This window comes from Myxine glutinosa, chromosome 12, assembly GCF_964187855.1.
Source record: "Myxine glutinosa chromosome 12, kmMyxGlut1.1, whole genome shotgun sequence".
NCBI lineage: Eukaryota > Metazoa > Chordata > Myxini > Myxiniformes > Myxinidae > Myxine > Myxine glutinosa.
Window position 1 is genome coordinate 13,872,413 of NC_136272.1, and position 72,089 is coordinate 13,944,501.

A 72,089-nucleotide genomic window follows, 5' to 3' on the forward strand; every position below is an offset into this window, starting at 1 on the left:
GAAGTTGGCGCCGGAAAAGCGCCCGGAATAGCGAACCGGGGGCTTCGTCGCCCAACAGTGACAGCATATGGTCCATTCGGACCGACGGGCGCGTCTCACCGAGCTCGGGGAGATCCAGGAGGCGGTCGGCCCGTGCGTCGTCCGTGAGGCCGAACGTGGCTAGGACTAGGAGTCGCCGCTTGAGTGCCTCGTACTTGTGGCCGTCCGGTGGGTGGCGAAGGACGGACACAACTCGAGCGGCCGTGCCGGGCCCGAGGGAGGCGATGACATGGCAGTAGCGCAGGTCGTCGTTGGTGAGGCGCCGAAGCTGAAATTGGGCTTCGGCTTGAACGAACCAGACTTCGGCCTGGGCCTCCCAAAATTCGGGAAGTTTAATCGCCATTGCCTTGTCGTTGGCCATTGCAATGGCGTCGTGTTCAGAAGGATCGCTACGGCAGATCCAACGTCGAGGGTCACCAGTAAAGCGCGGCGTTACGCGCGCTGCTTGTGAGCAAGGAGGAAGCGGACAAGCGGTAACATATAAACGTCTTTATTGTAAGACGACACTGTAACACTGAAATGCTCTGGGCTGGTCGCCCGGTGTATATCATGAGGCCACGCCTACCCCTCGGGCGTGGCCACCGCCCACTTGGTGCGTGGAATGATGTCACCACGCCAGTGGGCTTTTGTGTCCGCCACAATACATTAATTTTGTATAGCGCTTTTCAAGAAACCCAAAGACGCTTTGACATAGTACGTAAAACAAAGACAAAAAAAAAAAAAAACGTAATTAAATAACCAAACAGAAAGGAAGGAGAAGGAGAATAGACGGTCAGGGGTTGAATGCGGTGTTCAACAGGTGGGTCTTGAGTGATGAGTTGAATATGGTGAGTGAGGAGGAGTCTCTGATGGTTTGAGGTAGTGAGTTCCAGAGTGTGGGAGCAGCGGTGGAGAAGGCCCTGTCCCCCTAGGATCTGAGTTTGGTCCGGATGGGGGGGGGGGGGGGACAGGAGGTTGGCAGCAGCAGAGCGGAGGGTGCGGTTGGGAGTGTGTCTGGGGAGGAGGTCAGTCAGGTAGGATGGGTCCAGGTTATGGAGAGCTTTGTAGGTCAGGAGGAGGATTTTGTACTGGATTCTCTTGGAGATGGGGAGCCATTGGAGCTTGTGAAGGACGGGGGTGATGTGGTCCCGGGCCCGGGAGTGGGTGAGTAGACGGGCAGCGGAGTTCTGAATGTATTGAAGTTTATTGATGATATTTGAGGGTGAACCATAGAGGAGGCTGTTGCAGTAGTCCAGACGGGAAGTGATGACAGAGTGAAGACGGGTCTATCTTGGCTGTCACCGGTTGCACCTGACCCTGACCTACTACATGGCCTCAGAACACCACCTGTGCCTTTACAAACTCACTCTTAGATAAGTTAATGGTCAACCCTGCCTCGGTCAGTTTCTTGAAAAATGCCTGAATTTGTTTAATATGATTTTCCATGGTCATAGTGTGGATGATGACATCATCCAGATAAGCCTCCACCCCCTCAAGGTCTGCAATAAGCTTATTAATCAGCCGTTTAAATGTCGCAGGCCCGTTTTTCAATCAACAGGGAAGAACCTTGTACTGATACAACCCATTTGGTGTGACTAAAGCCGAGATTTCCTTGGCTCTATCAGTAAGGGGAAGCTGCCAATACCCTTTCAGCAAGTCAAACTTAGTTACAAATTTAGCTGGGCCTATTCTATCAATACAGTCATCAATCCTCGGGATGGGATCTGAGTCGGTCTTCGTCACTGCATTAACCCGTTTTAAATCCGTACAACAGCGAAAACTGCCATCGGGTTTTGGAACCAACACACATGGTGAGCTCCATTCACTGCTGCCTGGTTCGATGATGTCATTCTCCAACATATACTGAACCTCCTTCCGAAGATACTCCATCTTCACAGGGTTCATCCGATAGGGGTGTTGCTTCACAGGAGTGGCTTCCCCCACCCCAATACATGATATGCCAGGTCAGTACGACCAGGTACATCTGTGAACAAATGTGCAAACTCAAAAATTAGGCTGGATAGTTGTCCTTGTTGTTCCCTCATCAATGACGTAATTTCTCATCTAAATGATTCAACACTTCCGTGTTCGTCAATCTGGGACAAGCCTGGTCATCAAAGTTATCAAACTTCACACCGGCCTCAACCTCTGGATTCTCTTGCACCCCGACTGCAGGCGCGACAGGTGAGACAGGAACCATTTCTTCCACAGGATTCCTGTCATGATATTTCTTCAGTCGGTTGACATGAGACAGCTGCCGCTTTTTCCGTAGGTCGGGAGTTGTCACCACGTTATCTGTTTCATTAACCCTCCTTTCGATTGCATAGGGCCAAAGATATCTAGCCTGTAGTGGCTGACCTGGAACAGGAAGCAACACTAACACCTGGTCCTCAGGACTGAAATTTCTTATCTGAGATTTCTTGTCATGTCTCACTTTCATTTTATCCTGTGTCACTTTCAAGTTCTTCTCGCAACTTCACGAGCCTTTGCCAATCTGTGCCTAACCGTTGACACATACTCCACCACTGTTGACTGTGACTCCTCCTGTAGCCACTGTTCTTTCACCAAATTCAACGGTCCTCGCACTGCGTGTCCAAACACAAGTTCAAAAGGTTTGAACCCCAATGACTCCTGAACGGATTCCCTCGTAGCAAACAACAATAAGGGTATTCCTTCATCCCAATCCTTGTCACATTTGTTACATATTTATGTGAATGTATGTGAATTACCAATCAGGTCTTTGCTTATCCATGTGAAGTAGATTAAGGGTTGTTGTGGTTGGAGGGTCAGGAGCCCTTCTGAAAAAGTGTCCGGAAACGGAAGTGACCGAAAACGGAAGAAAAAAAGACACGAGGAAGAAAAGCGACGAGTATTCTTCTTCCTCGCCCCGCTCCGACGAAAGGTGGGATCGACCTTGCGCCGCGTGGAAAAGCGGCGTTCCGAAGCCCGTCCGGCGAGAGGAGTTACCGGGACGTGTACCTACCCGGTGGAGACGTCAAGTTGACGTGGGGCCGTGCATCGACCCCGCGTCTGGCACCGTTCGCGGCACCGTCTAAACAGACGCGTACGGGTCACACGTTGGGGCCTAACACGCCTTGCAAGCGGCGTGGGGCTTTTGGCTTGCTTTACCGTACCCGCTGCGCGTGGCCACGAGGGGCTGCAGCCGCGGTGCCTGGTACGATACCTGCCCGGTGGAAACACGTCCACCCGGGGTTCGTTCAACCGCCCGAGTGCGGCGACGCCGACCAGCATCTTGGTCAGGAGGGGCCCAGAGACATTGTGAGGGGCAGAGACCAAAAGGGGGTCGTGAGTACAGAAGGGGACACACATATATAAGATGGCCATCTTAATCATATAGGGAATTGATTGTGGATTGGGAATTGTTGATGGTTGTTTGTTGTTGATTGCTCGGGGAATATCCGTGATTGTATCATTGAAATGGTATGATATCCTTACCCTGGAAATATATCATTGAACATCAGTTTCTCTTGGGTGGAATTCATAGGGATTGCGTTGCGAAAGCGCATATATATAATACTACTTTCTGGCGAAGGTCCTCTCACGGTCCGGGGGTCACCGAGACCAGGTAGTCACCGAGGGGACCACGTAACAGAATTGGGGGCTCGTCCGGGATCTAAAATTGTATAAAATAATAAAATAATATTTTTATTAATTAAAATTTATTAATTAAGTATTAATTGGAAAATTTTTGGGGAAATTGGGGTAAAGCCTTGGGTGAAGGTTAACAGGTGTTAACGATAGTCACCATGGTGTGTGTGGCACAGAACTTTGCGGTAACACCGAGTGAGGCACAGTTCCGAGCGTTACTAAAGTCGGACCTCTTGAAATTGGCCAAACATTTTAACTTGGAGGTCCGAACTAATTTGAGTAAGGCAGAGTTGCAGGCCACGGTGATACAATCTATGGTGGGATTAGGAACATGGGACGAGTTAGCCTGGGAGTGGCTACCCGAAGAACCAGAAGATGTTGAGCTCCGGAAACTGGAGTTGCAATTACGGAGCCAGGAACGGATTAAAGAAGAAGAAAGGAAAGCAGAAAAGGAAAGAGCAGAAGAAGAAAGGAAAGCAGAAAAGGAAAGAGCAGAAGAAGAAAGGAAAGCAGAAAAGGAAAGATCAGAAGAGGAAAGGAAAGCAGAAGAGAGGAGAGAAGAGAAACAAGCAGAGGAAAGGAGAGTGGAACGAGAACTCCAGGAAAGGTTAAAAGAAGAAGAAAGGAAAGCAGAAGCGAGGAGAGAAGAGAAGCAAGCAGAGGAAAGGAGAGTGGAACGAGAACTCCAGGAAAGGTTAAAAGAAGAAGAAAGGAAAGCAGAAGCGAGGAGAGAAGAGAAACAAGCAGAGGAAAGGAGAGTGGAACGAGAACTCCAGGAAAGGTTAGAAGGGAGAAAAGCAGAGGAGAGGAGAGCTGCAAGGGACCTCGAAGCAGAGGAGAGAAAAGCGGAAAGGGAATTAAAGGAACGTGACATGGAGCTTCAGCAAGAAATCAAATTCAAGGAGCTGGAGTTAATGAGAGAACGGGGAGAGGCACCACCCTTGCTGACGGGGTCGACACCTAACCAGAAAACCTGGGATGTGGGCAGACATGTGAGGCTGGTTCCACCGTTCAGTGAAAAGGAAGTCGCGAAATTTTTTCCACACTTTGAGAAAGTGGCTCGACAATTAAACTGGCCGGAGGAGGCCTGGACCATACTCGTGCAAAGTGTGCTGGTGGGGAAAGCTCAGGAAATTTATTCGGCGCTACCAATGGACCAATGTGCAGATTATGAGGTACTGAAGAAGCACATCCTCAAAGCCTATGAGTTGGTTCCGGAAGCTTACAGGCAAAAATTCAGGAATGCCAGGAAGAGGGAGAGTGAGACCCATGTGGAGTTTGCCAGAGTGAAAGAAAACATGTTTGATCGGTGGTGTGAGTCAAAAGGAGTCGGGAAAGACTTCGAAACATTGCGGGACTTGATCCTGGTGGAGGAATTCCAGCAGTGTGTCCACGAGGACATCAAAGTGTACCTGCAGGAAAAGAAAGTACCAAAGTTGTGGGACGCAGCCACCATGGCAGATGATTATGCCTTAACCCACCGAATAGGGGTCCACAAACCTAACTCCTCGCCTAGACTTCAGCAGGGGAGTTATGGAACACCCGGTGCGGAGAACGACCTTACATGGCGGCGGCCTCGAGATGATTATGGGGACAACTATGATACCCCACCTGTTCGAAATCAGAGGGATGCGGGCCCAAGACAAACTTATAGTTCGGGGGGCCCGAGGCAGACCACGAGTTTTTCCTCCGGGCCTACTTGCGCTTTTTGCAAGAAACCTGGACACTTGATGTCCAGTTGATACCGCATGAAAAGGGAAGACCCAGAGCGGAGTCCGACTATTACGACTCCAAATGCAATGGCCATTGTGAGAAATCGCCATCAAAAGGGTTACCAACCATTTATTTCAGAGGGGTTTGTGTCACGGGATGGAGCCTCGACTAACCAGAAACCGGTTAGGATATTGAGGGACACAGGGGCACATCAATCTTTAATGCTTGAAGGCATTTTGCCATGGTCCGAGGAGACGGCAACGGGGGATAGTGTTCGTTTACAGGGGATCGGGGGCGGTGTTAGTGCTCCCCTTCAGGTCATCCATTTGGAGTCCGATTTGGTGTCAGGACCGGTCACCGTCGGTTTACAAGCCACGCTTCCTGTAGAGGGTGTATCTGTGGTTATCGGGAATGATTTGGCCGGGGGTCAAGTTTATGGTAACCTGAGGGTTGGTAAAGAGCCCAGCAGGGAAAATAACACCACACCAGCTCGGGATGGCGACAAAAGTGCCAAGTTATTTGTAGGGGGACTGAACTTCAAAACAGAGGAAGAAGTTCTGACCTCTGTCTTCAACAGATATGGGCCGCTGGTGGAAGTGCGGTTGGTAAGAGACTGGGAAACGCAACAGTCAAGAAGGTTCGGCTTTGTCACGTTTGCCAGCACAAAAGACGCCAGAGAGGCAGAGAAGAATTGGAATGGCAAGGATTTGGAGGGTCGGACCATAACAGTAGGGAAGGCATTTCGTAGGCGTCGAGAGGTCTACAGGAGAGGACAACTGGGCGGTAGTTTTGGTGGTGGCCGCAATCAATATTATTATGGAGGCTCCCTGAGTTACGGCTGCTCCCGAAGGAAGGATTGGCAAAGTAGTGGCCGAGAAGGAGACCGCTATTCATGGGACTACAGGGACAAGGGGTCCCACCCTAATTATTAGGGAAGTTCTGAGAAGTTGAAGCACTGAATGCGGCGGAGCCGCCGAGCCAAGATTCCTACACGGATTAACCGTGAATGCCATTCCTAAAGGCGTCCATGTAGTGAACTTTCATGCACGGACTAACCGTGAACTCCACGTTCCTCAAGGCGCCCATGTAGAGAACTTTCCTGCACGGACTAACCGTGAACTCCACGTTCCTAAAGGCATCCATGTAGTGAATACTCGGCTTGGCCTCCCGGAAAAAGTGCTATCGAGTGGCTTAACTTTGGATCGTTGATCAACCCCTTAACCTTCATTCACAAGAAACTGACGGTCAAAGTCAGAGGGTCATGAGATGGAGTTTGATTTGGCAGGGACAATGTCGTTGCTGGTGCTTAGTCCAGAGTGAGTAATCTGGAGGGGTTGTGGTGAAATTTTGGTTGCTTTATTTTTAAGTGATAACTGTGCCCGGGGGGAACTGATAATGTGGGGGGGTTGAGTTATCTGGTTTGCTTCTCCAAATTGGCCGGCAAAGAAAGTTTTCGCTGGGTTCAAACTTTCTTTCTTGAAGGGGGGGAATGTTACATATTTATGTGAATGTATGTGAATTACCATTCAGGTCTTTGCTTATCCATGTGAAGTAGATTAAGGGTTGTTGTGGTTGGAGGGTCAGGAGCCCTTCTGAAAAAGTGTCCGGAAACGGAGGAAAAAAAGACACGAGGAAGAAAAGCGACGAGTATTCTTCTTCCTCGCCCCGCTCCGACGAAAGGTGGGATCGACCTTGCGCCGCGTGGAAAAGCGGCGTTCCGAAGCCCGTCCGGCGAGAGGAGTTACCGGGACGTGTACCTACCCGGTGGAGACGTCAAGTTGACGTGGGGCCGTGCATCGACCCCGCGTCTGGCACCGTTCGCGGCACCGTCTAAACAGACGCGTACGGGTCGCACGTTGGGGCCTAACACGCCTTGCAAGCGGCGTGGGGCTTTTGGCTTGCTTTACCGTACCCGCTGCGCGTGGCCACGAGGGGCTGCAGCCGCGGTGCCTGGTACGATACCTGCCCGGTGGAAACACGTCCACCCGGGGTTCGTTCAACCGCCCGAGTGCGGCGACGCCGACCAGCATCTTGGTCAGGAGGGGCCCAGAGACATTGTGAGGGGCAGAGACCAAAAGGGGGTCATGAGTACAGAAGGGGACACACATATATAAGATGGCCATCTTAATCATATAGGGAATTGATTGTGGATTGGGAATTGTTGATGGTTGTTTGTTGTTGATTGCTCGGGGAATATCCGTGATTGTATCATTGAAATGGTATGATATCCTTACCCTGGAAATATATCATTGAACATCAGTTTCTCTTGGGTGGAATTCATAGGGATTGCGTTGCGAAAGCGCATATATATAATACTACTTTCTGGCGAAGGTCCTCTCACGGTCCGGGGGTCACCGAGACCAGGTAGTCACCGAGGGGACCACGTAACACATTCAAAAGAATACGTTCTGATCATATTCTTCAATGTCTGGTGAAACCTTTCCAAGGCCCCTTGGCTCTCGGGATGGTAAGTACTTGATCTTACTTGCTCCACTCCCAACAGGTATACCACTTGCTGAAAAAGTGTTGACATGAAATTGGAACCCTGATCAGACTGGATGACCTTAGGTAGGCCAACCAAAGTGAAAAATTTAATCAAGGCCTTCGCAATAACTGCCGCAGTAATTTTTCTAAGAGGCACTGCCTCTGGGAACCTTGTGGATGCGCACATGATGGTCAACGAATACTGATGTCCAGCCTTAGTTTTAGGTAAAGGGCCGACATAGTCAATAATGACACGGCTGAATGGCTCTTCAAAAGCTGGAATTGGTTTTAAAGGTGCGGATGGGACTTTCTGATTTGGTTTTCCCACCAGCTGGCAAGAATGCCAAGATTTACAGAACTCCGCCACATCGCGTCGCAATCCTGGCCAGAAAAAATGTACCAATATTCTATCACAGGTCTTGTTCACTCCAAGGTGCCCGGCCAAAGGTGTCTCATGCGCCAAACTCAATATCTCCTTCTGGTATGGCGGTGGCACCACAATTTGGTCATGAACTTTCCACTCATCGTTTGCTGGCACCTCCGGTGGTCTCAATTTTCTCATGAGTATTTCCCCTTTCATGAAGTAACCAACAGGTATCTTCATAGCCTCTTCCTCTGTAACGGCTTTACCAATTAAACTCCGGATCTCCGAATCTCCGTGTTGTTCTTCAACAAGTCTCTTTCGGACCAGCACCGTTTGCTCAACCTCGCTCCCAGATGTCTCCGACAGACACTCCATTTCCTCTTTGGTTCCAGATGCCACCTTTTCCTTAAGTTACTTGATGTCACTCCCTTTCCCATTGCCTATTTCAGAATTTTACTCCAATACCTCTAAGGAACCCAAATCCACATCGCCTTCCTTCTCCTTCTTTTCAGAGCGCTTCCTACCCATAGCACGAGTCACTGCAGAGGATGGAAAGATACCCGGAATCTCCTGCTCTAAATGTGCGGTGTTATTTTCCATACTGGGCTTTTCAACCAACATTGGATTACCAGAAACTCGACCACCAGCCAAATCATTCCCGATAATAAAAGAGATTCCCTCCACTGGAAGAGTGGCTTTAAATGGTTAAAAACAGACTTTAAATGGATGACATGAAGTGGAGCTTTAACATAGCCACCAACCCCCTGTAAAAGAACACTAACACCAGTTGCCGTCTTCTCTGACAATGGCAAAATGCCCTCAGGCATCAAAGATTGATGTGCTCCTGTGTCCCTCAATACCCTAACGGGTCTCTGGTTAGTCAAGTCTCCATCCAGTGACACAACCCCCTCTGAAATAAAAGGTTTGTACCCCTCTTGAACAAGGTCGTTCTGTGATGCCGTAACTTTGGCATGGGAACCTTCACAAGGCACTGTCCTCCAAGGACGATTTCTCGCATTGGCCAATGCATTCGGAGTTGTACTAGTCTGACTCCGCTGCTGATTTTTCCTTTTCAGGGCGTAACATTGGGACATCAAATGCCCAGGTTTCTTGCAAAAAGCGCAAGTAGGCCCGGAGGAAAAACTCGTGGTCTGCCTCGGGCCCCCCGGAAGATAAGTCTGTCTTGGAACTGTAGTCTTCTGATCCCTAAAAGTCGCGGTATCAGATTTGTCCTCATAGTCATCTCTAGGCCGACTCCATGAATATTTGTTCTCCGCCCCTGATTTACCATAACTCCCCTGGCTAACTCTAGGAGGGAAGTTAGGTTTGTGGAACCCCATCCTGTGTGTCAAGGCATAGTCATCTGCTACGGTTGCTGCCTCATACAACTCTGGTACTTTCTTTTCATCCAGATGTACTTTAATGTCCGCGTGGACACACTGTTTGAATTCCTCCACCAAGATCAATTGTCGCAACAGGTTGAAGTCTTTCCCAATCCCCTTCGTGTCACACCACCGATCAAACATGGTTTCCTTTATTCTGGCCATCTCCACGTGGGTCTCACTCTCCCTCGTCCTGGCATTCCTAAATTTTTGCCGGTAAGCTTCAGGGACCAATTCATCGGCTTTGAGAATGGCTTTCTTCACTTTCCCATAATCTGCACATTGGTCAGTCGGTAAAGCCGAAAATATATCTTGAGCTTTACCCACCAGAACACTTTGCACTAACATAGTCCAGGACCCCACAGGCCATTTTAGCATTTGAGCCACTTTCTCAAAGTGTAAAAAAAACTTGGCTACCTCCTTTTCATTGAAGGGTGGAACCAGCCTCACATGCCTCCCATCATCCCAAGTGTTCTGACTGGTTGTCGAACTAGCCGGCATGGATACTACTTCTCTCCGTTCTCCCAGTAATTCCAGCTCCTTGAGTTTAAGTTCCTTCTGATACTCCATGTCCCGTTCCTTTAACTCCCTTTCGGCTCTACTTTCCTCTGCTCTTTCCTCTGCTCTTCTTTCTTCTTCAGCTCTCCTTTCCTCTGCTCTTCTCTCCTCGAGTTCTCGTTCCTGTTCTGCTCTTTCATTTTCTGCTTTCCTTTCCTCTGCTTTTAACCTTTCCTGGCTCTGCAGTTGCATCTCCATTTTCCGGAGCTACACATTTTCTTTTTCCTCGGGTAACCAATCCAAGGCTACCTCTTTCCATGTTCCTTGTCCCACCAGAGATTCTACCACCAATGTCTGCATCTCTGCTTTCTTCATATTAACTCGGACCTCCAAGTTAAAATATTTGGCCAATATCAAGAGTTCCGATCTTTTTAACGCTTGGAACTGTGCCTCATTAGGGGATGCCGCAAACCTTTCTGCGTCAAACACCACGGTGACTATCAGTTAGCACCTGTTAACCTTCACACAAAAAATTTAAAATTTTTTTTTGGAAAAATTTTGGGAATGTTAGAAAAATTCCAAATTTGGGAATTTTGGGAATGTTAGGGAATTCTATCCCAGACGAGGATGTTAAGGAATTTAATCCCGGACGAGCTTTAGGAATTTTGTCAGCAAAGACGAGCCCCCAATTTCTGTTACGTGCTCCTCCCCACACAGTGTACCTCCGAGCCCCGAGAGGAGTCACGGCAGAAAGATGTGTTATTCTGTATGTCAAAGATCAATGGTGAAACCACACCAATTGTTACCAACAAACAAGTATTGTATTAAGATCACACAAGAATAACAGTACAACAACAATAGTAATAAATTGTACAACCAATATATATTTCCTATGATGGTACCATCAGGTTCGTACAATATAACTCACTGTGCTCCAAGTGAGCGAAAAGAAGAACATTCCCATTGTCTCGATTCCGGCATCAAGCCAAAGTCGATCCGCTCCAGTAATCATCAGAACGATGTCTAATCGAGACCAGAATCCCGTTCGGATGACAGTCACAGTCACGCTGCCAAAGCTGCGCAAAGGTGCCCTCAAGGCGACTGGAAAACCACACCCTCGGGTGTGGACGTTCCATGGCTCCCACTCGGCGAACCGCAGATTTCCCACTCAAAAGCCATGTTGCACACACACACCAGATTAACGTCTGAATGCGGTGAAAATGGTTGAGGCGAGATGAAAAACCTTGAGCGAAGCACAAATCGTGCGCGAGGTAAAAATGGCCGACGGCCCGTTCTCGTGGCGTAACGGCACTCTGATGATTCTCTCCGGAATCAACCGCAAAACCTGTCACGCAGGTTTATCTGTCACAGCGATGACAACTCTGTCGCAGGAATCCCTTTCCCGGGAAACCCAAAGTTCACTCGTGACCCTCGTTCGCCAATCATTCGCTCCAGACCTCGAAGCAGCTCGGCTTCTTGTCCGACTCACTCGTTTCGCCTTCTCTTCCTCCTCTTCCTCTTCGTCGTCGTCCGGTTCCAGTTTCATTTCAAACATTAACTTTTTACCTTTTGAAAATAGTAATCTCTATTTTCCTGAAACGACAACAATAATAGTACATGGAATCAAAAATGTTTCAGTGGATGAAAACAACAACAACGGAAGTGACGAATCTGTAAGAGTAGTACCAGAGCAGTGATGGTCATTGCATTTCCATCGTGTATGTTATTTACACAACCAACACCCGGCACCAAATTTCCTCGATTTTTCATATCGAATAAATATCAACATTCACAAGTAACGAGCTGTCCATCTTGTGGTCTGTCCGATATGAACGTGTTGGGACTCCGGTCTTCCTGAACGTCTGCAAAGTGAGAAAAAAAGAAATATTTTACTTGTCAATCAAGAACATTCTTGGAAGACAGTCGCTTTGGGGGATCCTGGAACGTAATACCGTGGGACCCCACGACTCGCGGAGGATACTTTCCTGGAAAATGCCGCGAATGGCGGGGTCCGGGGTCCGACTGTATTTTATTTCTTCAAAAAGTCACGGATCAGGTGGCTGGTTTCAGATGTTAGGATGTTGAGTTTGAGCACCTGTCATGCTGTTGAAGTAACACCAGGTGGTTGAGTCAGCCCGTCATCTTTCCGAGGTCAGGAAAATGCGTACCAGCTTACTGGTAATAGGGGCACTGCATCAGCAGCACAGCTGCGTTTCCAGGAAATGATGCAACCAGTAGCCACAGGCTGCATCCGAAACAACAACAATACTCTTCACCAATCCCAGTGGGTGCAGCTCTGAATGTTGTCAAACTCAAAAGTTGTTTTTTCGTACTGAGGAAGTCTTAATTTGATGTGTCTTATCTTGATATACCACGAGTCAGGAACCCCATTGGTGTTGTGCTCATTCAGGAGCATTGGGATGAGGACGTCACCTCCAAGGCATTTTGAAAATCTTTTGTGCTTCTTCTAGATCTTGATTGTCGATCCATATTCATTTGCTCGTTTCCTTTTATCTTGGGAACATGTGTCCATCCAGTCGTCTACTTTCTTCCCTGATCGTGAAACCACTTTGATCGTAGTGGGGAAGCTCACGTGGTCCTGTGACCTCGATAGCTATACCTGCTCGAGCCTTGCTCCTGGCAGGTCCGACCAAGTCAGGCAGGCGTAGCCAAATTGATAATCACAAATTTGGCGAAGGACAATTTATCATTCTGCCTGGGATAATCCCCCCCTCTTTCCCCACATTCACAGTGGTCCCGTGAAGAGGTTTTTCCTTGTTCACTTTGGCCGATGTTGAGCGAAGCGAGCTCAAGGCCATTTGTTCCTGATACCTGAAACACCCTGCTGCAACCCATGCCAACAGAAGACAGACTTTTTGGAATCCTGGGCACATTTTCCTTTTCCATCCAATCATCATATAAATTTGTAAGACATGTATCCATGGCTGAGCGCTCCTATGTTGAAAGTTTCATGTAAATCGCTCAAGTGGTTGTGGAGAAGACAAATTTAAAAGGGAACAAAGGTGAAAAACGTGAGGGCCTCGGCCGACATTCAACAACATTGTCAAGGATGGTTGTGTTTTCATGACTCGGTGAATGGCACTATCCAGCCTTTTTCTTCTCGTCTGCCACTTGTTGTCCGTTATTCCGCATCTTTCTTGTCCGGGACTTCCTGTGGGATCTGATGAATTCTGTCTCTTAAATGCGACACGTTTGTTTCGAATTCCCGTCATGGCTGCCTGTTGGTCCATGATCCCGAAGTCTTTTTTTGCTTTTTTGTATACGAGATCGGGGCTCGTGAAAGAGCTAACATTTATCACACAAACAATCAAACCGACACATAAAACACAAAATAAGGGGAGCGGTAGCCAAGATGGGGAGAGAGGGGGAAGGACACAAACACAACATTTGAGAGCAGGGACATCGAGAAAAATGTGGGAGGGAGAGGGCTTGGGGGGGGGGGGGGGGGGAGGTGGGAGAGGCATAAAACATATGAACACTGCAAGGAGTTCCCTGAAAGAAGTTGGTATTTCAAAAAAGTGAATCTGGGGTGAAATTAGCGGGGGTAGAAAAGATCAAGGTTTTGGATGGGGAAAGATAAGAGGTGGTGGTGAACAGCTGTTTTAAAGACCTGGAGGGATGAATGGGATTGAAGAGAGTGAGGGAGTTTGTTCCAGAGGCGGGAGAAAAGAGGAATGAAGGAGTGAAGGTGAGCAGAGAGTCTTGATTTTGGCAATTTCACCAGGAGAGCGTTACTGGCAGATCTTGTGCGACCTGCAGGAATATTGGGGGTACAGAACACAGAGAGAGCTGGGGGAGCAAGGCCGGAGAGGAGTCGGAAGAAGACAGAAAGACCACCAACCTGCCTGCGGTGAGTGAGTGAAAGGCCCTCGGATTTAGTTTCATCGCAGGAGATTCCAATGAACCGATCTGATTGATTGATTGGATCTGATCTGATCTGAATGAATGATTGGTAATGCTTTGAGAGGCTGAGCTATTATATTGATCTGGACAAGAGGGTGAGTTCCATTCGCAAGCAGCTTGCTATCGCCTGCCAACCCAGTCATTCTGCATCGACCGCTTTGTAAGCGACTGAGAGGTGCTTTGTTGTGTTCGCAAAAGTGGCTGGCGTAGCCTGATTCAAAACAATACTACAACCAATGAAATGTTCAGAGGAATACCCATTATCTATACTCATATTATCGAAACGAGTGAGATACCCCAGCTATGCACGGGTGGGAGGCCAGAAGCAAACAGGCAATACCGATATGGCGAATGCTAAAGCATGAAACCAATTAATTCCACATTCCTGGAGCACCTTCAGTCGCACGTCAGACATGGACAGCAAGTTCGTGAAGGTCTTCCATGAAAAAAGTACCCGTTCGCAAACAAACGGGTACGTTCACGTATAGAAACATCGATCGTGTGTCCGTGGCGAATCTGCATATGGCGATCCGTGAAGTTCACGTTCAGAAAGTAGAAACCATCACGGCATGTCGTCATTTACTTGAACTCGATATCTTTTTTCATTCCAAACAACATAACTCCAATCACAAATTAATCACAAAATAAACTTTTAACATTTTAAAACTTCTAACAAAATAACATTGTTAATGTTTCCTTCATTGTAAAAACTACCAAGTCAACAGTTAAAAGTATTTTGAGCCGATGGAGCCAGCGATCTGTTAGCTTATACACCACCCAAATAGCAATGTGGAATTCTCTGATGTACAGATTAAACTCACGTCGTTTGAACTTTGGCCGAGGTCATTATTTACTTTTAATGATGTTTATATATGAATCAAAAAGAAGATAATTGGTTTTGGGTCATCCTTTCCGCATATCTAGTGGGATTGTGAGTTGGGGAGACTACTGTGATGGCGGGGAGGAGGTTGGCATTCTCTGAAGCAGGGATTCAACCCATGTCCTTATAAAAGCTCTTTGTCCGAGGTCACTGAGTCCAATCGGTGCAGCCATTTGTGTGGCACCCGGGAAAATAACTATGTGGGAGTCAAAACCTGAAAATGCTGGAGGCCAAAGCTGAAATTGCCAAAACAATATAGCCTATTTTACTCCAGGGAATCCCAGGATTACCCACCCAAAATATCGTTGGGATCAGTTCAGCCATTTTTGCGGTACCTACGGATGGACAGACGGGCAGACAGACGGACAGTTGGTGAATTATAGTGGTATTTTAACCTGTGGACACAGGGGCGTGTTGAAAGATTTCCGATTAAACCCCCAACTCAAATCTCTCTTGAAGCACTACTCAAAGCCTTTAAAACCTACCCTTATGAAGGGGACAGACACACAAATACACACACACACAGTGTTTTATATGGTCGATAAAAGACACAACGAGAACGCCACTCAGTAGGGCGCATACTCCCGCTGTGGGTTTAGTTGGAATAATATGTTTTGTTTAACATCCCCTCTCCCCAAAACAAGAAAATGAAAAAGTAAGCCCTAACTGTCAGAGAATTTATTTTGATATATCTCGGAATTAGAGGAGAAAAACATCATTTAAGAATAAGAATAAAAGCTTTAATGCAGTAAAACAGAAAAAATCTTTCCCAAAAAAATTTCCCCAAAAAATTCCTGGACCCGGAATAATATCCTGAGCTTCACCAAAAACGAATCAATTCTTCCTTATCCCAAGGGCAATCATCCCACCAACTTTCATCCAAATCCGTTCAGAACCTTTCCAGATATCTTGTTCACAAACACACGCACACACACACGCGCACACACGGACGGACACGAGCGAATGCATTATTCCCTGGCGGGAGAAACTACGCACAACAAAAGACACTTTATCAAAGATGAAGAGTTCAAGGGGTCACGATCTCGGCCTCGGTGTGTTATGGGCGACACAGTTCCCTCAGCCCTTGCGTTGCTTTGCTCTCTGTGGAGACTTCATCTTCAGCTGGGAGTGCTGCAAGTTCCCCGAAGGTGAGCACTCATGGGAACATGCTGGAACTGTGCCTGGGATCATTGTGATCCTTTGGTATGATGCCAGAGCCCCGTTAGCCGGCAGGTGATGATACACCGCCGTTCACCTAGTTACCACGCTGAGGAGGGGTTGGACTTGTAACCAGGATATACACACACACACACACACACACACACACACACTCAATTAATTGTAGGGCAAAGGGGGGCACAAAGGGGGGCATTAAGCTCCAGGGGGCATTAGGCTCCACGACACAAAGGGGGGCATTAAGCTCCAAGGGGCATTAGTTTCCACTACACAAAGGGGGGCATTAAGCTCCAGGGGGCATTAGGCTCCACTACACAAAGGGGGGCATTAAGCTCCAGGGGGCATTAGGCTCCACTACACAAAGGGGGGCATTAAGCTCCAGGGGGCATTAGGCTCCACTACACAAAGGGGGACATTAAGCTCCAGGGGGCATTAGGCTCCACTACACAAAGGGGGGCATTAAGCTCCAGGGGGCATTAGGCTCCACTAGACAAAGGGGGGCATTAAGCTCCAGGGGGCATTAGGCTCCACTACACAAAGGGGGGCATTAAGCTCCAGGGGGCATTAAGCTCCACTACATTGTAAATGCATTATATGTTATTCATGATACACCAGCCATGTTCTCAAGTGACTCAAGAACCAATCAGAATGAGTTTTTCTTGTACAGGAAGTTATGATAAAATGCATTTACAATGTAGTGGAGCTTAATGCCCTCTTTTTTTTTTTTTTTTTCTTTTTTTTTTTTTTTTTTTTTTTTTTTTTTTTTTTTTTTTTTTTTTTTTTTTTTTTTTTTTTTTTTTTTTTTTTTGTATACAAGATCGAGGCTCGTGAAAGAGCAAACATTAATCACACAAAAAGACAAACCGACACACAAAACACAAAAAACAAGGGGAGCGGCAGACAAGATGGGGAGAGAGGGGGGAGGACACAAAAGAGAGGGGGAAGAAGGGGAAGGACACAAACACAACATTTGAGAGCAGGGACATCGGGAGGACTTGGGGGGAAGGTGGGAGAGGATTAAAACATATGAACACTGCAAGGACTCTGGGGTGAATTACCGGGGGTAGAAAAGATCAAGGTTTTCGATGGGGGAAGATAAGAGATGGTGGTGAACAGCTGTTTTAAAGACCTGGAGGGAGGAGTGGGATTGAAGGGAGTGGGGGAGTTTGTTCCAGAGGCGGGAGAAAAGAGGAATGAAGGAGTGAAGGTGAGCAGAGAGTCTTGATTTTGGCAGTTTAACCATAAGAGGGTTGCAGGCAGATCTTGTGCGACCTGTAGGAATATTGGGGGGACAGAGCACAGAGAGAGCTGGGGGAGCAAGGCCGGAGAGGAGTCGGTAGAAGACAGAAAGACCACTCCCCTACTGGGATGATGGTTTCAGGGAAACTCTGGAGCTTAATGCCCCCCTTTGCCCCATGGATCATCAGGTGGGCACCGTTGTTCTTCGAGGTTTCGATCCTCATGAAATCGTTGGTCTGATTGACAGGAAATTTTCACCACAGGTGCAACTCCACCTGCATAAGAATAACATCCACACACACGTGGATAATAAGAGAGTGAATAAGAAAACGAAGGATTTCTCCTTCAAGAAGGGACCGTTCGCGAGATCTTCAGGTTGAGTAGGGAAAAAGGTAAAGGGGTGAAAGGGACGGGGAAGAAAAAACAAAGGTTGGAAGATCTGCGACCGTTCACTCTGTCTCCTAGTCTTAAACACTGATGCGAAACCGGAAATGTAAAGCATTTAATAACTAAACGCGGACGTCGTCGGAAACACCGATCAGATTTTCCGTTCGTTCGTGTTTTCTCTTGAACTTCTCCCGCCGTTGTTCGTGTCGTTTGACCCACAGGATTTCAATAAATTGAAGTGATTTTCCCTGAAACCTCCGGTGAGTAATCCCCAAACGATCTCTTGTTATTATCCTCCACGGATTTCAAAAACAACATTTACCTCAGCTGAGGGAGAAGATTCGAGAATTTCGCGCGATCCGCAGGTGCTTGGAATACAGACCACGCCCCTAAAGGTGAATTCTTGTGTTTAGAGAAGTCTTCGTCCTGGTTTTAACAATGTTTTATTTATAATTCAGCCATTCTACAATCCATCTGCGGTAATATTCACATTTATTCTTTGACCAAGTTGAACTTTCACGCCTGATGCTTTGTCTGCCACTTCCGCCTCTTCGGTTGCTGAGCAACGGTGTTCTGAGGTAACGGAGGTCGCACGAAGGATTGATGGGGGGAGGAGCGAAGGTTGAGAGAAGGAGGGGAGCAACAAAGGTGTGTTCTGTTGGCAAGCAGCTCGTTATCGGTGATAAGAGGTGTCGAGCACTCCGTTCCGTTACCTTGGAGTGCTTCCTTGAGCGCTTTGAATCAAGCGAGCCGCTTGGCGAGCGGTAAGCGAGCTGCTTGCTAACGGAACACGCTTGGTATTGCGGCCGACGTTGTCCGTGGGCCCGATAGGTGGCCGTGCACCCCCAGTACTCCACCTGGTTGGTATTTTTTTGGTTCTTGGGATGTCCTGCGTGATTACGGTGCAGCGATCGGTGCAGCCGTTTGTGCTGCACCCAGGAAAATAACGTTATGCGGGACTCCAAACCCGAAAATGCTGGAGACCAAAGGTGAAATTGTTGAGACAATATACCCTGTTTTACTCCAGGGGGTCCCAGGATTACCCACCCTAAATATCGTTGGATTGGTTCAGCCGTTTTTGCAATACCTGGGAACGGACGAACGGACATTTGGTGAATTACAGGAAGATACCCACTCCTCCCTTTTCCAAATTGCACAATGGTCGGGTCTGCAGATAACCTTGGTCGGGGATCCTATCGATGTATTATCACGACGAATATGGTTTTGCAATCTAAGAATAGCAGATCTCTACCTGCACGTTCCAATCCACCAGCCCATGCGGAGCGAAGCTCAAATCCTTTTAACGTCTTCACTCCATGTTTTAACTTTAACATGCTTCATGCTTCACTTCACTTTAACGTTACACCCCCCCCCCACCCCCCCCCCCCAGAATTTCCATGTTTTAAACGTTTCCCAGTGTGCACCCTGGTCAGAATAGGTACACCGTATCCCTGCGTGTCGTAAGAGACGACTAGGGGGGTTGGCGTCAGGAAGGGCATCCGGCCATAAAAACATTGCCTCAAAAAGAGAACCATGACAATCACAAGTACATATGGGCAGGGTGCAGCCCGAAGTGGAGATCGGTTTCTGAGGTTTGGGACATGGAATGTAGGGACAATGACAGGGAGATCAGGAGAAGTGGTGGAAGTATTGGTCAGAAGAAGAGTGGACATATGTTGTGTGCAAGAGACGAGATGGAAGGGAAGTGGTGTGAGAATGGTGAAGGGTAGGCAGGGACAGAAATACAAGTTTGTGTGGCAAGGGTGCCCGGAGGGCATGAATGGTGTTGGTGTCCTGTTTTCTGAGGAGTTTGTAGACAGTGTGGTGAGTGTGACTAGAGTGAGTGATAGGTTGATGATGGTGAAAATGATGATTGGAAAGCTCTTGGTGAACGTCATCTCGGGATATGCTCCGCAGGTTGGTCGAAGCGATGAAGAGAAGGACAAGTTCTGGTGTGCGATAGAGAAGCTGATGGAAAACGTGAAAGATGAGGAAGTTGTTGTGGTGGGAGGAGACCTGAATGGACATGTGGGAAGGAGTATGGATGGTTTTGAGGGAGTTCATGGGGGTTACGGATATGGTGTGAGAAATGGAGAAGGTGAAAGGATTTTGGAGTTTGCTGATGGAGCTGATTTGTTGATTTGTAATACTCAGTTCCAGAAAGAGGACAATAAGCTTGTTACATACACGTCAGGTGGGTCGACGACAACCGTTGACTACCTGATGGTGCGTAGGCGAGCTAGGGGGCACCTCCGGGACACAAAGGTGATCCCGGGGGAGGAGGCTGTTTCACAGCACCACTTGGTTGTCTGCGACATAAGGGTGAAAGGTGCGAGGAGAGCTCGGGAGGTGAAGTACCAACCGAGAATGAAGGTGTGGAGGTTGAAAGAGGTGACAGTAAGGGAGGCATTAAAAGAGAGGCTGAGTAGGGTCGAGGATGATGTGGTTGAGCTTGAAAGTGGTTGGATGTCAATGAAAGCTAGTCTGTTGGGAGCCGTTGGTGAGGTATGTGGATGGACAAAAGGACCACCGAGGCACTCGGAAACATGGTGGTGGGATGTTGAAGTTGGAAAGAGGATTGACGAGAAGAGGAAGAAGTTCAAAGAGTGGCAGAAGGCGAAGGGTACGGGAGCAGAAACAGCAGAGCATGAAAGTTATAAGGCAGCCAGGAAGGCTGCAAAGAAAGAGGTAGCAAAGGCGCAGGAGGGATGTAAGAAAATGTTCGGAGAACGCTTGGATTCGGAAGAGGGTCAGAAAGCCGTATTCAGGATTGCAAAGCACATAGCGAAAGAGAGGTGTGATGTGATGGGGGTGAGTTGCTTGAAGGATGAAGTGGGACAAATCGTTGTGGACCCAGATGGAATTAAAGGAAGATGGAAAAGATATATGGAAATGCTGTTGAATACAGAGAATGAATGGGATGGCAACATAGAGAGTAACCCAGTTTTAGGACCGGCAGAGAAGATAACTGAGAAGGAAGTTGAGGAAGCGATAAAAGCAATGAAGAGTGGAAAAGCGGGAGGGCCGACGGGAGTTGTGGGAGATATGTTGAAGGCAGCAGGAAGTTGGGGTGTGAAGAGAATGACAGAGATCTGTAATCTGGTGGTGAAAGAAGGCCGCATTCCAGTGGATTGGGAACTGAGTACCCTCGTCCCTCTATACAAGGGGAAAGGTGACCCTCTGGAGTGTGGCTCGTACCGAGCGATAAAGTTAATGGAGCATGGAATGAAGGTATTGGAAAGGGTGTTGGAGAGGAGGATAAGGAAGAAAGTGAAGATCGACGAAATGCAGTTTGGATTTATGCCAGGAAGAGGAACGACAGATGCACTTTTCATTGTGAGGCAGTTGCAGGAGAAGTACATGGATAAGAGGAAGAAGTTGTTTTTTTGGGTTTGTTGATCTGGAGAAAGCATTCGATAGGGTTCCACGCAAAGTATTGACATGGGCATTGAGGAAGTTAGGAGTGGAGGAATGGTTGATCAGAGTAGTGATGGCAATGTACAAAAGAGCACGCACAGCTGTAAGGACGAAGGACGGGAACAGTGGTGAGTTTGAGGTGAAGGTGGGAGTGCATCAGGGGTCGGTACTAAGTCCACTACTATTTGTAGCTGTGATGGAGGTGCTGGCTCAGAACGTAAAGGAGGGTTTACCGTGGGAGTTGTTGTATGCAGATGATCTGGTGTTGATTGCGGAAAGTATGGATGGACTGAAGGAAAAGATGAACAAGTGGAAGGAATGTATGGAGACAAAAGGTCTGAAGGTGAATATCGGAAAGACAAAGGTGATGGCAAGTGGTAAAGCAGGTGGTGAGGTGGAAAGAACTGGGAAGTGGCCGTGTGCTGTGTGCAGGAAGGGTGTCGGAGTGAACTCCATTCAGTGTACAATGTGTGCTGAGTGGGTTCATCAAAAATGTAGTGGTCTGAGAGGGTCATTTACCAGTGTGGCAGCTACATTCAAATGTAAGGTGTGCACAGAGGGAGCTGCAGATGGAGGAAATGTTGAGTTGGATCTTGGAGACGGCGTGAAGCTGGAAGGTGTGAAAACATTTTGCTACCTCGGAGACATGCTGAATGGAGAAGGTGGATCAGACTCGGCAACGGTTGCTCGAGTGAGATGTGCATGGAAGAAGTTTCGGGAACTGAGTGGCGTGCTGATGAGGAGGAGAGTGTCGCTGAAGCTGAAGGGAAAGGTGTATGCTGCATGTGTGAGAAGTGTTATGATTTATGGGAGCGAGACATGGGTAATGAACGTAGAGCAGCAACGAAGGCTGGAAAGGGTGGAAATGCGAATGGTTCGATGGATGTGCGGAGTATCGTTGAGAGAGAGGAAGACAAATGATGAATTGCGAAAGATGATGGGAATAGAGCCTGTGATTGATGCTGTGAAGAGGAACAGGTTGAGATGGTTTGGTCATGTGTTGAGGAAGGATGAAAGTGACTGGTTGAGAAGAGTGATGGAAGTTAATGTAGAAGGAAGTAGACGACTGGGAAGACCGAGAAAGACTTGGCTAAAGATGGTGGAAGAAGAAATGCAGGCAAGGGGGTTAACAAGGAGAGATGCAGAAAATAGGGCAAAATGGAGAAGATTGTCATGGGGACCGCAAGGCTAACCCCCGCTCTAGCAGGGAAAATGGCCTTAAAATGCATGTTGTTGTTGTTGTTGTCTTCACTCCAACTTTTCTTTCATTCAGCTTCGCTCACCTGACCTGCTCTTCTTTCATTCATCTATTGGACAATGGCATCAACTCCATTTACTTTAAATTCACCTGGTTACATTTTTCATCCACTTGATCACTTTCCTTTTCATGGTCTTGGTATCTATGTCAACGATCTTCAGCTCATGAAAATTCCCTTCAAAGGGGCACTCACAGGTTTGTGTTTCCACCTTTCTCTTCTACATTCACAAACATACTCCCTTCATGTTGGGCTGGATGCAACTGAGGGTTTTTGAAAGTGCAGACAAGGTGATTTGTTCTAATGTTCGTTTATAATTCAATGAAATAAAATGAAAATGGTGGGAAAAAAATAATAACTTTTTTGGAAGTTTACCGCTGTTTTTGGACCAAACTGTTAAACTTTTTCAGAGTTTTGTTCCAAGTTCTCTTTTCAGGATCATCACCGAACCCTGGATTGCCTCCAGTTGTAGTTCATTTGTGGTAATATTCCCAGGGATAGTTTTTTCGTTTTTTTGTAATCTTGGTGAGGTTCTTCTTCATCATTCCTGGTGCTCCAATAGGTGTGTGTGTGTCAACACAACTCTCTCCACTCCCATCGGGTTTGTAGGATTGTCAAAAACACTCGCTACGGGTCACATGTTCGTTCAACCAGAACGTTTTAAACCAATTCAACACAGATTTGAACTGTTGACAAAATTTTTATCAAAGCATGATCTGTACAATCTTGACTCCTTTTGAAATAATTGTAAACCGATTAATTTGGTTATATGTAGTGTTACGTGCTCCTCCCCAAACCCCGGTCACGGTGTACCTCCGAGCCCCGAGAGGAGTCACGGCAGAAAGATGTGTTATTCTGTATGTCAATGATCAATGGTGAAACCACACCAATTGTTACCAACAAACAAGTATTGTATAAAATCACACAAGAATAACAGTACAACAACAATTGTAATCAATTGTACAACCAATATATATTTCCTATGATGGTACCATCAGGTTCGTACAATATAACTCATTGTGCGCCAAGTGAGCGAAAAGAAGAACATTCCCAATGTCACTATTCCGGCATCAAGCCAAAGTCGATCCGCTCCAGTAATCGTCAGAACGATGTCTAATCGAGACCAGAATCCCGTTCGGATGACAGTCACAGTCACGCTGCCAAAGCTGCGCAAAGGTGCCCTCAAGGCGACTGGAAAATCACACCCTCGGGTATGGACGTTCCACGGCTCCCACTCGGCGAACCGCAGATTGCCCACTCAAAAGCCACGTTGCACACACACACCAGCTTAACGTCTGAAATGCGGTGAAAATGGTTGAGGCGAGATGAAAAACCTTGAGCGAAGCGCAAATCCTGCGCGAGGTAAAAATGGCCGACGGCACGTTCTCGTGGCGTAACAGCACTCTGATGATTCTCTCCGGAATCAACCGCAAAAGCTGTCACGCAGGTTTATCTGTCACAGCGATGACAACTCTGTCGCAGGAATCCCTTTCCCGGGAAACCCAAAGTTCACTCGTGACCCTCGTTCGCCAATCGTTCGCTCCAGACCTCGAAGCAGCTCGGCTTCTTGTCCGACTCACTCGTTTCGCCTTCTCTTCCTCCTCTTCCTCTTCGTCGTCGTCCGGTTCCGGTTTCATTTCAAACATTAACTTTTTACCTTTTGAAAATAGTAATCTCTATTTACCTTAAACGACAACAATAATAGTACATGGAATCAAAAATGTTTCAGTGTATGAAAACCACAACAACGAAAGTGACGAATCCGTAACACTTCCGCCCCTAAAGAAAGAAAGTTTGAACATAGTGAAAACTTTCCTTCCAGGCAAAAACTCTTTTAACAAACAAAAGTAAAACTCACCCCCAAATGATCAATTCACGTGAACAACAATAATTAATATTCCCTAAAATAAAGCAACAAAACTTCCAAACCACCTGCAGCAATTTCCAAACATAGTTCACTCTGGATAAAGCATCAGCAACGACATTGTCCCTGCCCTTTACATGCTCAATTTCCAAATTGAACTCCTGCAAAACCAAACTCCATATCATCAACCTCTGGTTTTTATTTTTCATTTTTTGAATGATGGTTAAGGGGTTGTGGTCACTGAAGACTGTTGTAGAAAAGGTAGTAGTTCCCAGATACACCTCATAATGCTGAAGCGCTCGTAGGAGAGCAAGGGTCTCTTTTTACACAGTGGCATAATTTGCCTGATGTTTGTTGAACTTTCTGGAGTAGCAGCACACCGGGTGATCCACTCCATCCTCATCTTCCTGTAATAGAACTGCCCCAGCCCCCACATCACTTGCATCAATGGCCAACTTGAAAGGTGCTTGAAAATCCGGGGCTGCTCGGACAGGAGAGCTCATTAATATTGCTTTGACGTGGGCAAAGGCAGCCTGACATTTGTCATCCCAAACAAACTTGGTCTCTTTCCTCAGCAAATTCGTCAAAGGGGCTACCACATCAGAAAATTCCTGCAGAACCGCCGGTACCAACCTGCCATTCCCAAGAATCTCATAAGCTCCTTCTTCCATTTTGGAACTTGGAAGCGATCAATGGCTTCTATAATAATAATAATAATAATAATACATTAATTTTGTATAGCGCTTTTCAAGAAACCCAAAGACGCTTTGACATAGGACGTAAAACAAAGACAAACAAACAAAAAAAAAACGTAATTAAATAACCAAACAGAAAGGAAGGAGAAGGAGAAGAGACGGTCAGGGGTTGAATGCGGTGTTGAACAGGTGGGTCTTGAGTGATGATTTGAATGTGGTGAGTGAGGAGGTGTCTCTGATGGTTTGAGGTAGTGAGTTCCAGAGTGTGGGAGCAGCGATGGAGAAGGCCCTGTCCCCCTAGGATCTGAGTTTGGTCCGGATGGGGGTGGGGGGGTGGGACAGGAGGTTGGCAGCAGCAGAGCGGAGGGTGCGGGTGGGAGTGTGTCTGGGGAGGAGGTCAGTCAGGTAGGATGGGTCCAGGTTATGGAGAGCTTTGTAGGTCAGGAGGAGGATTTTGTACTGGATTCTCTTGGAGATGGGGAGCCATTGGAGCTTGTGAAGGACGGGGGTGATGTGGTCCTGGGCCCGGGAGTGGGTGAGTAGACGGGCAGCGGAGTTCTGAATGTATTGAAGTTTATTGATGATATTTGAGGGTGAACCATAGAGGAGGCTGTTGCAGTCGTCCAGACGGGAAGTGATGACGGAGTGAAGACGGGTCTATCTTGGCTGTCACCGGTTGCACCTGACCCTGACCTACTACATGGCCTCGGAACACCACCTGTGCCTTTACAAACTCAGTCTTAGATAAGTTAATGGTCAACCCTGCCTCAGTCAGTTTCTTGAAAAATGCCTGAATTTGTTTCATATGATCTTCCATGGTCATAGTGTGGATGATGACATCATCCAGATAAGCCTCCACCCCCTCAAGGTCTGCAATGAGCTTATTAATCAGCCGTTGAAATGTAGCAGGCCCGTTTTTCAATCAACAGGGAAGAACCTTGTACTGATACAACCCATTTGGTGTGACTAAAGCCGAGATTTCCTTGGCTCTATCAGTAAGAGGAATCTGCCAATACCCTTTCAGCAAGACAAACTTAGTTACAAATTTAGCTGGGCCTATTCTATCAATACAGTCATCAATCCTCGGGATGGGATCTGAGTCGGTCTTGGTCACTGCATTAACCCGTTTTAAATCCGAACAACAGCGAAAACTGCCATCGGGTTTTGGAACCAACACACATGGTGAGCTCCATTCACTGCTGCCTGGTTCGATGATGTCATTCTCCAACATATACTGAACCTCCTTCCGAAGATACTCCATCTTCACAGGGTTCATCCGATAGGGGTGTTGCTTCACAGGAGTGGCTTCCCCCACCCCAATACATGATATACCAAGTCAGTACGACCAGGTCCATCTGTGAACAAATGTACAAACTCAAAAATTAGGCTGGATAGTTGTCCTTGTTGTTCCCTCATCAATGACGTAATTTCTCATCTAAATGACTCAACACTTCCGTGTTCGTCAATCTGGGACAAGCCTGGTCATCAAAGTTATCAAACTTCACACCGGCCTCAACCTCTGGATTCTCTTGCACCCCGACTGCAGGCACGACAGGTGAGAGAGAGGAGCCATTTCTTCCACAGGCTTCCTCTCATGATATTTCTTCAGTCGGTTGACATGACACAGCTGCTGCTTTTTCCGTCGGTCGGGAGTTGTCACCACGTACTCTGTTTCATTAACCCTCCTTTCGATTGCATCGGGCCAAAAATATCTAGCCTGTAGTGGCTTACCTGGAACAGGAAGCAACACTAACACCTGGTCCTCAGGACTGAAATTTCTTATCTGAGATATCTTGTCTTGTCTCACTTTCATTTTATCCTGTGTCACTTTCAAGTTCTTCTCGCAACTTCACGAGCCTTTGCCAATCTGTGCCTAACCGTTGACACATACTCCACCACTGTTGACTGTGACTCCTCCTGTAGCCACTGTTATTTCACCAAATTCAACGGTCCTCGCACTGCGTGTCCAAACACAAGTTCAAAAGGTTTGAACCCCAATGACCCCTGAACGGATTCCCTCGTAGCAAACAACAATAAGGGTATTCCTTCATCCCAATCCTTGTCACATTCAAAAGAATACGTTCTGATCATATTCTTCAATGTCTGGTGAAACCTTTCCAAGGCCCCTTGGCTCTCGGGATGGTAAGTACTTGATCTTACTTGCTCCACTCCCAACAGGTATACCACTTGCTGAAAAAGTGTTGACATGAAATTGGAACCCTGATCAGACTGGATGACCTTAGGTAGGCCAACCAAAGTGAAAAATTTAATCAAGGCCTTCGCAATAACTGCCGCAGTAATTTTTCTAAGAGGCACTGCCTCTGGGAACCTTGTGGATGCGCACATGATGGTCAACGAATACTGATGTCCAGCCTTAGTTTTAGGTAAAGGGCCGACACAGTCAATAATGACACGGCTGAATGGCTCTTCAAAAGCTGGAATTGGTTTTAAAGGTGCGGATGGGACTTTCTGATTAGGTTTTCCCACCAGCTGGCAAGAATGCCAAGATTTACAGAAATCCGCTACATCACGTTGCAATCCTGGCCAGAAAAAATGTACCAATATTCTATCACAGGTCTTGTTCACTCCAAGGTGCCCGGCCAAAGGTGTCTCATGCGCCAAACTCAATATCTCCTTCCGGTACGGCGGTGGCACCACAATTTGGTCATGAACTTTCCACTCATCGTTTGCTGGCACCTCCGGTGGTCTCAATTTTCTCATGAGTATTTCCCCTTTCATGAAGTAACCAACAGGTATCTTCATAGCCTCTTCCTCTGTAACGGCTTTACCAATTAAACTCCGGATCTCCGAATCTCCGTGTTGTTCTTCAACAAGTCTCTTTCGGACCAGCACCGTTTGCTCAACCTCGCTCCCAGATGTCTCCGACGGACACTCCATTTCCTCTTTGGTTCCAGATGCCACCTTTTCCTTAAGTTACTTGATGTCACTCCCTTTCCCATTGCCTATTTCAGAATTTTACTCCAATACCTCTAAGGAACCCAAATCCACATCGCCTTCCTTCTCCTTCTTTTCAGAGCGCTTCCTACCCATAGCACGAGTCACTGCAGAGGATGGAAAGATACCCGGAATCTCCTGCTCTAACTGTGCGGTGTTATTTTCCATACTGGGCTTTTCAACCAACATTGGATTACCAGAAACTCGACCACCAGCCAAATCATTCCCGATAATAAAAGAGATTCCCTCCACTGGAAGAGTGGCTTTAAATGGTTAAAAACAGACTTTAAATGGATGACATGAAGTGGAGCTTTAACATAGCCACCAACCCCCTGTAAAAGAACACTAACACCAGTTGCCGTCTTCTCTGACAATGGCAAAATGCCCTCAGGCATCAAAGATTGATGTGCTCCTGTGTCCCTCAATACCCTAACAGGTCTCTGGTTAGTCAAGAGTAGTGTAATAATGTTGGTTCTGGGACACCCCAAATCCCCATTCACTTACATGTTAATTTTTCCATTCCCTCATTGCCCCTAAACACCTCTATTTCTCTCACCCTGTTCTTTACGAACCTTCTAACCTTTTGACATGTTATCCTTATTCATTAGACCACTTAAACAATGGTCCTTCTGTGTGAACCTGTGATCCTTCTGACCTTATGGACCTTTTAACCTTTTACTCTTAATATCATCTGGTGAATCATCTTTGACCCACTCAAACAACGACCCTACAAATATTTGTTTATGTGTGGGAAATAATTTAATTCTCTTGCCACTCCCTTCACCATCTAATACATTAACAAAAAATATGTTTGAGTTTGGTTCTTTATCAAGATATTTTAACTGAGCTAAAATAAAATGATAAACCTCCCTCAATGTTCTTGTCTGAGCGCCTCCTCTCCCACATACCATTTTTAAATTAATGTATATATTTTCCTGACAACCATCAAAGTTTTCCGTCCACTCAAAAATATTTTTATCTTTTTTACCCAACTCACCGGTATTTAAATTAATTCTCTTATTTGTTTTGTGAACTTTTTTACCAGTTGCCTTTTCAATTATACCTATTTGATATTTTTCACATTCATTATGTTTTCCATTTATATACCAAGGTTGATTACACCTCCACTCTTTAGTCTGGTTGATACTTGGTTCTATCATTTATATAATAGTAAAAAAGGTGGCGGTAGCCCGTTAAAATCCCCAACCCCCCCTTTTTAACTTATCACTTATATATATCTTATCACTTATATATATCTTATCACTTATATACTTATATAACCATAAGGGAGACTATCAATTCCATTTTCTAAAATAAACCTCTTATCATCAAAAGCCCCCAATGCTTTCTTATTTATCTCTTCTGAATATAATTGATGTTTATAACTTCTTATTCCATTAATCTTTCTAAACTCTTCTTTCTTTGTTGTTAAACAGTTATAATAATCCTTAAAGTTTATTGTTTCTTTAATAACATTTTTCTTTACACCTTTTAACTTCTTATCAGTCTTTTCAACGTTATTCACAATGTATTTATAAGCATAAGCCTTTGACCTCAATCCCACAAATTCACTCATAACATTTCCTCCTAATTCATCCTTGAACTTTCCAATCACCTTTTTATTTTTAGAAGAGAACAACTCACTCTCTGGACTGTAATTACTCGTGTCATAGATATTAATGTCTCTTTTCATGTCTGAATAAACATCGTTGGTATTAATTTTCAAAATAAAACTATCTGTATCCATATAAAGTAGATTAACATCATTTTGATATTTCTTCCTCAAGTTATTATAAAAGTAATCATACATTAATGACTTTGATAAATCAAGAATTGATGTTCCAATATAAATAGGTTTGTTCATTTCAATACTCTCTTTAATCAAATGGATCGTACAAAAGTTCTCAGTAAAGACCTCAGCTCGAGTAAAACTCGGTCTATTAATTAATTTTGATGCTTGTTCCCAAGATGTTGATAGTCTGATATTTTGTCTTTTCCTCACATTCTCCATAGTCTTACCAAAGACCGCATTATTCATCAATTTATAAAAGTCTTTCTCAAAATCTGTTTTTGACTCTGTTCTTCTTTGTGTATTAAAATCAATGTACCCCTTGAACCAATGACTTTAATTGAACTTTAGAACCCTATGGATCTTCTCTACTCTTAGACCTTTTGATAAATATTGTCGCAAATTTATTTGGTGTAGAACATAATTTTTCTTGTTATATAATGTAGTAAGTAATTTTTCTGTTGATTCACCTATATCAAACGATCGTTGATAATCACTCAACCATTCTTTCTTTGGACTTTCTTTCTCACAAGCAAATGGGAGATCTTTGTGTAGGTTATGGAGTTCCTCTGGATATTTTAAATCAATTTCAAAATAATAACCAACTTTTTCTTCATCCAATTCTTTTTGTGTAGAGATACATACATCTTGTAAAACGTTTTTGTAGTCTTTTTCCTTTACCCATCTAAGTTTTCCATAAGGAAGAGCCTGAGACATTGCCCAGCCATACAGGTTGTTCGCGTCATAGTACATCAAGTAAGAACTCTCTTTCGTTGGATCATAATTTGGAACATATTTGTTATTTGCTTTTGCGTATCTACTCGAGCAGACTTGTGAAATTCCACCTCTTTTTGCCTTTTCAATCATCAAAAGCATATCAACATCGGTTATCAAATCCAAAGCTTGTTTTGTCATTTTCAACATCGCACTCCAGGCCAATCCAGGTGCTGTGTAGTAGTGAGCAGGATCCAATCCATATCCAGTGCGACAAACAGATCTAAAGGCTTCAAATACATCGGCCAATAAAAGCACATCAGTTTTGAGATACAAATCGTGATACTCGCCAAGATTCTTGATGTTATATTTTTCCCAAACATTTTGTGCATGTACATAATCTTTATCAGATATATTACTGTTGTTTAATTTGTTATAGAAATTTTCTTTTGAAGGAAGTTGTGTTTCATTGAATCTCTCAAATGAGTCCATATAGTCATAGGGGTAAATTCCCTTTTGTGTTAGAAAATCTTTATCTAAAAAATACTCTGAAAGACATGGAAACTCTTTTAGATTTTGAACCAAGTTAGCCAATGGACGTGCCATGAATTTAAATGTATCAATAAATCTGATATGAGTAATAGGAGATGTGTGAATTGTTTTTGTGAATGAAATGTATTTCTGATCCGTGTTTGGAATTGCTGAGATACTTCCAGAAGTCTTTGAGAGTTCCTTGATAAATAGATGTGTATCATAATGAGCGTTGTTATGAAGAAAGACAGGAATGAAAGAGGGGAGTTGATAATTAATATTACAACTTTGATGAGCCGGACCTCTATATTTACCAGTGAGATGACAATGGTCTCTAACCTTTAGACCTTTACCAATTTTCTTCTCACAAATATGACAGTCAACCTTTGGCTGTCTAAATTCCCTTTTTTCTTTACTTGTTAAGGACATTGGTTTATTGGTTTCTCTCATTATCTTGGTTAATCGGACACAGTCTTTTTCTAGTCGTTTCACAAACTCCTCTGGGGTATTTGAGCCTCTATACACCTCTACCTTGTTATATTCATCACCAACGGATGATTTGATATAATAACAAAAACCACAAGGAGTATGTTTTTGATATTTATTTGTGTATGATTCTTTTGGATCTGGAGAAGCAGTATCTATTTTTTCTCGAATACTTTCAAAATCAGCATATATAACAAATGGATGTTTGATCTTTTTATTTTCATCTTTGAATGTGATCTTTGAGCCTTCTTTAGGCATATTGATTACCATTGATTTATGTTCGCCACAATAATTTGAATATTTATCTAATCTTTCTTGTGAATTGAAGAAGTTAAGACAACGCAAACAAATATATATTTTATTTGTTCTCTTACAGACTTGTGGTTTTATTAATTTAGAAATATCTTTGATGTATGTATAATGTGAATTTTCCTCTGAATTAAAATATAGAAGATTAATATGAGTTTGTTTACAATTGTCAGAAAGCTTTAAAACCTGAATGTTGTTTGTTTCTGTTAGACCATAAACATTAACTGATAAATTATTCATCTTTTCAAATTTAGGAATATCATTTAAAGTCATCGGAAACTATAGATCTTTCGTATTTAATGTATTCTCATATTTTTTATAATGAGATACTCTTTCATCATGAAAATGTGGAGGATGTAAGTGTGCTAAAATAGACCAGAGAAAACATTTATTGTCTTTATTTTTGATATTGATAACTGCTTTTCTATTTTTGATAACACTGGGTAAATCAATGTAAGAAGAAGCTTTTAGAGGATCTGATTTAAGAATATGAATGTCTATGTAAATAATTTTTCCTATATTGAATCCACTTCCTACGATTGAATTATCCACATCTTGCTCTTGTTTAATAAGTTCATCATAGACTCCTGATGTTTTAAAATCTTGATATGAAGATATAAAGTGTGGCTCAGTTCTCATGTATGGTGTATCTATAACTCCTTTATCCGTTGTCATTTCTAATTTTACCCCCATATAAAATTTAAGTGGTTTCATTTCTTTTAGTGTTTTTTCAATCAATGTTTGAACAGCAGGTTTGACTATTTCTACAGCATCAACTATAGACTTTGGTTCGGGAGGTTTGAAGTTAAAGATTCGAATCCTGATATGTCTTTTGAAAGCACCATCAGTATTTTTAATAGTAAACAATTTTGACAAGTGTTTGTTAGTTTTAAGATGGGCTTTAAACCCCTTCTTGAGGATGGTTGTTTTACAGACCTTACAATGTTTTGTTTTAGGTGGAAGAGGGGAAAGTTTGTTAAGAATGTTGTATGTATGTTTTGCGGTGAGAATATGTTGTTTATAATATTTTACTTCCTTCTCGCAAGTATCACAATAAACCATATTTATAGCGTGAGAAAATGTGGTGTTTTATATATATCACTGTGCTTAAAATAAAACACTTTTGAGCTTTACAGCTCCGTTTTATATATATCGCTGTGCTTAAAATAAAACCCTTTTGAGCTTTACAGCTCCGTTTTATATATATCGCTGTGCTTAAACTAAAACACTTTTTCACTCAGAATCATCTAAGTCATAACTATCACATGAATACTCAGAATCATACTCAGAGTCATCAATAAAGCTACTCTCATAACTATCATTTGAGCACAAACTATTAGTATCATAACTATCATCTGTGTTCAATGAAATACTATCATCACCATCGTCCGAGTTCAATGAAATACTATCATCACTATCGTCCGAGTTCATTGAAATAGTAAAATCTTCACTGCTCTAATGACTCATATTTAATTAGCAGAAAAAAACCTTTCCATCTATACCAATATACTTTCTTTCATTAACGGATTCAATCTCTACATTTTTAATATCAAAAGTTATCTTTAAATAATCTCTAACTATCATAGAACGAAATGACATTTCACCAGAAATATTAACATCATTCATTTTACTTAGATCTACACCCTTTGGATTATTAAAGTAAATACAAATTTCTCCACGAGTATTGTTGATGGTCTTATCATTCTTTTTCAAAGTATCGTGGTCAATCACTTTTTCAAGCTTTGAATAAATTGCCAGGAGTAGAGGAGAAACTTTTGTTAGATTTACTTTAATGGATGTCTTTCCAGGTATAGTTAGAGCTCTTCCTTTAAATGAAATAGAGGGGCTCATGTTATTTTCCATAACTGGTTTTACCCAAAAATTTCCATATTTATCTTTGTTCAATTTAACATCTTTGACATATTTTTCTATATCTTTCACCGAAGTAGAGATTGATTGAAATTTGTCTTTTGTGCTTTGAAACATTGTATTTATTAATGAATAAACTTGCGTTTAGTTTAAGTAAAAATTTACCATATAAATATGATAAGTTCTGAAGGATATTTAGAATTTCCAGACTCTCCATATGATAAATTAGAGAATTGTCCGGCTTGTGATAGAATAGGGCTTAATAATGAGGGTTCATATAAACAATGTATTTTCTGTGATTTAATTTTAATTAATGATAATAAAAAATATAAAAATATATATAACTCTTTTAAATTAGAACCAAAAATGAATTACTTTACAAGATTAATAAGAGAGATGAATGTTAAGTATTGTGATGATAATACACCATTTCTTTCAAGGGAAGAGACTATTTGTATTGAGGAAATGTATAAGGGTTTAATGATATTTATTATTCAAAATAATTTTAATGGAAATGTTAATACAAGATACTATATAAATAAAATAATGAATTATTTTGAAATTAAACCCGAACTCAGGATAAAATATAGAGTTTCTAAAATAGCTCAAAAAAAGTTAGATGACTTGTTTTCCAAATATATAAATGAATGATTTTTTACCCGTTTGGGAAAATAAGATAAAATTTAATAACCATAAAAACATTCCAAATTCATTGAGATGTCTAATAGTTGGTTCAAGCGGATGTGGAAAAACCTGTTTACTTTTAAAGATGCTCCTTGGTCCTAATTTTTTAGATTATGATAATTTAATAATTTTTACAAAGTCTAGTTTTCAACCCGAGTATCAACTACTCTCACAGGGTTTTAATGCAGGTCTTAAAAAGGAAGACATTATCGGTTTATTTAAACTTCAAAACAAACTAAATGATTATAATATTGAAGATATAATACAATTATTTTGTGATACACAGAAATCAAAATCGAAACCAAAACCCATAACTTGTATTCTCAGTGATAATACGGATGATATACCTTCACCTCAAGATTTAGATAAATCAAAAAAGAACCTCGTCATCTTTGATGATTGTGTTAATGAGAGAAACCAAACAGTAATGGATAGCTACTATACAAGAGGGAGACATTCTTCTTGTAATTGTATATATCTTAGTCAATCATATTTTCAACTCCCTCGACGCTCAATAAGAAACAATGCCAATACTTTTATTTTATTTAAGTTAAATTCAATAGATGTAAATAATTTTTGGAGAGATAATTGCTCTACGTTATGTAGTAAAAAAGAATTTGAAAATTATATGAAACACACGATTGAAAAATATAAATATATTGTTGTGAAACAAGATGAGATATTAAAGGATGTATTTTTATTTTAAACATAATTACATATATAAATGATAACTATTATTATTAATCTTGTGGGTAAATCTGCTTCAGGAAAGAACTTTCATAAATCTAAACTCTTGAATAGTAAAAATGAAAAGATTGTAAGTTTTTTTTAAAAACACCCTATGATTCGTTTTGTGAGTACTACAACCAGAGCAAAGCGACCAGGAGAAGTAGAAGGGAAAGATTATTACTACATTTCAATGGAGGAACATATGCGATTGAGGAACGAAGGTCAAATATTTGAGGAGGTCTCTCTTGGTTCTACAAAATATTCACATTGTAAGAGTGAGTTAAATAAAGTAAAATCGAATGGTGTTGGGATTTTAGAAACTAATCCTGAAGGAATGAGACAAATTATTAAACATTTGTGTGGTGATGGAGTTAAGATTTTATCATTCGGTTTTGATATCGATGAGGAGACTCAACGCAAACGTATGAAAAGCAGAGATACAAGTATTAGTGAAGAAGAAATAACAACTCGTATTAATACCAATAAAGAATTTGATGAAATATTTAAAGAAAAGGATTTATTTCAACACATTTACTATAATGATGAAGAAAAGGAAAATTTTCCCATTGACCTTTACAATTCATTAAATGATATTTTTCAATAAATAAATACAGAAAATGAATACTGAAGAAAGAGCAAGAAAGTTTAAAGAACATCAAGAGTTGGTTTCAAAAGTTGTAAAACAACAGGAAGAGATAAAGAAGAAACGGAGACAGAAACTAACTGGTGAAGAAGCCTTTGAAAGAAAACAAGAGAAATTTTTAAAACCGCTTTTAAAAACTCAACACCCTACAGTTCCCACGGTAGAATTTACTCCGAAAAAACTTCAAATGCTCAAAGATTTTAGTCAGATAACAAAACAAGAACTTGGAAAATTAGAATATAATGATGAAGAATTATTTCAGAAACTTGAGGAGGTAAATCAACCCCCTAATTATGTAGTGGAAGCTCTTCAAAACAATGAATATTTGGCAGATTCAAAAACCAGAGCAGGTCTCATTCCAACAGAAGAACCAGCAGTGTTTCATCTTGTGAAAGAAAAGGTATTGGTATTTAATGATGAATTGATGTTCTTGAGTTCTACTCAACCAAATGTTAAATTAACTCCAAGATAAATGTTTCTTCTAACAAACCCCGGATTCAGCGGTTCAAAATATTTTGAGGAACCACTTGATGTGGAAAGAGAGGAAGATAGGGTATATATTGAGTTGCTAAATGCACTTGATTATGGAGTTTCTGTTGCTGGTAAAAGTAAGAAGAATGAGAAGGAGAAACATATTATTGATGCTTTAAGTAAGTTTGGTTCAGGTGTTGGTTTTCTTCCAAATGACCCATCACAATTAGTTAATAGGCTATTATTGTTGTTAGGTAGTAAGAAGGCTGGAAACAACAATTGTTTTAATGAATCCTCAGCCATTTTAGATCAGTTGATGAATATGAAAATAATTAATAAATGTCAATACAAAGATATTTTATTAGATATTAAATAAGATGAGAAGCACAATTCTTAGTTTTAATTTCACAACGAGCGATTACACAGCTTCATTCCCTTACCCACTACAACTTGACCCCACAAAAGAATATGAGGCTTCTTTGTTGTCAATGGAAACTTACAATACCCTTTTTAATATCACAGAGAAAAACAACAAGTTTAGTTATAATCCAGGAAGTGGATATAAAACTATAACCGTTTCACCCGGAGCTTACGAGATTTCTCAAATATCTTCAGAAGTCTCTCGCCTTATGAAAGAAAAAGGTGATGAACCAAAAAATATGGTAATAGATATTCAAAAACACACTTCAAAATCAACGATTAAGCTTAAAAATAATTATAAAGTTGATTTCACGATTGAAAATTCATTCAGAGAGCTATTGGGTTTCTCTTCAAAAAAGATTGAAACTAACGGGACGTTTTACAGTGATAATGTTATCCAAATATCCTCCGGTATAAATTCAGTATTAATTCATTGTGATTTGATTGATGGTGCTTATAACGATGGAATAAGAACAAATACAATATTTTCATTCAGTGCATACTCAACCCCGATTGGTTATAAATTTAATATGGAACCAAAAAATCTTCTCTATTTACCTGTGTCAGGAAAAACCATATACAGAGTAAATTTTAGGATAACCGACCAAGATAATCATATGATATCCTTTAATGATGAAATTATATCCATCAGAATTCACCTACGTGAAGTTTTTCAATAAATAAATAATGGTTATTGTGAGAAAACACGAGTTGGGAAAATATAAAATAATTACAGGGGAGGGCATGTACCTTTCACCATACTATAAGGGTGAAGGTATGTTTCTTGGGAGAGGATACTATAAACCTAAGAGACAACGAGGTGTAGGTCATCAATTTCGAAATAAAGGAGATGGGATAATTGATACTCTAATGGGTATTGGTTCAACCATCCTTAAACATAAAGACCTAATTGGTTCAACTGCTTCTGCCGTGGGTTCAGTTGCGGGTGCTATAAAGAGTATAAAAGATGCTCAAAAGGAGTCTCATAAATTACAAGCAATCAAAGAAATAAAAAAAGGTAAAACTCAACTATCTTCACAAAAAACAAACAAAAAAAAAAAATTTTTTTTTTATCTTCACAAGAACGACAAAAAATCATTAAAATACTTGGGTCAGGGTTTCAACAATTTTAATGCTATATAAATACAAGTATGGAAGCGATTGATAGTATCTATGATTTGGATGATACGATTATCATTTCAAACTCCACTAAAAAGGAAGACTATTTTAAGGTAAATGCTATAACAGGAACAGACTGGAATTCAAACGGAACAAAAAGTTTTGAAATAAATAATCAACAAACTTACTTGAATATAGCTGATAGTTTCTTGCTGTGTAAATTTAAATTCACTAAGGCTGTGAATAATACTAATGCTACACTCGTAAATGATTTCTTCTGGAAAATGATTGACAGTGTCCGCCTGTATATTGGAACACAAGAGGTTGAAGCGGTTGATTATGTCTCTGCTACATCTGAAATGATGAAATTTACACTATATTCGTTTAGTGATAGAATGGGTAAGGGAGCTGTTGAAGGTTTTATTCCTGATATGTCAACGGGAACAAATGCTGACCCCGGTTATAGTCAAAGGAAGTCAATGTATAATGATGACACAAAAACAGAGAATAGTTTTACCGTAGCAGTACCAGTAGTGCAATAATGTTGCTTCTGGGACACCTCCGTTTAACATGGGAAATCCCTATCTAATGTCATTTACCCCCTTGTCTTTTTCAAAAATCATAAACACCTCTATTTCTCCCACCCTCATCTTTATGAACCTTTTGTCTGTAGTACCTATCCTTAATGTTGTTCATTAGACCACTCAAACACTACAAATATTTGTTTTCTCTTATAGACCTATCATCCTTCTTCTACATATCATCTGGCAGATTAATCTTTGACCCACTCAAACATTGACCCATTCACTTCCATATTAATTCTTTCCCTCCCTCATTGCCCCTAAAGACCTCTATTTCTCTCACCCTGTTCTTTACGAACCTTCTAACCTTTTGACATGTTATCCTTATTCATTAGACCACTTAAACACCTGTGATCCTTCTGACCTTATGAACCTTTTAACCTTTTACTCTTAATATCATCTGGTGAATATAACCCACTCAAACAACGACCCTACAAATATTTGTTTATGTGTGGGAAATAATTTAATTCTCCTACAACTCTCCTCACCGTCTAATACATTAACAAAAAATATGTTTGAGTTTGGTTCTTTATTAAGATATTTTAACTGAGCTAAGATAAAATGGTAAACCTCCCTCAATGTTCTTATTTGAGCGCCTCCAGTGCCACATACCATTTTTAAATTAAAGTATATATTTTCCTGACAACCATCAAAGTTTTCCGTCCACTCAAAAATATTTCCATCTTTTTTACCCAATTCACCGGTATTTAAATTAATTCTCTTATTTGTTTTGTGAACTTTTTTACCAGTTGCCTTTTCAATTATACCTATTTGATATTTTTCACATTCATTATGTTTTCCATTTATATACCAAGGTTGATTACACCTCCACTCTTTAGTCTGGTTGATACTTGGTTCTATCATTTATATAATAGTAAAAAAGGCGGCGGTAGCCCGTTAAAATCCCCAACCCCCCCCCCCCCCCTTTTTAACTTATCACTTATATATATCTTATCACTTATATATATCTTATCACTTATGTATATCTTATCACTTATATATATCTTATCACTTATATATATCTTATCACTTATATACTTATATAACCATAAGGGAGACTATCAATTCCATTTTCTAAAATAAACCTCTTATCATCAAAAGCCCCCAATGCTTTCTTATTTATCTCTTCTGAATATAATTGATGTTTATAACTTCTTATTCCATTAATCTTTCTAAACTCTTCTTTCTTTGTTGTTAAACAGTTATAATAATCCTTAAAGTTTATTGTTTCTTTAATAACATTTTTCTTTACACCTTTTAACTTCTTGTCAGTCTTTTCAACGTTATTCACAATGTATTTATAAGCATAAGCCTTTGACCTCAATCCCACAAATTCACTCATAACATTTCCTCCTCATTCATCCTTGAACTTTCCAATCACCTTTTTATTTTTAGAAGAGAACAACTCACTCTCTGGACTGTAATTACTCGTGTCATAGATATTAATGTCTCTTTTCATGTCTGAATAAACATCGTTGGTATTAATTTTCAAAATAAAACTATCTGTATCCATATAAAGTAGATTAACATCATTTTGATATTTCTTCCTCAAGTTATTATAAAAGTAATCATACATTAATGACTTTGATAAATCAAGAATTGTTGTTCCAATATAAATAGGTTTGTTCATTTCAATACTCTCTTTAATCAAATGGATCGCACAAAAGTTCTCAGTAAAGACCTCAGCTCGAGTAAAACTCGGTCTATTAATTAATTTTGATGCTTGTTCCCAAGATGTTGATAGTCTGATATTTTGTCTTTTCCTCACATTCTCCATAGTCTTACCAAAGACCGCATTATTCATTAATTTATAAAAGTCTTTCTCAAAATCTGTTTTTGACTCTGTTCTTCTTTGTGTATTAAAATCAATGTACCCCTTTAACCAATGACTTTGATTGAACTTTAGAACCCTATGGATCTTCTCTACTCTTAGACCTTTTGATAAATATTGTCGCAAATTTCTTTGGTGTAGAACATAATTTTTCTTGTTATATAATGTAGTAAGTAATTTTTCTGTTGATTCACCTATATCAAACGATCGTTGATAATCACTCAACCATTCTTTCTTTGGACTTTCTTTCTCACAAGCAAATGGGAGATCTTTGTGTAGGTTATGGAGTTCCTCTGGATATTTTAAATCAATTTCAAAATAATAACCAACTTTTTCTTCATCCAATTCTTTTTGTGTAGAGATACATACATCTTGTAAAACGTTTTTGTAGTCTTTTTCCTTTACCCATCTAAGTTTTCCATAAGGAAGAGCCTGAGACATTGCCCAGCCATACAGGTTGTTCGCGTCATAGTACATCAAGTAAGAACTCTCTTTCGTTGGATCATAATTTGGAAGATATTTGTTATTTGCTTTTGCGTATCTACTCGAGCAGACATGTGAAATTCCACGTCTTTTTGCCTTTTCAATCATCAAAAGCATATCAACATCGATTAATTATCAAATCCAAATCTTGTTTTGTCATTTTCAACATCGCACTCCAGGCCAATCCAGGTGCTGTGTAGTAGTGAGCAGGATCCAATCCATATCCAGTGCGACAAACAGATCTAAAGGCTTCAAATACATCGGCCAATAAAAGCACATCAGTTTTGAGATACAAATCGTGATACTCGCCAAGATTCTTGATGTTATATTTTTCCCAAACATTTTGTGCGTGTACATAATCTTTATCAGATATATGACTATTATTTAATTTGTTATAGAAATTTTCTTTTGAAGGAAGTTGTGTTTCATTGAATCTCTCAAATGAGTCCATATAGTCATAGGGGTAAATTCCCTTTTGTGTTAGAAAATCTTTATCTAAAAAATACTCTGAAAGACATGGAAACTCTTTTAGATTTTGAACCAAGTTAACCAATGGACTTGCCATGAATTTAAATGTATCAAGAAATCTGATATGAGTAATAGGAGATGTGTGAATTGTTTTTGTGAATGAAATGTATTTCTGATCCGTGTTTGGAATTGCTGAGATACTTCCAGAAGTCTTTGAGAGTTCCTTGATAAATAGATGTGTATCATAATGAGCGTTGTTATGAAGAAAGACAGGAATGAAAGAGGGGAGTTGATAATTAATATTACAACTTTGATGAGCCGGACCTCTATATTTACCAGTGAGATGACAATGGTCTCTAACCTTTAGACCTTTACCAATTTTCTCCTCACAAATATGACAGACATTGTTTTTTATAAATTCCCTTTTTTCTTTACTTGTTAAGGACATTGGTTTATTGGTTTCTCTCATTATCTTGGTTAATCGAACACAGTCTTTTTCTAGTCGTTTCACAAACTCCTCTGGGGTATTTGAGCCTCTATACATCTCTAACTTGTTATATTTATCACCAACGGATGATTTGATATAATAACAAAAACCACAAGGAGTATGTTTTTGATATTTATTTGTGTATGATTCTTTTGGATCTTGAGAAGCAGTATCAATTTTTTCTAAAATACTTTCAAAATCAGCATATATAACAAATGGATGTTTGATCTTTTTATTTTCATCTTTGAATGTGATCTTTGAGCCTTCTTTAGGCATATTGATTACCGTTGATTTATGTTCGCCACAATAATTTGAATGTTTATCTAATCTTTCTTGTGAATTGAAGAAGTTAAGACAACGCAAACAAATATATATTTTATTTGTTCTCTTACAGACTTGTGGTTTTATTAATTTAGCAATATCTTTGATGTATGTATAATGTGAATTTTCGTCTGAATTAAAATATAGAAGATTAATATGAGTTTGTTTACAATTGTCAGAAAGCTTTAAAACCTGAATGTTGTTTGTTTCTGTTAGACCATAAACATTAACTGATAAATTATTCATCTTTTCAAATTTAGGAATATCATTTAAAGTCATCGGAAACTTTAGATCTTTCGTATTTAATGTATTCTCATATTTTTTATAATGAGATACTCTTTCATCATGAAAATGTGGAGGATGTAAGTGTGCTAAAATAGACCAGAGAAAACATTTATTGTCTTTATTTTTGATATTGATAACTGCTTTTCTATTTTTGATAACACTGGGTAAATCAATGTAAGAAGAAGCTTTTAGAGGATCTGATTTAAGAATATGAATGTCTATGTAAATAATTTTTCCTATATTGAATCCACTTCCTACGATTGAATTATCCACATCTTGCTCTTGTTTAATAAGTTCATCATAGACTCCTGATGTTTTAAAATCTTGATATGAAGATATAAAGTGTGGCTCAGTTCTCATGTATGGTGCATCTATAACTCCTTCATCCTTTGTCATTTCTAATTTTACTCCCATATAAAATTTAAGTGGTTTCATTTCCTTTAGTGTTTTTTCAATCAACGTTTGAACAGCAGGTTTAACTATTTCTAGAGCATCAACTATAGACTCTGGTTCAGGAGGTTTGAAGTTAAAGACTCTTATTTTAATATGTCCTTTGAATGCTCCATCAGAGTTTTTAGTTGTGATAAAATTTGATAAATGTAGATTTGTTTTAAGATGTATTTTGAAGCCTTTCTTGAGGATATTTTTATTACATGTAGAACAGTGTTTTGTTTCAGGTGGAAGAGGGGAAAGTTTGTTTAAAATGTTGTATGTATGTTTTGCGGTGAGAATATGTTGTTTATAATATTTTACTTCCTTCTCGCAAGTATCACAATAAACCATATTTATAGCGTGAGAAAACGTGGTGTTTTATATATATCACTGTGCTTAAAATAAAACACTTTTGAGCTTTACAGCTCCGTTTTATATATATCGCTGTGCTTAAACTAAAACACTTTTTCACTCAGAATCATCTAAGTCATAACTATCACATGAATACTCAGAATCATACTCAGAGTCATCAATAAAGCTACTCTCATAACTATCATTTGAGCACAAACTATTAGTATCATAACTATCATCTGTGTTCAATGAAATACTATCATCACCATCGTCCAAGTTCAATGAAATACTATCATCACTATCGTCCGAGTTCAATGAAATAGTAAAATCTTCACTGCTGTATTGACTCATATTTAATTAGCAGAAAAATATTCCCATCAATATCTATATACTTTCTTTCATTAACAGATTCAATCTCTACAATTTTTATATCAAAAGTTATCTTTAAATAATCTCTAACTATCATAGAACGAAATGACATTTCACCAGAAATATTAACATCATTCATTTTACTTAGATCTACACCCTTTGGATTATTAAAGAAAATACAAATGTCTCCTCTAGAATTATTAATGGTCTTATCATTCTTTTTCAAAGTATCGTGGTCAATCACTTTTTCAAGCTTTGAATAAATTGCCAGGAGTAGAGGAGAAACTTTTGTTAGATTTACTTTAATGGATGTCTTTCCAGGTATAGTTAGAGCTCTTCCTTTAAATGAAATAGAGGGGCTCATGTTATTTTCCATAACTGGTTTTACCCAAAAATTTCCATATTTATCTTTGTTCAATTTAACATCTTTGACATATTTTTCTATATCTTCCAACGAAGTAGAGATTGATTGAAATTTGTCTTTTGTGCTTTGAAACATTGTATTTATTAATGAATAAACTTGCGTTTAGTTTAAGTAAAAATTTACCACATAAATATGATAAGTTCTGAAGGATATTTAGAATTTCCAGACTCTCCATATGATAAATTAGAGAATTGTCCGGCTTGTGATAGAGTGGGGCTTAATGATGAGGATTCATATAAACAATGTTTATTCTGTGATTATATTCTAATTAATGATAATAAGAAATATAAAAAAACATATAACTCTTTTAAATTAGAACCAAAAATGAATTACTTTACAAGATTAATAAGAGAGATGAATGTTAAGCATTATGGTGATAATACACCATTTCTTACAAGGAAAGAGACTCTTTGTATTGAGGAAATGTATAAGGGTTTAATGATATTTATTATTCAAAATAATTTTAATGGAAATGTTAATACAAGATACTACATAAATAAAATAATGAATTATTTTGAAATTAAACCCGAACTCAGGATAAAATATAGAGTTTCTAAAATAGCTCAAAAAAAGTTGGATGACTTGTTTTCCAAATATATAAATGAATGATTTTTTACCCGTTTGGGAAAATAAGATAAAATTTAATAACCATAAAAACATTCCAAATTCATTGAGATGTCTAATAGTTGGTTCAAGCGGATGTGGGAAAACCTGTTTACTTTTAAAGATGCTCCTTGGTCCTAATTTTTTAGATTATGATAATTTAATAATTTTTACAAAGTCAAGTTTTCAACCCGAGTATCAACTACTCTCAGAGGGTTTTAATGCAGGTCTTAAAAAGGAAGACATTATCGTTTTATTTAAACTTCAAAACAAACTGAATGATTATAATATTGAAGATATAATACAATTATTTTGTGATACACAGAAATCAAAATCGAAACCCATAACTTGTATTCTCAGTGATAATACGGATGATATACCTTCACCTCAAGATTTAGATAAATCAAAAAAGAACCTCGTCATCTTTGATGATTGTGTTAATGAGAGAAACCAAACAGTAATGGATAGCTACTATACAAGAGGGAGACATTCTTCTTGTAATTGTATATATCTTAGTCAATCATATTTTCAACTCCCTCGACGCTCAATAAGAAACAATGCCAATACTTTTATTTTATTTAAGTTAAATTCAATAGATGTAAATAATTTTTGGAGAGATAATTGCTCTACGTTATGTAGTAAAAAAGAATTTGAAAATTATATGAAACACACGATTGGAAAATATAAATATATTGTTGTGAAACAAGATGAGATACTAAATGATATTTTTCAATAAATAAATACAGAAAATGAATACCGAAGAAAGAGAAAGAAAGTTTAAGGAACATCAACAATTAGTTTCAAAAGTTGTTAAACAACAGGAAGAGATAAAGAAGAAACGGAGACAGAAACTAACTGGTGAAGAAGCCTTTGAAAGAAAACAAGAGAAATTCTTTAAACCACTTTTGAAAACTCAACACTCACCTACAGTTCCCACGGTAGAATTTACTCCGAAAAAACTTCAAATGCTCAAAGATTTTAGTCAGATAACAAAACAAGAACTTGGTGAATTAGAATATGATGACGAGGGATTATTTCGGAAACTTGAGGAGGTAAATCAACCCCCTAATTATGTTGTGGAAGCTCTTCAAAACAATGAATATTCGGCGGGTTCAAAAACCAGAGCAGGTCTCATTCCAACAGAAGAACCAGCAGTGTTTCATCTTGTGGAAGAAAAGGTATTGATATTTAATGATGAATTGATGTTCTTGAGTTCTACTCAACCAAATGTTAAATTAACTCCAAGATTAATGTTTCTTCTAACAAACCCCGGATTCAGCGGTTCAAAATATTTTGAGGAACCACTTGATATGGAAAGAGAGGAAGATAGGGTATATATTGAGTTGCTAAATGCACTTGATTATGGAGTTTCTGTTGCTGGTAAAAGTAAGAAGAATGAGAAGGAGAAACATATTATTGATGCTTTAAGTAAGCTTGGTTCGGGTGTTAGTTTTCTTCCAAATGACCCATCACAATTAGTTAATAGGCTATTATTGTTGTTAGGTAGTAAGAAGGCTGGAAACAACAATTGTTTTAATGAATCCTCAGCCATTTTAGATCAGTTGATGAACATGAAAATAATTAATAAATGTCAATACAAAGATATTTTATTAGATATTAAATAAGATGAGAAGCACAATTCTTAGTTTTAATTTCACAACGAGCGATTACACAGCTTCATTCCCTTACCCACTACAACTTGACCCCCTTACCTCATATGAGGCATCTTTGTTGTCAATGGAAACTTACAATACCCTTTTTAATATCACAGAGAAAAACAACAAGTTTAGTTATAATCCAGGAAGTGGATATAAAACTATAACCGTTTCACCTGGAGCTTACGAGATTTCTCAAATATCTTCAGAAGTCTCTCGCCTTATGAAAGAAAAAGGTGATGAACCAAAAAATATTGTAATAGATATTCAAAAACACACTTCAAAATCAACTATTAAACTTAAAAATAATTATAAAGTTGATTTCACGATTGAAAATTCGTTTAGAGAGCTATTGGGTTTCTCTTCAAAAAAGATTGAAAATAACGGGACGTTTTACAGTGATAATGTTATCCAAATATCCTCCGGTATAAATTCAGTATTAATTCATTGTGATTTGATTGATGGTGCTTATAACGATGGAATAAGAACAAATACAATATTTTCATTCAGTGCATACTCAACCCCGATTGGTTATAAATTTAATATGGAACCAAAAAATCTTGTCTATTTACCTGTGTCAGGAAAAACCATATACAGAGTAAGTTTTAGGATAACCGACCAAGATAATCGTATGATATCCTTTAATGATGAAATTATATCCATCAGAATTCACCTACGTGAAGTTTTTCAATAAATAAATAATGGTTATTGTGAGAAAACACGAGTTGGGAAAATATAAAATAATTACAGGGGAGGGCATGTTCCTTTCACCAGACTATACAAGGTATGTGGGTAGAGGATACTATAAACCTAAGAGACAACGAGGTGTACGTCATCAATTTCGAAATAAAGGAGATGGGATAATTGATACTCTAATGGGTATTGGTTCAACCATCCTTAAACATAAAGACCTAATTGATTCAACTGCTTCTGCCGTGGGCTCCGTTGCGGGTGCTATAAAGAGTATAAAAGATGCTCAAAAGGAGTCTCATAAATTACAAGCAATCAAAGAAATAAAAAAAGGTAAAACTCAACTATCTTCACAAGAACGACAAAAAATCATTAAAATACTTGGGTCAGGGTTTCAACAATTTTAATGCTATATAAATACAAGTATGGAAGCGATTGATAGTATCTATGATTTGGATGATACGATTATCATTTCAAACTCCACTAAAAAGGAAGACTATTTTAAGGTAAATGCTATAACAGGAACAGACTGGAATTCAAACGGAACAAAAAGTTTTGAAATAAATAATCAACAAACTTACTTGAATATAGCTGATAGTTTCTTGCTGTGTAAATTTAAATTCACTAAGGCTGCGAATAATACTAATGCTACACTCGTAAATGATTTCTTCTGGAAAATGTTTGACAGTGTCCGCCTGTATATTGGAACACAAGAGGTTGAAGCGGTTGATTATGTCTCTGCTACATCTGAAATGATGAAATTTACACTATATTCGTTTAGTGATAGAATGGGTAAGGGAGCTGTTGAAGGTTTTATTCCTGATATGTCAACGGGTACAAACGCAGACCCTGGTTATAGTCAAAGGAAGTCAATGTATAATGATGAAACAAAAGCAGTGAATAGTTTTACCGTAGCAGTACCTCTTAAAGGTATATTTGGATTTTGCGATTATGATAAAGTTTTGTATGGTCTTAAAATTAGATTTCAACTACAAAGGAATGATAATGTAAATAGGTTGCTTTTTGGGGATGAAAATGCTTTTGGAGACAACAATAAATTTGTTATTAATGATTTGTGTTGGTATATCAGTGAATATACTCCTAATCTTAAAACGGAAGAGATGTTAAATAGAAGACTTAACTCAAAGAAACCGCTAAATGTATCATACCTTAAAAGAAGATGTCAACACGTTAAACTGGAACACACTACCTACACTTGGAATTTGGGTGTTCTTCAAGGAAAGCCACGATACCTCTGGCTCATTTTTAAAAAACCAGATGGAGAGGACGGTACTAATAAGAATAATGCGCTGAGTGATAATGCTAAGGTGAAACAACTTCGGGTTTCTCTTGATGGCACATTTTATCCGCGAGATAGATTGGAAATTGATTGGGAAAAAAATGATTATGCGGAAGCCTACAAGTCCTACCAAAAGGTGTGTGAAAGTAATGGTAATAATGATCCTATTTTGGATATGGTTGCGTTTCAAAAACTTTATACAATCTACGCAATTGACCTGAGTTCTCAAAAGGAAACTATAAAGTCTAATCGAGTGGATACTTCTCTATACATTGAAAGAGGGGAGAGTGAAGAGGTTAATGCATATTGTTTGCTTTTGGAGGAAACAGAATTACAGATTAATACAGATAATGGTGTTATGATTAATATCGAATAGGTTTTTTCTCATAAATAAATGGTTGGGGTATATGTTAATCAAATCAATCTTAATAAATTAACATCTTGTATTCAAAATCAAAAGCCTTGTATTATTAATGTTAATACAATTCAAAGAAAAGGAGCTGTAAGAATTGATGTTTTACTCACACACACACAAGTAAAAACACTAAATGATGTTGGATCACTTAAAATTAAAATGACGAAACCTATGTTAAAGAAATATTCAATAGACGAGTCAAGAGGAGGATTTCTCCCGTTTTTAATTCCTTTATTTGCTGGTTTAAGTGCGGCGGGAGCATTGACTGGTGGTATTTCAGCAGCGGTAAAAACTGCTAACGAAAGGAAGGCACAACTAAAAGCTCAAAAAGAATTGGAAAGACATAACAAGGAGTTGGAGAAACAAATTAGTGGAAGTGGTGTAATTGTAGATTTTGCTCAAAAACTTGAAAGTCTACCTGATAAAGCTAGATTGTTGGTTGGAGATATGCTTTCCTCTATCGCTCAAGCGGGTGTTAAACTAACTAAACGGGGTAATGGATTGTATCTTTCTCATAAATAAATGGATAAATGGTTTAAACAATTTGGAAAGAATACAACGTCAAATATAGAACTAGCTAAGTATTGTAAAACACTATAAATTGATAATGTGGTTATTTGTATGAGAGATGAATTAATACATATAAATAAGAATACAAAGAATATTATTATGAATTTAGACACACAGAATGGTTCTCATTGGGTTTGTATTCATAATAGTCAGGATAAATATTATTTTGATAGTTATGGTATGCCACCACCTGTTGAAGTAATACAATTCTTACAGAATGGTGTTTATCAAACATTTCATGTTCAAGAAATTAATTCTAAATGTTGTGGTCAATTATGTTTATATGTATTATTTCAACTCAACAATAATGAAAATTTTTATGATATCATTTTTAATCTAATATAAATGACTTATGTTGGAAAAGATGGTTCTATCTTTGGAAAATCCTCTCAGGATATTGATTTATCAAATTATTATACAAAGGCACAGGCTGAACGACAAAAATATAGTGTAAGTAAAAATATTAATATGAAGAATACTTATAAATTAATCAATTATCCAAACCCTACAGATGCGAATGACTTAATTAGATTAAGTGATTTATCACAATATATATTTTTAAAGAAAACAGCACGTTTTGTGAAACAAGTAAAATTTACAACCACAACACCTGGTTATACTGACCATACACCTTTCCTCATTGAATTTAACTACCTGCTTACAATTGAATTTTATAAAGAAGGACATTTAGTTAATATGCGAATTAATAAATGGGGGTATGATATGCCTGATTTAGGGTATAATTGGTCTTTTTCAATAAACATAGAAGACCTACATGATTTAAATCAGTCTCGTAAAGAAGAATATTATCCACTTGGTGAGGATAAGGATTTATGTGGAAGTACAATTAGTAAACAACAAATACGTGATTTTAAGAAAAGAAAAATATATGATAGTATAGCGATGGTTCGCATGACAAAGAAGGAAGGTAATGAGATAAGGATAGAAAGCCGAGGAATACAAACCGATTTGGTAGTGGGAAGATGGGGTGGTATTACCTGTCATAATATTAATCTCACATATATTTCTGATACATAAATGGCAGGAAGAAGACTACAAGAGAATTATAATTTTTGTATTCAAGGATACCTACAAGAAAAGGGTGCTCGGTATTACATACCTTATGATTTGGAGCATATACATGGGAATTTTGTCATTAAAAACTGGCCTTATACTGATATTGTTAAACCCACAAATAGAGACTTGTTTAAAATATTAAATAAAAATGAACTTCTCAAAGTTATGAAATATAAAACTCTTTTAGAAATCGTCAACAAATCTTATTGGTATCCTATTATGAGAAAAATAATTATAGATACAAGAATATCTCAAAATCCAGATGAGTATATGTATAATATTCTTTGGGGTTCAAACTCAAGGGTAGCAAGGGATGAGGAAGGAGTTGAAGAAGAGAAGGAGGAAAGAGAGAAAAAGGAGAAGGAGGAAAGGGAGAGGGAGGAGAAGGAGGAGAGGGAGAAAAAGGAGGAGGAGAGGGAGAAAAAGGAGAAGGAGGAAGGAGAGAAAAGGGAGAAGGAGGAAAGAGAGAAAAAGAAGAAGGAGGAGAGGGAGAAAAAGGAGAAGGAGGAGAGGGAGGAAAGGGAGCAAAGAGAGAGGGAGGAAAAATATAAAAAGATGGAAATCAGTGAGATTCGTAAAAGATTGAGTGTATTACAGCAAATAAATCAATCTCAACGCACCGAAGAGGAAATTAAAGAATTAACAACTCTTATGAAGATAATGGTTTCAAAAATAACAACGTCAATGTCTTCAATTTCAGGGAGGAGATTTAAACGAGAAAGTGGTGAAGAAGAAGAAGAAGAAGAAGGAAAAGATTATGTGATTGATGATGTTGGTGTCATTGACTTTAGTTAGTTTTTATTTGTAAATAAATGGAGGAGAGAGTGAAGGCATTCCTTAGGATTCTTTATGTTTTAAAAATAAAGATTGAAATGTATATGTTGAAAACCAAAAAGGTTTTGATACTCTGTCGGAATTTTTCTGATAAATAAATATGAGTTATTGTCTCAAATGTAAAAAGAAAACTAAATCTAAAAATATCTCTTATGTTAAAGCTAAAAATAATAGAGTTTATCAAAAAGGAATATGTCAAGTATGTGGCTCTAAAAAGTGCCAATTCATCTCTCCTAAAAGAGGAGGAGACATACAAAAGTTTCTGTCAGGAAGTAAATTTACAACAACTGGAATTCCAGGGGAATTACACCTTCCAGGGTATTCTTTCTGTGGTCCAGGAACAAACTTGGATAAAAGATTAGATGAGGCTGACAATCCTAAACCTTGGTCTAAACCTACAAATAGGGTTGACGAAGTGTGTATGAAGCATGATATTGCTTATGGGAAAACCACTACGTTGACTGAAAAACATAAAGCCGACAGCGAAATGTTGTATAATTTGTCTTTGATACAAAATCCAACGTTGAGAGAGAAAGTTGATAGGTTTATTGTGAGAAATTTGATAAATGCTAAATTGAAACTTGGTCTTGGTTATTCCTCAAAAAACTATTAGGCTCTAATGATGTCATCAAGACTGAGGAGCTTTTGGCTGAAGAATTACACAAACCTATAATCACAAAGTTTAAAAGAAGGAAGGTTTATTCTAAATACACCGACCACATATGGTCCACTGATTTAATTGAATTGAATAATGACAGGGGATACAGGTATGCTTTAACCGTTATTGATTTGAGGAGTAGATTTGCCTGGGTTGTCCCTTTAAAAAATAAAAGGGGTGATACTTTAATGTTAGCCTTTAAGCTAATATTTGATCGGGATAAAAGGAAACCAAAGAAGTTATGGACTGATGAGGGAACAGAGTTCTATAACAAAATATTCATGAAATTTCTTAAGGGGAAGGGTATTAAATTATACAGCACCTTTAATGAAGGAAAGGCAGTTGTTATTGAGCGTTTTAATCGTACTTTAAAAGAGAAATTATATAAAAAATTCACACAACTCGGTTCTCAAAAATGGGTGTATTTAATTCAGGATATTGTAGATAATTACAATAATACAGTTCATTCATCAACAAAATCAAAACCATCAGAAACATTTACAAAATTAGAATATGAAAAGGAGATTAATTTGAGAAAGCCCAAGTTTAAAGTTGGTGATATTGTAAGAATATACAAATGGAAAAGTCATTTTGAGAAAGGTTATACACAAAAATGGACTCGTGAATTATTTAAAATCATTGATGTAATGGATACAGTCCCTTGGACCTACAAATTATATGATTTAAATGGAGAAGAAATCTTGGGTTCATTTTACTCGCAAGAATTACAAAAAACACAAGTAAGCAGCTAATACCCTTGAAAATAATAAATAAATAAATAAAATGTAATGGGGATACGTTTTTAAATCTGTGAACCCCAAACACAGAATCCCACAACTTTTCAGTTGGGGCTTAACTTTTGTGTGTGTATAATGGGGATACGTTTTTAAATCTGTGAACCCCAAACACAGAATCCCACAACTTTTTAGTTGGGGCTTAACTTTTGTGTGTGTATAATGGGGATACGTTTTTAAATCTGTGAACCCCAAACACAGAATCCCACAACTTTTTAATTTGGGGCTTAACTTTTGTGTGTGTATAATGGGGATACGTTTTTAAATCTGTGAACCCCAAACACAGAATCCCACAACTTTTCAGTTGGGGCTTAACTTTTGTGTGTGTATAATGGGGATACGTTTTTAAATCTGTGAACCCCAAACACAGAATCCCTCAACTTTCCAGTTGGGGCTTAACTTTTGTGTATGTGTGAGTGAGTCATAATAATATACAAACCCTAACCCAACCCCATCCCTAACCCAAACCCATCCCTAACCCAAACCCATCCCTAACCCAAACCCATCCCTAACCCAACCCCATCCCTAACCCAACCCATTCCTAACCCAACCCCATCCCTAACCCAACCCAATCCCTAACCCAACCCCATCCCTAACCCAACCCCATCCCTAACCCAACCCCATCCCTAACCCAACCCCATCCCTAACCCTCACATTCAAAATCCCAACCCTAACCCAACCCCATCCCTAACCCAACCCCAACCCATCCCTAACCCTCACATTCAAAATCCCAACCCTAACCCAATCCCATCCCTAACCCAACCCCAACCCTCACATTCAAAATCCCAACCCGAACCCAACCCCATCCCTAACCCAACCCCAACCCTAACCCTCACATTCAAAATCCCAACCCTAACCCAACCCCATCCCTAACCCAACCCCATCCCTAACCCTCACATTCAAAATCCCACCCAAACCCTAACATAATCTTTTTTTTCTTCTTTTTTAAAAATATGTATTTCATTTTTATTTTTTTTCCTCTTCTTCCAATTCTGTCTTTCAAGGCTTTCAAGTTTGAAGAAGTAGAAATGGGAAGAAAGAATTTTCCAGCATTTTCTTCCTCGAACTTTCTTGATATTGCTTAAATCAAGCGTCATTAAACAAAGAACATTGTTCATTGCTTTAGAATCCAAAGAGTCTCCAAGATGGACCCCACAGGTAGAGTCTCCAAAACAAAACCAACTTTCCAAGTTCCCAAGGTATAACCACATTCCTGTTGAGCCTCCAAGATAGGTATCACATTCCGAGTCATCAAAACAAAACCCCCATTCCGAGTCTCCAAAAATATAACCATCTTTCCAAGTCCCCAAGGTAGAACCACAATTTTCAGAAATATTTGGGGTTTCCGTGATAAGTCTCACATAGTATAACTGCGGACCATCAGGGAAAACTTCCCTTTCCCAATTTTTTAGGGTTTCTATGATGTGTCTCACATAGTATAACTGCGGACCATCAGGGAGAACTCTCCTTAGTAGGTGATAAATGTTGCTTCTGGGACACCTCCGTTTAACATGGGAAATCCCTATCTAATGTCATTTACCCCCCTGTTTTAAAAAAAATCATAAACACCTCTATTTCTCCCTCTATGAACCTATAATCCTTCTCGCCTTATGAACCTATAATCCTTCTCGCCTTATGAACCTATAATCCTTCTCACCTTATGAACCTATAATCCTTCTCGCCTTATGAACCTATGATTTTCTTCCTTTATGAACCTATAATCCTTCTAGCCTTATGAACCTATGATCATTCTCACTTCCATGTAAATTTTACCCTATTCCCCCCACTACCCCCTTAATGTAGTTCCTTAGACCACTCTGCTAATGAGCCTATAAATATATTATCTCTTTCTAACTTTTTTAAGAGTTCCATTCTCCTATAGAACTCATCCCCATCAAGTATATTTATAAAGTATACAGGTTCCTTAACCTTTTGTTGTGAAAGTATAAAGTGGTATGTTTCACGGAGGGTTCTTGTTTGACCTCCTCCTCTCCCACATACCATTTTAAAATTATAATATTTATTATCCGATTGATAACCATTAAAGTTCTCACTCCACTCTAATATATTTTTCTTCCCACCCTCCATTACCCCACTTAACAAATGAATACGTTTATCCGTCTTGAGAACCTTCTGACCAGTGATTCTCTCAACCTCATGAATCTGATATTTTTCACATTCGTTATGTTTTCCATTTATATACCAAGGTTGATTACACCTCCACTCTTTAGTCTGGTTGATACTTGGTTCTATCATTTATATAATAGTAAAAAAGGTGGCGGTAGCCCGTTAAAATCCCTAACCCCCCTTTTTAACTTATCACTTATATATATATATATCTTATATACTTATATAACCATAAGGGAGACGATCAATTCCATTTTCTAAAATAAACCTCTTATCATCAAAAGCCCCCAATGCTTTCTTATGTGTGGGCGGGGTCTGTGTGGGTGTGGTCTGTGTGGGTGTGGTCTGTGTGGGTGTGGTCTGTGTGGGTGGGGTCTGTGTGGGTGGGGTTTGTGGGTGGGGTCTGTGTGGGTGTGGCTTATGATTTTTTTTTTTTTTTTTTTTTTTTTTTTATTACTACTAATTAAATTAGCTAATCTGGGTGGATGAAAGTATGGATGGTTGTTGTTTAATGAATTATCAGTTTTGTTTTTTGTAATTCTTGTGAGTAAAATGAACCCAAGATTTCTTCCCAATTCATATCATATAATTTGTAAGTCCAAGGCATAGTATCCATTACATCAACGATTTTGAATAATTCATTAGTCCATCTCTTTGTATAACCTTTCTCAAAATGACTTTTCCATCTGTATATTCTTACAATATCACCAACTTTGAACTTGGGCTTTCTCAAATTAATCTCCTTTTCATATTCTAATTTTGTAAATGTTTCTGATGGTTTTGATTTTGTTGATGAATGAACTGTATTATTGTAATTATCTACAATATCCTGAATAAAATACACCCATTTTTGGGAACCGAGTTGTGTGAATTTTTTATATAATTTCTCTTTTAAAGTACGATTAAAACGCTCAATAACAACTGCTTTTCCTTCATTAAAGGTGCTGTATAATTTAATACCCTCCCCCTTAAGAAATTTCATAAATATTTTGTTATAGAACTCTGTTCCCTCATCGGTCCACAGTTTCTTTGGTTTTCTTTTACTTTTATTAAATATCTGTTGGAAGGCTAACTTCAGAGTATAACCTCTCTTGTTTTTCAAAGGAACAACCCAAGCAAATCTACTCCTCAAATCAATAACGGTTAAAGCATACTTGTATCCCTTATCATTTTTTAGTTCGATTAAATCAGCGGACCATATGTGGTCGGTGTATTTAGAATAAACTTTCCTTCTTTTAAACTTTGTGATTATAGGTTTATGTAATTCATCAGCCAAAAGCTCCTCAGTCTTGATGACATCATGAGAGCCTAATAGTTTTTTGAGGGTGAATAACCAAGGCCAAGTTTCAATTTAGCATTTATCAAATTTCTCACAATAAACCTATCAACTTTCTCTCTCAACGTTGGATTTTGTATCAAAGACAAATTATACAACATTTCTCTGTCGGCTTTATGTTTTTCAGTCAATGTAGTGGTTTTCCCATAAGCAATATCATGCTTCATACACACTTCATCAACCCTATTTGTAGGTTTAGACCAAGGTTTAGGATTGTCAGCCTCATCTAATCTTTTATCCAAGTTTGTTCCTGGGCCACAGAAAGAATACCCTGGAAGGTGTAATTCCCCTGGAATTCCAGTTGTTGTAAATTTGCTACCTGACAAAAACTTTTGTATGTCTCCTCCACTTTTAGGAGAGATGAATTGACACTTTTTAGAACCACACACTTGACATATTCCTTTTTGATAAACTCTATTATTTTTAGCTTTAACATAAGAGATATTTTTAGATTTAGTTTTCTTTTTACATTTGAGACAATAACTCATATTTATTTATGAGAAAAAGTTCTACATAGTGCCAAAACCTTTTTGGTTTTCAACATATACATTTCTATCTTGATTTTTAAAACATAAAGAATCCTTAGAAATGACTTCACTCTCTCCTCCATTTATTTACAAATAAAACTAACTAAAGTCAATAACACCAACATCATCAACTATATGTTGTATATCTGCGCTCTGAATTCATTATAGCAAATTTAAAAACCAATAAGTTCGGAAGAGTCATTAATTCTTTATTTTCCTCTTCAGTGCGTTGAGATTTATTTATTTGTCGTAATACCTTCAATCTTTCATTAATCTCAGGAATGGTCATATTTTTATATTTTTCCTCCCTCTCCTCCTCCTCCTTTTTCTCCCTTTCCTCCCTCTCCTCCTTCTCCTTTTTCTCCCTTTCATCCTTCTCCTCCTTCTCCTTTTCCTCCCTCTCCTCCTTCTCCCTTTCCCCCTTCTCCTCCTTCTCTCTTTCCTCCTTCTCTTCTTCAACTCCTTCCTCCTTCTCTTCTTCAACTCCTTCCTCATCCCTTGCTACCCTTGAGTTTGAACCCCAAAGAATATTATACATATACTCATCTGGATTTTGAGATATTCTTGTATCTATAATTATTTTTCTCATAATAGGATACCAATAAGATTTGTTGACGATTTCTAAAAGAGTTTTATATTTCATAACTTTGAGAAGTTCATTTTTATTTAATATTTTAAACAAGTCTCTATTTGTGGGTTTAACAATATCAGTATAAGGCCAGTTTTTAATGACAAAATTCCCATGTATATGCTCCAAATCATAAGGTATGTAATACCGAGCACCCTTTTCTTGTAGGTATCCTTGAATACAAAAATTATAATTCTCTTGTAGTCTTCTTCCTGCCATTTATGTATCAGAAATATATGTGAGATTAATATTATGACAGGTAATACCACCCCATCTTCCCACTACCAAATCGGTTTGTATTCCTCGGCTTTCTATCCTTATCTCATTACCTTCCTTCTTTGTCATGCGAACCATCGCTATACTATCATATATTTTTATTTTCTTAAAATCACGTATTTGTTGTTTACTAATTGTACTTCCACATAAATCCTTATCTTCACCAAGTGGATAATATTCTTCTTTACGAGACTGATTTAAATCATGTAGGTCTTCTATGTTTATTGAAAAAGACCAATTATACCCTAAATCAGGCATATCATACCCCCATTTATTAATTCGCATATTAACTAAATGTCCTTCTTTATAAAATTTAATTGTAAGCAGGTAGTTAAATTCAATGAGGAAAGGTGTATGGTCAGTATAACCAGGTGTTGTGGTTGTAAATTTTACTTGTTTCACAAAACGTGCTGTTTTCTTTAAAGATATATATTGTGATAAATCACTGAATCTAATCAAGTCATTCGCATCTGTAGGGTTTGGATAATTGATTAATTTATAAGTATTCTTCATATTAATATTTTTACTTACACTATATTTTTGTCGTTCAGCCTGTGCCTTTGTATAATAATTTGATAAATCAATATCCTGAGAGGATTTTCCAAAGATAGAACCATCTTTTCCAACATAGGTCATTTATATTAGATAAAAAATGATATCATAAAAATTTTCATTATTGTTGAGTTGAAATAATACATATAAACATAATTGGCCACAACATTTAGAATTAATTTCTTGAACTTGGAATGTTTGATAAACACCATTCTGTAAGAATTGTATTACTTCAACAGGTGGTGGCATACCATAACTATCAAAATAATATTTATCCTGACTATTATGAATACAAACCCAATGAGAACCATTCTGTGTGTCTAAATTCATAATAATATTCTTTGTATTCTTATTTATATGTATTAATTCATCTCTCATACAAATAACCACATTATCAATTTTTAGTGTTTTACAATACTTAGCTAGTTCTATATTTGACGTTGTATTCTTTCCAAATTGTTTAAACCATTTATCCATTTATTTATGAGAAAGATACAATCCATTACCCCGTTTAGTTAGTTTAACACCCGCTTGAGCGATAGAGGAAAGCATATCTCCAACCAACAATCTAGCTTTATCAGGTAGACTTTCAAGTTTTTGAGCAAAATCTACAATTACACCACTTCCACTAATTTGTTTCTCCAACTCCTTGTTATGTCTTTCCAATTCTTTTTGAGCTTTTAGTTGTGCCTTCCTTTCGTTAGCAGTTTTTACCGCTGCTGAAATACCACCAGTCAATGCTCCCGCCGCACTTAAACCAGCAAATAAAGGAATTAGAAACGGGAGAAATCCTCCTCTTGACTCGTCTATTGAATATTTCTTTAACATAGGTTTCGTCATTTTAATTTTAAGTGATCCAACATCATTTAGTGTTTTTACTTGTGTGTGTGTGAGTAAAACATCAATTCTTACAGCTCCTTTTCTTTGAATTGTATTAACATTAATAATACAAGGCTTTTGATTTTGAATACAAGATGTTAATTTATTAAGATTGATTTGATTAACATATACCCCTACCATTTATTTATGAGAAAAAACCTATGTGATATTAATCATAACACCATTATCTGTATTAATCTGTAATTCTGTTTCCTCCAAAAGCAAACAATAAGCATCAACTTCTTCATTCTCCCCTCTTTCAATGTATAGAGAAGTATCCACTCGATTAGACTTTATAGTTTCCTTTTGAGAACTCAGGTCAATTGCGTAGATTGTATATAAACCTTTAAATGCAACCATATCCAAAATAGGATCATTATTACCATTACTTTCACACACTTTTTGGTAGGACTTGTAGGCTTCCGCATAATCATTTTTTTCCCAATCAATTTCCAATCTATCTCGCGGATAAAATGTCCCATCAAGAGAAACCCGAAGTTGTTTCACCTTAGCATTATCACTCAGGGCATTATTCTTATTAGTACCGTCCTCTCCATCTGGTTTCTTAAAAATGAGCCATAGGTATCGTGGCTTTCCTTCAAGAACACCCAAATTCCAAGTGTAGGTAGTGTGTTCCAGTTTAACGTGTTGACATCTTCTTTTAAGGTATGATACATTTAGCGGTTTCTTTGAGTTAAGTCTTCTATTTAACATCTCTTCCGTTTTAAGATTAGGAGTATATTCACTAATATACCAACACAAATCATTAATAACAAATTTATTATTGTCGCCAAAAGCATTTTCAACCCCAAAAAGCAACCTATTTACATTATCATTCCTTTGTAGTTGAAATCTAATTTTAAGCCCATACAAAACTTTATCATAATCACAAAATCCAAATATACCTTTCAGAGGTACTGCTACCGTAAAACTATTCTCTGCTTTTGCGTCATCATTATACATTGACTTCCTTTGACTATAACCAGGGTCTGCGTTTGTTCCTGTTGACATATCAGGAATAAAACCTTCAACAGCTCCCTTACCCATTCTATCACTAAACGAATATAGTGTAAATTTCATCATTTCAGATGTAGCAGAGACATAATCAACCGCTTCAACCTCTTGTGTTCCAATATACAGGCGGACACTGTCAAACATTTTCCAGAAGAAATCATTTACGAGTGTAGCATTAGTATTATTCGCAGCCTTAGTGAATTTAAATTTACACAGCAAGAAACTATCAGCTATATTCAAGTAAGTTTGTTGATTATTTATTTCAAAACTTTTTGTTCCGTTTGAATTCCAGTCTGTTCCTGTTATAGCATTTACCTTAAAATAGTCTTCCTTTTTAGTGGAGTTTGAAATGATAATCGTATCATCCAAATCATAGATACTATCAATCGCTTCCATACTTGTATTTATATAGCATTAAAATTGTTGAAACCCTGACCCAAGTATTTTAATGATTTTTTGTCGTTCTTGTGAAGATAGTTGAGTTTTACCTTTTTAAATTTCTTTGATTGCTTGTAATTTATGAGACTCCTTTTGAGCATCTTTTATACTCTTTATAGCACCCGCAACTGAGCCCACGGCAGAAGCAGTTGAACCAATTAGGTCTTTATGTTTAAGGATGGTTGAACCAATACCCATTAGAGTATCAATTATCCCATCTCCTTTATTTCTAAATTGATGTCCCACACCCCGTTGTCTCTTTGGTTTATAGTATCCTCTCCCAAGAAACATACCTTCACCCTTATAGTATGGTGAAAGGAACATCCCATCCCCTGTAATTATTTTATATTTTCCCAACTCGTGTTTTCTCACAATAACCATTATTTATTTATTGAAAAACTTCACGTAGGTGAATTCTGATGGATATAATTTCATCATTAAAGGATATCATACGATTATCTTGGTCGGTTATCCTAAAATTTACTCTGTATATGGTTTTTCCTGACACAGGTAAATAGACAAGATTTTTTGGTTCCATATTAAATTTATAACCAATCGGGGTTGAGTATGCGCTGAATGAAAATATTGTATTTGTTCTTATTCCATTGTTATAAGCACCATCAATCAAATCACAATGAATTAATACTGAATTTATACCGGAGGATATTTGAATGACATTATCACTGTAAGACGTCCCGTTAGTTTCAACCTTTTTTGAAGAGAAACCCAATAGCTCTCTAAACGATTTTTCAATGGTGAAATCAACTTTATAATTATTTTTAAGTTTAATAGTTGATTTTGAAGTGTGTTTTTGAATATCTATTACAATATTTTTTGGTTCATCACCTTTTTCTTTCATAAGGCGAGAGACTTCTGAAGATATTTGAGAAATCTCGTAAGCACCGGGTGAAACGGTTATAGTTTTATATCCACTTCCTGGATTATAACTAAACTTGTTGTTTTTCTCTGTGATATTAAACAAGGTATTATAAGTCTCCATTGACAACAAAGAAGCCTCATATTCTTTTTTGGGGTCAAGTTGTAGTGGGTAAGGGAATGAAGCTGTGTAATCACTCGTTGTGAAATTAAAACTAAGAATTGTGCTTCTCATCTTATTTAATATCTAATAAAATATCTTTGTATTGACATTTATTAATTATTTTCATATTCATCAACTGATCTAAAATGGCGGATGCTTCATTAAAACAATTGTTGTTTCCAGCCTTCTTACTACCTAACAACAATAATAACCTATTAACTAATTGTGATGGGTCATTTGGAAGAAAACTAACACCCGAACCAAGCTTACTTAAAGCATCAATAATATGTTTCTCCTTCTCATTCTTCTTACTTTTACCAGCAACAGAAACTCCATAATCAAGTGTGTTTAGCAACTCAATATACTCTCTATCTTCCTCTCTTTCCATTTCAAGCGGTTCATCAAAATAAGGTGAATTAGAATGTCCATCTTTTGTTAGAAGAAACATTAATCTTGGGGTTAATTCAACATTTGGTTGGTCAGAACTTAAGAACACCAATTTATCATTAAATATCAATAACTTTTCTTTCACAAGATGGAACTGTGCTGGTTCTTCTGTTGGAATGAGACCTGCTCTGGTTTTTGAACCCTTCAAATATTCATTGTTTTGAAGAGCTTCTACAATATAATTGGAAAGTTTATTTACCTTCTCAAGATGCCGAAATAATCCTTCATCATCATATTCTAATTCTCCAAGTTCTTGCTCTGTCATTTGACTAAAATCTTTGAGCATTTGAAATTTTTTTGGAGTAAATTCTACCATGGGAACTGTAGGTGAAATCGTTTGTTGAGTTTTTAAAAGTGGTTTAAAAAATTTCTCTTGTTTTCTTTCAAAGGCTTCTTCACCAGTTAGTTTCTGTCTCCTTTTCTTCTTTATGTCTTCCTGTTGCTTTACAACTTTTGAAAGCAACTCTTGATGTTCTTTAAACTTTCTTACTCTTTCTTCGGTATTCATTTTCTGTATTTATTTATTGAAAAATATCATTTAGTATCTCATCTTGTTTCACAACAATATATTTATATTTTCCGATCGTGTGTTTCATATTATTTTCAAATTCCTTCTTACTACGTAATGTAGAACAATTATCTCTCCAAAAATTATTTGTATCTATTGAATTTAACTTAAATAAAATAAAAGTATTAGCATTGTTTCTTATTGAGCGCCGAGGGAGTTGAAAATATGACTGACTAAGATAAATACAATTACAAGAAGAATGTCTCCCTCTTGTATAGTAGCTATCCATTACTGTTTGGTTTCTCTCATTAACACAATCATCAAAGATAACGAGGTTCTTTTTTGATTTATCTAAATCTTGAGGTGAAGGTATATCATCCGTATTATCACTGAGAATACAAGTTATGGGTTTTAGTTTTGATTTTGATTTCTGTGTATCACAAAATAATTGTATTATATCATCAATATTATAATCATTTAGTTTGTTTTGAAGTTTAAATAAACCGATAATGTCTTCCTTTTTAAGACCCGCATTAAAACCCTGTGAGAGTAGTTGATACTCAGGTTGAAAACTTGACTTTGTAAAAATTATTAAATTATCATAATCTAAAAAATTAGGACTAAGGAGCATCTTTAAAAGTAAACAGGTTTTTCCACATCCGCTTGAACCGACTATTAGACATCTCAATGAATTTGGAAGATTTTTATGGTTATTAAATTTTATCTTATTTTCCCAAACAGGTAAAAAATCATTCATTTATATATTTGGAAAACAAGTCATCTAACTTTTTTTGAGTTTTTTGAGAAACTCTATATTTTATCCTGAGTTCAGGTTTAATTTCAAAATAATCCATTATTTTGTTTATATAGTATCTTGTATTAACATTTCCATTAAAATTATTTTGAATAATAAATATCATTAAACCCTTATACATTTCCTCAATACAAATAGTCTCTTCCCTTGTAAGAAATGGTGTATTATCCCCATAATACTTAACATTCATCTCTCTTATTAATCTTGTAAAGTAATTCATTTTTGGTTCTAATTTAAAAGAGTTATATATTTTTCTATATTTTTTATTATCATTAATTAGAAGATAATCACAGAAAATACATTGTTTATATGCTTCTGATTCTGTATTAAGCCCCACTCTACCACAAGCCGGACAATTCTCTAATTTATCATATGGAGAGTCTGGAAATTCTAAATATCCTTCAGAATTTATCATATTTATATAGTAAAATTATACTTAAAACAAAGTGCCTTTTTTAGAGGCTTTTTTAAAGATGAAACTGTGCTTAAAGTAAAACACCTTTGAGCTTTTCAACTCGTTTTATGTATATAACTTTACTTAAACTAAACGCAAATTTATTAGCTAATAAATACAATGTTTCAAAACACAAAAGACAAATTTCAATCAATCTCTACTTCGGTGGAAGATATAGAAAAATATGTCAAAGATGTTAAATTGAACAAAGATAAATATGGAAATTTTTGGATTAAACCCATAATGGAGAATAACATGTGTCCTTTTATTAAATTTACAGGACAAGCTATGTTAATTAATAACTCTATTAAAGTAAATTTGACAAAAGTTTCTCCACTACTACTAACAATTTACTCAAAGCTTGAAAAGATCATTGATAAAGAAGCTTTGAAAATGAATGATAAAACCATCAACGATTCTAGAGGAAACATTTGTATATTCTTTAATAGACCCAAAGATGTGGGTGAAATTAATAATATGAATATTAGTGGTGAACTATCATTCCGTACTCTGATTATTAGAGATTATTTGAAAATAACATTTAATGTAAAAAATATTGTGGTTATTAGTTCTAATGAAAGAAAATATATAGATATTGATGGAAGTTTAATGGTATGTAAATGAGTGATATTAACAGTCAATACTCTGAGAGTTATTATACTGAGAGTCTAGGATCTGAAGATAGTTATGATACTAATAGTTTGTGTTCAAATGATAGTTATGAGAGTAGCTTTATTGATGACTCAGATAGTGAAATTGAAATTGATGAACTAGAGTATCTAAACTTTCTGGCTAATACATAGACGCTTTACTTTAAGTAAAGTTATATACATAAAACGTGTTGAAAAGCTCAAAGGTGCTATTTTCTGGCTTTCTGGGCCCTGTGCTATTTCTGGTCTTCATCAATGATCTCTCTGACTCTCTTGAAAATCCTCTCTATCTCTTTGCTGATGACTCTACTCTATGTCGCTCCATTCCTCATCCCTCAGATCAGCAGTCTGCAGCCTCCTCACTCTCTGCAGACCTGGACAAAATCACAGACTGGGCAAACAAATGGAACATGTCTTTCAATCCTGATAAATCTCACACTCTTACGATGTCTCTCCGAAAGGACCGACTGGACAACCCTCCCATCTACTTTCTCAACAATCCTCTCCAAGAAGTTCTGTCGCTCAAGCTTTTGGGTCTCACTATCTGCCATGATCTTTCTTGGGAAAACCACATTTCCAAGCTCGCCTCCAAAGCCAGTCGCCGACTGGGCATCCTCCGTCGTGCGAAGTCCTTCCTTGGCACACCTGAGCTCCTCACCACATACAAGGCTTTCATCCGCAGCTCAATGGAATACTGTTCCCCCCTCTGGGCTGGTGCTCCTGCCTCACACCTTGCTCGGCTTCACGCTGTTGAGGCCAAAGCTTTCAGAATCATTGGAATCTCCTGCGATGTAGTCAACTCCGAGGGCCTTTCACTCACTCACCGCAGGCAGGTTGGTGGTCTTTCTGTCTTCTACCGACTCCTCTCTGGCCTTGCTCCCCCAGAGAGGAGTTGGTTTGTCTTTTTTGTGATTATTGTTAGCTCTTTCACGAGCCTCGATCTTGTATACAAAAAAAAAAAAATAAAAATAAAATAAAATAAAATAAAATAAAATAAAATAAAATAAAATAAAATAAAATAAAAAAAAAAAAAAAAAAAAAAAAGGTGTTTTACTTTAAGTAAAGTTATATACATAAAACGAGTTGAAAAGCTCAAAGGTGTTTTACTTTAAGTAAAGTTATATGCATAAAACGAGTTGAAAAGCTCAAAGGTGTTTTACTTTAAGTAAAGTTATATACATAAAACGAGTTGAAAAGCTCAAAGGTGTTTTACTTTAAGTAAAGTTATATACATAAAACGAGTTGAAAAGCTCAAAGGTGTTTTACTTTAAGTAAAGTTATATACATAAAACGAGTTGAAAAGCTCAAAGGTGTTTTACTTTAAGTAAAGTTATATACATAAAACGAGTTGAAAAGCTCAAAGGTATTTTACTTTAAGTAAAGTTATATACATAAAACGAGTTGAAAAACTCAAAGGTGTTTTACTTTAAGTAAAGTTATATACATAAAACGAGTTGAAAAGCTCAAAGGTGTTTACTTTAAGCACAGTTTCATCTTTTAAAAAGCCTCTAAAAAAGGCACTTTGTTTTAAGTATAATTTTACTATATAAATAAATATGATCAAAGCAACGTATTGCGATGTTTGTGAACAAGAATATAAACAATACAAAAGACACCTTAAAACTAACAAACACACATTTAATCTACTTCACCTACTATCTCCTATTCAGAAGGAAACAAAACACTGTTCTGCATGTAATAAAAATATCCTCAAGAAAGGCTTCGAAATACATCTTAAAACAATTCTACATTTATCAAATTTTATCACAACTAAAAACTCTGATGGCGCATTCAAAGAACATATTAAAATAAGAGTCTTTAACTTCAAACCTCCTGAACCAGAGTCTATAGTTGATGCTGTAGAAAGAGTTAAACCTGTTGTTCAAACGTTGATTGAAAAAACACTAAAAGAAATGAAACCACTTAAATTTTATATGGGAGTAAAATTAGAAATGACAAAGGACGAAGGAGTTATAGATACACCATACATGAGAACTGAGCCACACTTTATATCTTCATATCAAGATTTTAAAACATCAGGAGTCTATGATGAACTTATTAAACAAGAGCAAGATGTGGATAATTCAATCGTAGGAAGTGGATTCAATATAGGAAAAATTATTTACATAGACATTCATATTCTTAAATCAGATCCTCTAAAAGCTTCTTCCTACATTGATTTACCCAGTGTTATCAAAAATAGAAAAGCAGTTATCAATATCAAAAATAAAGACAATAAATGTTTTCTCTGGTCTATTCTAGCACACTTACATCCTCCACATTTTCATGATGAAAGAGTATCTCATTATAAAAAATATGAGAATACATTAAATACGAAAGATCTAAAGTTTCCGATGGCTTTAAATGATATTCCTAAATTTGAAAAGATAAATAATTTATCAGTTAATGTTTATGGTCTAACAGAAACAAACAGCATTCAGGTTTTAAAGCTTTCTGACAATTGTAAACAAACTCATATTAATCTTCTATATTTTAATTCAGAGGAAAATTCACATTATACATACATTAAAGATATTGCTAAATTAATAAAACCACAAGTATGTAAAAGAACAAATAAAATATATATTTGTTTGCGTTGTCTTAACTTCTTCCATACACAAGAAAGATTAGATAAACATTCAAATTATTGTGGTGAACATAAATCAACGGTAATCAATATGCCTAAAGAAGGCTCAAATATCACATTCAAAGATGAAAAGAAAAAGATCAAACATCCATTTGTTATATATGCTGATTTTGAAAGTATTCTAGAAAAAATAGATACTGCTTCTCCAGATCCAAAAGATTCATACACAAATAAATATCAAAAACATACTCCTTGCGGTTTTTGTTATTATATCAAATCATCCGTTGGTGATAAATATAACAAGTTAGAGGAGTATAGAGGCTCAAATACCCCAGAGGAGTTTGTGAAACGACTAGAAAAAGAATGTGTCCGATTAACCAAGATAATGAGAGAAACTAATAAACCAATGTCTTTGACGAGTGAACAGAAAAGGGAATTTAGAAAAAACAATGTTTGTCATATTTGTGAGGAAAAAATTGGTGAAGGTCTAAAGGTTAGAGATCATTGTCATCTCACTGGTAAATATAGAGGTCCAGCTCATCAAAGTTGTAATATTAATTATCAACTCCCCTCTTTCATTCCTGTCTTTCTTCATAACAATGCTCATTATGATACGCATCTATTTATTAATGAACTTTCAAAGACATCTGGACACATTTCAGCAATTCCTAACACAGATCAGAAATACATTTCATTCACAAAAACAATTCACACATCTCCTATTACTCATATCAGATTTCTTGATACATTTAAATTCATGGCAAGTCCATTGGCTAACTTGGTTCAAAATCTAAAAGAGTTTCCATGTCTTTCAGAGTATTTTTCAGATAAAGATTTTCTAACACAAAAGGGAATTTACCCCTATGACTATATGGACTCATTTGAGAGATTCAATGAAACACAACTTCCTTTAAAAGAAAATTTCGATAACAAATTAAACAACAGTCATATATCTGATAAAGATTATGTACACGCACAAAATGTTTGGGAAAAATATAACATCAAGAATCTTGGTGAGTATCACGATTTGTATCTCAAAACTGATGTGCTTTTATTGGCCGATGTATTTGAAGCCTTTAGATCTGTTTGTCGCACTGGATATGGATTGGATCCTGCTCACTACTACACAGCACCTGGATTGGCTTGGAGCGCGATGTTGAAAATGACAAAACAAGATTTGGATTTGATAACCGATGTCGATATGCTTTTGATGATTGAAAAGGCAAAAAGAGGTGGAATTTCACAAGTATGCTCGAGCAGCTACTCAAAAGCAAATAACAAATATCTTCCAAATTATGATTCAACGAAAGAGAGTTCTTACTTGATGTACTATGACGCAAACAACTTGTATGGCTGGGCAATGTCTCAAGCTCTTCCTTATGGGAAACTAAGATGGGTAAAGGAAAAAGACTACACAAAGGTTTTACAAGATGTATGTATCTCTACACAAAAACAATTGGATGATTCAAAGGTTGGTTATTATTTTGAGGTTGATTTAAAATATCCTGAAGAACTTCATATCAAACATAAAGATCTTCCATTTGCTTGTGAGAAAGAAAGTCCAAAGAAAGAATGGTTGAGTGATTATCAACGATCGTTTGATATAGGTGAATCAACAGAAAAATTACTTACTACATTATATAACAAGAAAAATTATGTACTACACCAAAGAAATTTGCGACAATATTTATCAAAAGGTCTAAGAGTAGAGAAGATCCACAGGGTTCTAAAGTTCAATCAAAGTCATTGGTTAAAGGGGTACATTGATTTTAATACACAAAGAAGAACAGAGTCAAAAACAGATTTTGAGAAAGACTTTTATAAATTAATGAATAATGCGGTCTTTGGTAAGACCATGGAGAATGTGAGGAAAAGACAAAATATCAGACTAGCAACATCTTGGGAACAAGCATCAAAATTAATTAATAGACCGAGTTTTACTAGAGCTGAGGTCTTTACTGAGAACTTTTGTGCGATCCATTTGGTTAAAGAGAGTATTGAAATGGACAAACCTATTTACATTGGAACATCAATTCTTGACTTGTCAAAGTCATTAATGTATGATTACTTTTATATTAATCTAAAATCAAAGTATAAGGATAATGTGTCATTGTTGTATATGGATACTGATAGTTTTATTTTGAAAATTAATACTGATGATGTTTATTCAGATATGAAAAAGGACATTAATATCTATGATACAAGTAATTACAGTCCAGAGAGTGAGTTGTTCTCTTCTAAAAATAAAAAGGTAATTGGAAAGTTCAAGGATGAATTGGGAGGAAATGTTATGAGTGAATTTGTGGGATTGAGGTCGAAGGCTTATGCTTATAAATACATTGTGAATAACGTTGAAAAGACTGATAAGAAGTTAAAAGGTATAAAGAAAAATGTCATTAAAGAAACAATAAACTTTAAGGATTATTATAACTGTTTAACAACAAAGAAAGAAGAGTTTAGAAAGATTAATGGAATAAGAAGTTATAAACATCAATTATATTCAGAAGAGGTGAATAAGAAAGCATTGGGGGCTTTTGATGATAAGAGGTTTATTTTAGAAAATGGAATTGATCGTCTCCCTTATGGTTATATAAGTATATAAGATATATATATATATAAGTGATAAGTTAAAAAGGGGGGTTAGGGATTTTAACGGGCTACCGCCACCTTTTTTACTATTATATAAATGATAGAACCAAGTATCAACCAGACTAAAGAGTGGAGGTGTAATCAACCTTGGTATATAAATGGAAAACATAACGAATGTGAAAAATATCAGATTCAAGAGGTTGAGAGAATCACTGGTCAGAAGGTTCTCAAGACGGATAAACGTATTCATTTGTTAAGTGGGGTAATGGAGGGTGGGAAGAAAAATATATTAGAGTGGAGTGAGAACTTTAATGGTTATCAATCGGATAATAAATATTATAATTTTAAAATGGTATGTGGGAGAGGAGGAGGTCAAACAAGAACCCTCCGTGAAACATACCACTTTATACTTTCACAACAAAAGGTTAAGGAACCTGTATACTTTATAAATATACTTGATGGGGATGAGTTCTATAGGAGAATGGAACTCTTAAAAAAGTTAGAAAGAGATAATATATTTATAGGCTCATTAGCAGAGTGGTCTAAGGAACTACATTAAGGGGGTAGTGGGGGGAATAGGGTAAAATTTACATGGAAGTGAGAATGATCATAGGTTCATAAGGCTAGAAGGATTATAGGTTCATAAAGGAAGAAAATCATAGGTTCATAAGGCGAGAAGGATTATAGGTTCATAAGGTGAGAAGGATTATAGGTTCATAAGGCGAGAAGGATTATAGGTTCATAAGGCGAGAAGGATTATAGGTTCATAGAGGGAGAAATAGAGGTGTTTATGATTTTTTTTAAAACAGGGGGGTAAATGACATTAGATAGGGATTTCCCATGTTAAACGGAGGTGTCCCAGAAGCAACATTTATCACCTACTCTCCTTGCCCAATTTTTTAGGGTTTCTATGATGTGTCTCACATAGTATAACTGCGGACCATCAGGGAGAATTCCCGTTTCCCAATTTTTTAGGGTTTCTATGATGTGTCTCACATAGTATAACTGCGGACCATCAGGGAGAACTCTCCTTGCCCAATTTTTTAGGGTTTCTATGATGTGTCTCACATAGTATAACTGCGGACCATCAGGGAGAATTCCCATTTCACAATTTTTTAGGGTTTCTATGATGTGTCTCACATAGTATAACTGCGGACCATCAGGGAGAACTCCCCTTTCCCAATTTTCAGAAATTTGTGGGTCTCCAATGTATGACTTGTATTCTGGCTCATCAAGGTAGAACTTGTTCAGTGGGTTTTGTTTTGATAACTCACAACAAGTATCATCATGGTAAAACTCTTTTTCAGGATTTTGTGGATCTCCAAGGTATAACTCTTTGGCTGGGTCATCAAGGTAGAACTCGTTCTGGGGGTCTTGGTTGTTCAAAATGTCTTCAAACAAAAAAATAACTTCATCCCAAGTTGTGTTAAAAGCAGAATTTTCATTTCGTATCTCAGATACAATTTCCTGTGAAAGAAAATAACAATGTATTAATTTAATACAATATTTTTATTTGTATAAATCAAGCTCTATGAATATTAAAATAAACTTTGTTAACTCTTACATGAGTCTCATCTAAAAAAAAAAAAAAAAAAAAAAATTAAATAAATAAATAAATAAATAAACAAACTTACCTCCATTGATAAGAGGTTCGAGTCCAGTTCATCAATCTGAAGGTTGAGTTCTACACAGGTAGTAGGACTCCAAGGAATAGCAAAGTTATCCCATTCCATTTCGGCATAGGAGTCCATTCTCAAGTGAAGCAGAAAGCGTGTTTGAAAAAGCCTGTGTGGTCGGTGCCTTTTATAAGAAGGGCTGGGTGTGTGTCATTTCCTGTGGAAATTCCCTGGGCGTGTCTTAACTGGAAATGATGTGATGGAAATTCCCTGAAAATGATGTAATGTTTTACCTGGAAATGATACAATGCTGAAGAGTTTATAAAGTGGGTGGGACTTAGCAAAAGTGGGCGGAGCTTAGCAAAATGGGGCGGGACATAGCAAAAAGTGGGCGTGGCTTAACAAAAAGTGGGCGGGGCTTAGTAAAAGGTGGGCGTGGCTTACCAAAAAGTGGGCGGGGTTTTTCCAAAAAGTGGACGGAGCTTAACAAAAGGTGGGCAGAGCCTACCAAAAAGTGTGTGGCACTGGAGGCGCTCAAATAAGAACATTGAGGGAGGTTTACCATTTTATCTTAGCTCAGTTAAAATATCTTAATAAAGAATCAAACTCAAACATATTTTTTGTTAATGTATTAGACGGTGAGGAGAGTTGTAGGAGAATTAAATTATTTCCCACACATAAACAAATATTTGTAGGGTCGTTGTTTGAGTGGGTTATATTCACCAGATGATATTAAGAGTAAAAGGTTAAAAGGTTCATAAGGTCAGAAGGATCACAGGTGTTTAAGTGGTCTAATGAATAAGGATAACATGTCAAAAGGTTAGAAGGTTCGTAAAGAACAGGGTGAGAGAAATAGAGGTCTTTAGGGGCAATGAGGGAGGGAAAGAATTAATATGGAAGTGAATGGGTCAATGTTTGAGTGGGTCAAAGATTAATCTGCCAGATGATATGTAGAAGAAGGATGATAGGTCTATAAGAGAAAACAAATATTTGTAGTGTTTGAGTGGTCTAATGAACAACATTAAGGATAGGTACTACAGACAAAAGGTTCATAAAGATGAGGGTGGGAGAAATAGAGGTGTTTATGATTTTTGAAAAAGACAAGGGGGTAAATGACATTAGATAGGGATTTCCCATGTTAAACGGAGGTGTCCCAGAAGCAACATTATTACACTACTAGTACCTCTTAAAGGTATATTTGGATTTTGTGATTATGATAAAGTTTTGTATGGGCTTAAAATTAGATTTCAACTACAAAGGAATGATAATGTAAATAGATTGCTTTTTGGGGCTCAAAATGCTTTTGGTGATAATAATAAATTTGTTATTAATGATTTGTGTTGGTATATTAGTGA